Raw genomic sequence first — 70,027 nt, 5'->3', positions numbered from 1 at the left:
CAGATGCCAATCCTATCACCCCTAACACTTAGAAGCTGTTGGAAATCCAACCTAAACCCAGAGCAGGGCATCATCTACATTCCCCTCTTCACAAACAAACCCTCAGAAAACCAATTCCTCTTCTGGTGGCTACAGTGAGCTCCCATAGGGCTCCGCCAGACTTGCTCCCTGGACATGAGATGTGGGATGGTTTGGGGTCCCCACATCTGTCTCTGGAATCCCCATAAGTCAAGTAGTCTCCATGAACCTCCTCTCCACCCTCCCTTCCCCCTTCCTCTCCCCCTTGCAATGCTCAGCAAGGCAAGGAAGATAAATCTATGGCTATGTGTTTGGAAGATACATGGCCAAACTCATCCCATTGACTGAAGTGGCTTTACCCCAAGGATGCAGTTGATCTTTAAGAGCCATGGAAGTGTTAGGTCTGTTTAGTTGTACACATCTGGATAATCAGACACTCAGCAGAAAGGAGCTAAAACAGACTGTGGGTCATGACCCAAAAGTGGGTTGCAAGAATATACAAAAGGGTCGTGAACAAATTTTAAACATGGATCAACAACATTTAAAAATGAGAAAAATATGGGAAACTAATGTTTGCCCCTTGCAGGGTGGCAGAAATCCAGCCTGTGAGGAACTGCTTGGGGCTCACCATGCCCCACACAACCACCCCCTGCCCCACCACACACTGTGGGGCTGGAGCCTGGGGGCAAGGTCAGGAGTGAGGGGCACTGGGTTGGGACTGGCTGTTGATGTTTACAAATGGGTCCTGGTGCAAAAAAAAGGTTGAGAAACACTGAGCTAGGAGACTGAAGCACCTGTTAAAGTAAACTGGCATCAAGTCATTCTTGGCTGCATTCATCTCCCTAGCATTGCTCTTCACAAGACATTTCTGCCAAGCAGGAGGGGACCAGGAGTAGAGCTGCAGGACTCTGTCAGTGGTTACCAGGCAGACTGATAACACAGAGGTTGCAATTTCACATCATCCAGCAGCTGCTGATTACCTTTGCATAGAATTTTATAGACTTCCTGTAAACAGCCTGAGTTATAAGAAACCACTAAGGAAAGCATAGGACAAGCCCTGTTTTATGAAGGCCAATACACAGCTCTGCGGGCTTTATCAAGGCTGCTCCAGCTTAATATAGGAGGCAGCAGGGCAGGTCTGAGATAGGTCGCCAAAGCTATATGGGGGAATGGGACCTGCTTTGCCAGGTCTTGGAGGCTGTAGGTTAGGAATGAGGGGCACTGGGTGAGCTGTGGGGGAGCCCCAGGCTGGGCTGGCAGGGGGTTTGGGACAGGATTCATTGAAGTGCATCAGCAGAGCTGTGTGGGAAACCCCAGGACTGGTGTAGGAGGGATGTGGCAAGGGTGGCTCAGGGCCTCAGCAGAAAGACAGCTGTGGATTTTGCTAGGCTCTCGAACAAGCCCAATGCCTGGACAAGGAAAGAGCTGAGTTACCTTCCATTTTCAGGCAGAATTGATTGTGGGCTTACCCCCACCCCTTCCCCACAGCCCTCTCACCCTCCCAGCCATCAAACCCTTTCTGCATCTCTGTGCAACAAGCATCCTGGCCCTCAACCATCCCCCCTTCAAATCACTTCCTCCTGAATTTAACCACATTCCAGCTTCTGACATCCTTTCACAGCCTCTGCTTCTTAGCCATCTGATAAGGCTAGTCACATGCTTTCTTCAGTGATATCTTATAACTCAGGCTGTTTACAGGAAACTTGTGTGCCTATACACAAATGCCAGGAGCCTGGGGAATAAACAGGAGGAATTTGCCCTCCCGCTAAACGCAAATAACTATGATATCTTAGGGATAACGGAGACCTGGTGGGACTCCACCCATGACTGGACCACAGGTATAGATGGCTATACCCTGTACAGGAGGGATTGAGTGGACAAAAGGGGCGGGAGTATAGCTCTCTATGTCAAGGAAAGCTACACATCCCTGCAAGCTGACATTGGCACTCAGGGTGGACAACTGGAGACCCTCTGGGTTAAAATCCGTGGGGAACACGGCACAGGGGATACTATGGTGGGAGTCTACTACAGACCCCCTACCCAGGGTCAACACCTTGACTGGGAGTTTGCCAGGGAATTGGCTGAGGCCACGTGCTCCCAGTGTATGGTTGTCATGGGAGACTTTAACTACCCAGACATCTCATGGGAGGAGCTCAGCCAAATCCAAGTGGTTGCAAAGCTTTCTCTCGTGCATGGATGACCTCTATCTGATGCAGGAGGTCTATGGGCCAACAAGAGGTAAAGCACTGCTCGCCCTGGTACTGGTAACCGGGGATGGCTTAATCAGCGACCTAATGATTGAAGGGAAGCTGGGTGACAGCGACCATGAGCTGATCACCTGCACCATCCTCCATAAAGCTGGCAAGTCAGTCAGCAACACGAAGTCCTCAACTTCAGGAAAGCTGACTTTGACAAGCTCAGGAGGCTTATCAGTGAGGCCCTAAAGGGCCACAACCCAAAGGGGAAGGAAATTCAGGACAAGTGGTTGCTCCTCAAGGGAGCAATCCTGGATGCGCAAGCAAAGTCTATCCTGTCTCAGAGGAAAGGCAGCAAAAGGGCACAGCAGCCCCCTTGGCTCTCCAGGAGACTAGTGGACCTCCTGTGTCTAAAAAGAAAGACCTACAAAGGATGGAGAACTGGATCCACCACCAAGGAGGAATACTCTGGTCCGGACCTGCAGGGAGCAAACCAGGAAAGCCAAGGCTGCGATGGAACTTCAGCTAGCTACAAATATCAAGGACAATAAAAAGTCCTTTTTTAGATATGTGAGGAGCTGGAGGAAAAGCAAGGGCAACATTGGACCCCTGCTAAACTAGATGGGACAACTGATGCCCAGGAAAAAGCCAACTTGCTAAATGGGTACTTTGCGTCAGTTTTTCACCAGTCCCATGGGATGCCCCTGCCCACTGTGGGTCAGGGAGGCCAGGGTGAGGGAGATTTCTTGCCCTCCATTGAAGCTGACCTCGTGAAGGAACACCTTGACAGGCTGGATACCTTCAAGTCAGTCAGCCCTGACAGTTTACACCCCAGGGTACTCAAGGAGCTGGCTAGCATCATAGCTCAGCCCCTGGCACATATCTTTGAGAACTCCTGGCACTCTGGTGAAGTGCCCGAAGATTGGAAGAAGGCCAATGTGGTGTCTATCTTCAAGAAGGGGAGGAAAGTGGATCTGGCAAACTACAGGCCCATCAGCCTGACCTCTATCCTGGGGAAGGTCTTGGAAAAGATTATCAAAGAAGCCATCCTTAACAGACTAGCTGATGGCAATATCCTGAGGGATACCTAGCATGGGTTTCTTGCGGGTAGGTCTTGCTTGACCAAATTCATATCCTTTTATGACCAGGTGACCTATCACCTGGACAAGGGGGAAGAGACTGATGTTATATACCTTGACTTAAAAAAAGTTTTGATCTGGTACCCCATGATCACCTCTTGGCAAAACTGGCCAACTGCGTCCTCGGCTTCACCACAATCCATTGGGTGGGCAATTGGCTCTGTGGTCAGACCCAGAGGGTGGTGGTTGATGGAAGTCAATCGTTGTGGTGCCCTGTGACAAGTGGGGTCCCTCAAGGCTCTGTCCTTGGGCCTATATTATTCAACATCTTCGTTAATGGTATGGACATTGGTGTTAAAAGTGGACTGGCCAAGGTTGCTGATCACACCAAACTCTGAGGTAAAGTATCCACACCTGAGGACAGTAGGGCAATCCAGGCTGACCTTGACAGGCTCAGAAAATGGGCGAATGAGAACCTGATGGTGTTCAACACTGAAAAATGCAAGGTTCTTCACCTTGGGAGGAAAAACCTACAGCATGCTTATAGGCTCGGCAGTGCTATGCTGGTTAGCACTATGGATGAGAGGGACTTGGGGGTCATGACTGACCACAAGATGAACATGAGCCTTCAATTTGATGCTGCAGCTAGTAAAGCGAGCAAAACGCTGGCTTGCATCCATAGATGTTTTTCAAGGAAATCCCAAGATGTCATTCTCCTGTTGTACTCGGCCTTGGTGAGGCTGCAGCTGGAGTACTGTGTCCAGTTTTGGGCTCCACAATTCAAAAACCATGTGGAGAAGCTTGAGAGAGTCCAGAGGAGAACCACGTGTATGATCAGAGGTCAGGAAAACAGACCTTATGATGAGAGGCTGGGAGCCATGGGACACATCAGCCTGGAAAAGCACAGGCTCAGGGGTGATCTGGTGGCCACCTATAAGCTTATCAGGGGTGTTTACCAGGATCTGGGGGAATGACTGTTCACCAGAGTGCCCCAAGGGATGACAAGATTGAATGGTCATAAACTGCTCCTCAACCGATTCAGGCTGGACATAAGCAAGAACTTCTTTACTGCTTGAGCCCCCAAGGTTTGGAATAGACTGCTGCCAGAGGTGGTTCAAGCACCCACTTTGAACACCTTCAAGACACACTTGGATGTTTATCTTGCTGGGATCCTATGATCCCTGCTGACTTCCTGCCCCTGGGGTAGGGGGCTGGACTCAATGATCCTCTGGGGTCACTTCCAGCCCGAATATCTATGAAATCTATGAAATCTATAAAACTTGAATGCAAAGCAGCAAGTGAAGTTGGGGGGGGGGGGGGGGGCTGGGGATGTGCCTTTGGCTAACTGAAAGGAAGAGGGTGTTCCTGTCTGGCCTGCTGGTATGTAACAGTATCCCTGTTCCCTGGGCCTGCTGTAGATGGTGCATAGGAAACATGCAGGTTGCGACTTGGCTAGGACCAAGTTGAAAATTGTGCTAGTTGATGGGTCCAGTCAGAGAAGCAACAAGTAGTTTCTGTACCCTGGGCATCAGTAACAGGTTGGACCATGGTGGCAGAGGCTGCTATTCTTGTGCCCTCTTAGAACTAATGGTGCCTTGTAGCTTCCCCTAGAGACGTAACTAGCAATTTGGTGCCCTGGGCAAAACTTCCCCGGCGGGGAGGCGGGGGGAGTATTGAGCACTGGAGAGCATGGGAAGAGAAAGGAGGAGGGAGAAGGAGGCTCTTACCTGCCCTGTGGACTCAAAGATCTCCACTGCTCCTGCCATGTCTTCCATCCAGCTCCTACAGTCAGGCATCGCAGGGCTGTTCTTGCTGCACCAAAGACTCCAGCGTGTGGGGGCTGGGGACCCTCTTGCCTCCACCTGGTTCTGCTGCTGCTGCCCTAGGCATGTGACTGGGTCCACTGGAAAACTGGGCTCTGATACGTGCGCCTGGAGCCAGGGGACTAAGCAAAGTCAGGTTTGCTTTGGGGAAAATTGTCCCCTTTCCCCATCCCACTCCACAGAGAACCAAACACAAATTATTTGGATTTAAATTTTTCCTTGATGAAAAACACAGCTTTGGTGATGCTGAAATATTTTGTGCGTTCAGGCTGAATCATAACAGTTACACCAGTGATGGCCAACCTTATGGGTTGCTGTATCACAAGTGAAGCTTGGACCCTTGCTAAGCCCACTCCGACCTCCACCCCCAGAGTCATACCTGATAGTCTGCACCCTGGGGCATCAGGATTGAGGCAGAGGGGCTGGAGCCCCTGACCTGCCCAGAGCAAAGGCAGGACTTTAGTGTCAGAGCGGTGTCATCAGCCAACTTAGTCTTTCCCTTACCACATAACCACTACATTTTTTATGGTAGGCAAGGAGCCAAAGCCCTGAATTTGGCACCAGCTGGAGAGGTAGCTGAGCTCTTGGTGGTGACACTTGAAACCTCCTCCTGCACCTGTACCCATTATCCACTTCAAGTATCCAGAGGTCCCTGTGTCTCCATTCCCTGCATCCCTTTACTGAGCACCTGGGGCTCGCATGCCACATACAATAGCTGCCTGTGCCATTTGTGGCATGTGTGTCATGGACTGGCCAACCCCAAGTTACACAAAACAGGCTTTTTCAAGAGATCTTTTCTGATTTTTCTTTTTTAATGGAAAATGACTTTTCATTTAGAAATTTCCAACCATTTTTTAAAAATAAAGTTAAAAAGGTGAAAAAAAACCCCTGCAATGAAATTTTTTTTTTTTTAACCTGAAATGAACGGAGGGGGAGTGTAAGCCTTGCTGAAATATGGATTAATACAGGCATTGGTCAGTGCATATACAAATAACACAGAGGCCCTGGTAACAGCATAAGCTGAGACTAAGTTTTTTGCACTTAATGGTGCATTAAGTTTAGTATCTGTAATAACAGATAACAATTTGATGTACCATAATCAGCACTGTGCACTAGCACAGATGAACGCTTTTTTTGTGACACAATGTGCAGTAGACAGTCTATTGTGCATTATGCATTAGCATGGGTTTTCCTTGTTGGGTGAAAGCCTTTTTAAGATTGGTGAGGTGGCAATCCTGGGTGTTAGGTGAAAGCAAGTCCGGGTGTTGGGTGAAAGTCCTTGTTGGGTGAAAGAATTTTTAAGATTGGTGGGGTGGCAACACCTGGGATTGCCACCTCACCAATCTTAAAAAAGGCTTTCACTCAACAAGGACACTCCTCCAGAGAGATAGATCTCACATTTGAAAGACCCACCTGGCTATCACGGGAAGAATTGCTGCAGTACAAGAACTGTCCCCCCACCACGAATTGCACACCGCTGGTTATGACATATCACCCCTCTCTCAAACCCATATGGAAAATCCTCAAACAATTGCAACCCATACTAGAAAGAGACCCTATTCTTAAAGAGATCTTCCCAGAGCCACCCATCCTAGCCTTCAAACAAGCACCAAACCTCGCTAACCTCATCACCAGAAGCAAACTCCTTCAGGCCCAGAACACACCAAATGGATCCAGGCCATGGCATAACAAGAAATGCAAAACCTGTCAACACATCCCCACCACCCCCACAATTACTACACCCCACAACAGAGTCATCAGCATCCCTGCATCTTACAGCTGCACCTCCAGAAATGTAATATATCTTATCCAGAGCACCAAATGCCCTGATGGAAAATATGTAGGAGAGACCAAACAACAACTGTGCACCAGAATGAACGCACACTGGAAATCTAACAAAGACAGGAATATGCAATTACCTGTGGGGGGCACATTTCTCACGAGAAAACCACTCTCTCTCCAGTCTCTCAGTCCTGATCCTCAAAGGGAACTTCCAAAACACTTCTCAGAGACGAGCCTATGAACCTTATTTCATCAACCTTCTGGATACAAAAAATCATGGACTAAATATAGACATTGGATTTATGACACAGTATAACCTGCCTGACATCTGACTCCCCAGGTACCTCGCCACTATTTAACTGCTACATTCATCCCCCTTTTCTCTCCTCCCCCAACCTGTCTCACCCGCTGACTCCTTAGTTTATATTTTCAATGACTGCCTGTCTTGCATGCATACCAGCACAGCCTCTGTCTTCTTTACTATTTATTTCATCCAGAAAAAGCACACACCAACTGCAGAGACATTCTCAGCCTGACGAAGGGTTTTTAAACCTGGAAGCTTGTTAAAAAAATTTTTCGAACTATTTAAGTTGGTGTAATAAAAGATATCAGATTCACCCAAAGAACCTTGTCTGCCTATTGTAATAATTGGCACTTAAGGGGTTAAAATATAGAACTATGCTGGTAGGGGTATGTGGGCAGCTGGTAAATCTGGAACGGGGTACACAATGAGAAAAAGTTTGGGAACCTCTGTGCTAGGGCAAATATCCCTGTTCTAGCTGGCCTCCGCTTCAGCTGGCAATATCTGCCAGTATGCGGCAGGCATACAGGACACTCACAAGCAGACATACACTAACAAACACACCAAGGGGTGCACATACATACAACTGTATGCCCAAACACACGCATAGGTATACATAGATAAATGCATGCACACCCACATCTGTACTCATGTACACCTGTACAGAAAAGAGTACTTACATGTACACATACACAAATGTGCACACATATGCACAGGTACACACCTGTGCACACAAGTATTCATGAATACAAGGGAACTCACACATACAGCCATCCAAACACATGTACAAGTTTACTCAGCTACTTAAACACATGTACACACAGGTACACATGTGTACATGCAGATAATCATGCACACATGCACAGAGATGCACAGGTACACAAAGGTACTCATAAGCACACATAAAGGTACACACACATATCATAAACTCACAAAGAAGCATAGATATATATATTAACTGACTCAAATTTCTCCCCCTTTCCTGACACTTTTTTTTGTCTTGCTGTCATTAGAAAAACAAAAAAGGTTGTGGTCTTACCTGGTTAGGTAATAAGCAGCAATATCCATGTGTAGATCAGACAGTGTATTGTTTTTGTAGGAACAGGAAGGTCCAGCCTCCCTTGTCTAGAAACTGACTTGTTGACTCCTGGGAAAACTATAACGCTCTTTTGTCTTTACTGTGTTTCTCATCCCTGTTACCTTGAGTAATCTAACACAAATTAAGAATATACCTTTTTTCCCCAAGTGAAGGTTGGGGAAAACACACATACACACACACACACACACACACACACACACACACACACACACACACACACACACACACACACACACACAGAGCAATTCACTTCAGATCAAGCCAGAAATATTGCAGATACATGCAAATAAACACATATAAAGGTAGTGCTGCTAGAGCAGGGGTTCTCTAATGTATTAGACTTAAAGCACCCCTCGACCACAGAAGTATAAATTAGCAATGCTTTCATTGCAAAGACCTCAGAAAGGCCACAGCAGGTCAGAATGTTTTTGACGCTATGGAATACCTAAATCTCTGGGTTTAAATTGTGAAGCATGTGTAGGTGTTTGTACACATAGGGAACTCGCAGCACCCTGGGGTGCTGCAACTGCCTACCTGAGAATCCCTGTGCTAGAGTGCAAAAGAGGGAGGCCCTCAGGAAGCTGTCAGAGATGATACAGATGCTTTGTGTGCATACATGTGCATGTACACACACACACACACACACACACACACACACAGAGCCAGCACTGAAGAAGTGATCTCTCATTCCACCTCTCTGATCATAAACAACTAGCTTTCACTTTAAAGTGAAACTACAATGAAAGGGACATACCAGTCAGGAAATTTAGGGGAAAAAAATCACAACTCCAAGGTTACCTGACTGTCCAAACAGTAACATTGTAAACATAGCAGCCCTAATCATCTTTCTGCATCTCCAAGATACTTTATACTGGGGGGCATAACAGCAGCTTGCAAATGATCTTGAAAATCCCCAGCTGCCAGATCTATTTGACAAGGGGAAATACTGGCTTCCTATAAATGGGCTGTTTGATAAAAGAAAGTCTATCAGCTACAGAGGTTGGAGGAATCCTCCTTATTTCCATGAAATGCTTGTTTGTTCTCTTCCCCCATCCCAAACCTGACCAGTTAATACACAGCTCTGGAAGAAGCCCTACCAAGGACATCTGGGTTGGGGCTGCAGGGCATGTTTGAAATGGGTGGTGATCAAAGCTGTGCCGGAGTAGGTGGCTGGAGGAGCTGAGAGAGGCTTTGTAGCAGGATAGAAGGGTATCAGCAGAGCTGGGTTAGGAATCTAGGTCTAGAATAGCATGGGAGGAGGAGCGGCTCTACAGCAGGATCAAGGTCCCTTGGGCAGCTTGAGGGAAATGTGAACACGAAGTTTTTAATGGAAACAACATGTTGAAGATGCTATGGTTTCAGATAGGGTCACTCAGACATGGGCTGTGGAGAGAGAAATAGGCATGGCCTCCTAGAATGCCTCTCCTTTCTAAAGTGACCGGCAAGCCCAAAACTTCTGAGATGGTCCCAGATTTCGTAGCTGGGGCCTGGTGTCACCGAGGCATCATTTCCGGAAATAGGAGTTTTGTCCAAAATTTTGGAAACTGGTCCCAAATTGGCCAATGCCCCGCTGCAGCACCAGGCAGCATCTTGCTGAGAGGCAGAGCCAACTATCCTCATTAGACTGTGTGTGGTATCATGTGAACACGCAGGACTGCAAGGGGCTACTCGGGCCCTCTAATGCACTCCCTTGCATTCACAGACACTTGTTGTCAAGAGTCTTAAACATGATCCATGCAGCTCCTCACATGCCACAGCTTCCTGACAAATTTGACAACAAATCCCCAAATAGCTTATAACAGGGTGTTCAATCACTGGCACATAGGCCAGATCTTTCCTAGGGCCAAGGCAAGGGCTGGGTCTGGGGCCAGGGCCAGGGCCAGGGCAAGAGGCCTGACCTGGCATGCATGGGACTGGGACAGTGGGCCCCATCTGGCATACACAGGGACAGGGGGGTCTGATCCAGTAAGTGCCAGGGCAGGGCCCAATCCAGAGCAGGGCCAGGGCTGGGATCTGCACCCCATCTGGCTCACAGGGCTGTGGCTACAGGCACAATATGGACCAGGGGACCAGGGCTTGAGCTGGCATGCAATGGAGTGGGCCCATGGACCATATCCAACCCATGGGCTGACTGCACCACTCATCTGGTCTGTAGGGCTCAATGGCTGGGTACCACTGAGCTCTGATCTACCACAGGTAGAAAGCAGGGGAGACAAGAGCATTGTCAATACTGTCATTTATACGTGGATTATTTAAATAAATATTCTGAACAGTGTTACTTTTTTTTTGTTCAACTGAAACTTTTGGGAATTGGACTGAACCTGATTTTCTATGGATTTGGAAGGTGTCAAATAGCTGGGATTTGCATTTTTATGAAAAGTACAGTTCTGGAAGAGAAGACTTATTTTCCCCCCTTACCATCTGGGAATGCTCCTTGCCATGTTCTGGGTTTTTTGTTTTTTTTATTTTGCAAACTAGCCCAGTTCCAGTATCTGCAAAAGTTTTCTCTGGAACAGGCTACAGCAGGATCCTGGTCTCCTTGGCTAGCTATAGTGCCCCTTAGTGGCACCACTTGTCTTGCTCGCTTCCCTCTGGCCTCTCAGGGTATCATCTTATTATTTGTCCTGCTGTGCCTCGATGGTAAAACTGGGGGGAACTGCCCCCAGAGGCCAAAGCCAGCTTCCTGAACACAGTCTCTCAGCATTAATAGCTTACTGCAGAGTATCTTGCCTCAGGTAGCTGTTTCCAGCGCTTCTCTTTATCTGCTCCTGTGCTACTTATTTCTCTGCAGCTGGACCCTGCTTAAATGTCTGCACCACACCACAGCCCTCCATTGCTACCTTTCTAGTCTTTAAATAGCGGGGGTTAGAGAACCCTGCTACATAGGCTTTGTAGCCTGCTCTAACCACACATCTTCAGCTTAGCATAACTCCCTTGAAAGAGGCCAGGACTGACAACAGGTCTACAAAGACACATTATTACTGCAGCATAATTCTAGCTGACTACATACAACTCAATTATTATCAAAAGGCAAACCACTGGTTATCACTTTTAGCAGCCATTACACAGGTTTTCAAAAAGACGCTATTTTTTCTTGACCTGATTTAATAATAGTAGCTTGATAAGCAGATTCTTATTCTACTTTCCAGGCTAATGGTTATGATTTAAATGCAAGCTTACTGATTGCTGATTGTATACCAGCTTTAATACACATCATTCATGACTCAGGCTTTTTCTAGGTCTATAGTCTGCACCTGTCAATGTGGTCTGTCAGTCACTGACCATGTCCATAGCCTGCAGTGTTAAGGATTTTTTAAAGGAGGACAAGGTATTGACTTCATGAGTCATGGAATTGGAAGTGACCTCAGGGATTACCTAGTCCAATATCCTTTATAGACGCAGGATGCACTATTCCGATACTAACCCAGACACATACATATCCAGACTCTTCTTGAAAACCTCAAGTGAAGAAGATTTCACAACATCCCTAGGCAGCTGGTTCAAGTACCCTACTGCTTTTCCCACTTGTTAATGGTTAATCATGTGCATTCATTGCTTTGCAAGATTGGGAGGGTACTCAGCAAAAGCTGCTGTCTGTTCCAGCTGAGGTTTCTGAATGATTTTGGAGGTGCAAGTGCTATCAGATTGACCAGATATCCAGGGCCAAAGATCTAGTGAACAAAGATGACACTCCTGCTTCCAAGAATTACTGCCTTCACCCAAAATATAGGTGGGGTAACAACATTTTCCTCTGCAATTGCCATAGCATTTGGAGATCAACCCAATCAGCTGGCAGTCTTGCTGGAGGTGTCCAGTGTATTTTTAACAGGGGTGTGTATGCTGTAGGCCATAAGGCATGCCAAGAGCAGTAAGTCTGAAGTTCTGGGTGGCAGCAGAGTACATTATAAGATTTGGGATCTGGGCAAAAGCATCTTGGGATGGACAGAACTAATATGAGCTGCCACAGTAGATAAGAAAATCATACAGGATGGTACAACCAAATAAGCATGCAGCAGCTATTCAGTGAACATAAATTTAGTATAGCCTTTACTCATGCTATCAGCCAGTGATCAGACTGGCTGACAGCAGGGATAGTGCAGAGTTAAACACAAATCCCAAGTGCATTTCTGTCCTACTCTTTTTTATATATACATTAGAAGTGCTTGCTGAGCTGCAGGGTCATTTACAGGGAGTTCAGCTGGAGCACATGAGTTGGCTCTTGAGAAGAAGAGAATGGAGTGCAGTTGCTGTGAAGGAGAAAGAAGGCTTTCTCCACAAGGGGCCTTCTGATGGTCTGGAGAAGTTGGATTGAGAGTCAGGGAATTCCCACCTGCCACCTTCAGAGGGGAGATGCCTTTGAGGAGACCAGGGATTGAAATCATGCATGGTTATTCAAGTTATCCTACATAAGAGGATTGTTCAGAGATGGGAGAGGACAGGCAGAAATGCTCAACTTTTCAGCATAGACACTGGATTGGCCTGAGTGATACCTTTGAGGGGAACTGTGGTGTTGCCATAGGTCCTTAGCTCAGCTCTGGCCCATGCCAGTTTGGGATCTGGCAGGATAAGGTTTCTCCAGGTTCCACTGACCACGCTCAGTACAGAATCCCACTGACTCTGGCAGGCTGGAAGGAACTGAAGATGACACTAAATTTCTAGAAGACCTAATTACAAATGGCCATCACTAAGGGTGACCCAGGGCTAGGACTGAGAGGACAGTTAAAAAAGGGTACAGGCAGCTATCGCAGTTTCTCCCCTTTCTTTTCTGATTCTGCATTGCTGTTGACAGAACTAAGCACCAAGAGCTTGTACAAAGGTCAGTTCTCAGCCCTGCTGACGTGGCACCAACTTAAACAAGTGCCAAGAAATCTGGCTACTGCATGGGGAATTTCAGTCAGACATGTGATTTCCACCTTGACAGTTAGGAAAGGCATCACCAGCTTGGAGAGAAGTCACATGTGGTTTCCTTTTACTGGTCATAGGCTTCAATACATGGTGCCTCCCTTCTCAGCGCATTGGGAGCAATCTGGGGCAGAGGAGGTATATTCACAGGGTGCTCTGATCTGGCAGTCCCTGGCTGGGATAACAGTCCCTGGGGGGCTGAACCTTGCCACCACAATTCAGAGCTGCCTGAGGCTGCTACAAGTAATGCTAGTGGTTAAATCAGCCCTCTGCATTTCTGAGGGTCACCAGTATTCTGCCCTACTTCTTTCCTAGTTCTACCCAGCATGGCTCTGGCTCAGTTGAGCCTGATGCTTAGAAGGGGGATAACCATGTTTCTAAGCCAAATTCAGACCTCAAGGCTCATACAAGATCCCATTTAGCTACCGGTCTGCATTGTAGCTGCTACCATTGCTGTAAGAAGGGGCTCTTATTCTGGAACTTGCAATGAAAACAGGCTTTGCCTTAGTACAGGGCTGTCCAAAATTTGGGTGGTGGGGAGCCACAGACACTCCAAGCCGCATACAACATGGACCATGTTGGAGGGGACACCTTTCCAAGGTCCCCCAGCCACACATAGGCAGCTGGTCCCCTCCACAAGCTCCTCATGCTGTGTTGGCAGCCCAGCTCCTGTGCCCCCACTGTGCATAGTCTGACTACAGACCCTCCTCAGACCCCCTCTCACTGCCCTGCCCTTAGGAGTCGGGGGCAAGAAGCAGAAGCTGGAAGGAGAGGGGGAGCCTGCAAACTGCAACTGGCATAGCAGGCCAAGTGATGGGAGGAGTAGCAGCTGGGCAAGGGCCTACAACCTGCATGTTAGCCCCTCCTGGAAGACTCATGGCCCCAGGCTGCCAGGAGGACCCTTTGCCTTTGCCCCTGAGAGGATGAAATTAAAATTTCCAGGTCTTGACAGCCTGAAGCTGGGACACTGGATCCTAGAGTGAGATGGCAAAATGGAAATCACAAGACAGGGGTGAAAACATCAGTTACATGCTTCAGATCCTTTTGGTCAGAAGGGGCTCAAATAGGACAGCATAGGGACTTTCTCAGTGTAGGCTCCTTTTTTTTTCTCCACCTGACCCTGTCCCTTTAATAAAAAATCCATTCTAAGCTTGTAAGCACTAAACCTCAACTACAAGAAAAACAGCTCTGGCTGGATGTATTATTTTAGCTCAGCTCACCCCAGGGGCATGGCTGGTTGGTAGGAGCAAAGTTGTTGGCTATTTACCCAAGGCTGGTGTGACATTATTAATTAGATGTGCCAGGTTTCTGTAGTGAAAGCCTAGACCAGTACCTACCATAAGGAAGGAAGGATTATTTACCCACTTCTCCTCCAACACCCTCAAAGCAGACTTGAACATCAAGCTTTAATTCTTGTATCAATGTAGGCAAAGAGCAGGGGTTAAAGAATATGGTGATCAAAAAAAGAGAAAATAAAGAAGGGCTGCCCCTTTATTTCAGTGACTATGGATAGATTAAGAAGCCTTGTGTAAGGGGAGTGTAGCCTGTTACTCAGTGTCCATCACACGTCCCTCTCCGTTCTTGATCCTCTGCGGATATGTCTCTAACACAACATCCAGATAAAGAAATAGAGGCTGAACGCCCACAAGCAATGGAGGCCTAGTGCATGCTTCTGGTGGCAAAGGCCTGCGAGTGTAAACCAGGCCATAAGGTCAGCATGGCAGCATCAAACTTCCACGTGTGTTACCACCAGGTGTGGTCCTCAGGACCTAGCCCAGGGGCGGGCAAAATGCAGCCTGTGGGCTGGACGCGGCTTGCCAGGTCATTCTATCCGGCCCGAGGGGCCCCTAAAAAATGTAGAAAATTATATTTATCTGTCCCTGACTGCCTGTCATGTGGCCCTCAATGGCTTGCCAAAACTCAGTATGCAGCCCTCCACCCGAAATAATTGCCTTTCCTTGACCTAGCCACTGAAGTGTTTACATTGTGGTGTCTCACCATAGCTGGCTGAACAGAGCCCCCTCATGGACACAAGGCATATGGCAGCAGAGGGGTGTTTCTGATGTTCCAAAGGCAGCTGATTAATCTGCTTTGAATTTACCCGTACCTTATGGGAAGATTCACATTCCCTTGTGTCTGAACTAATCCTCCTAGCCTGGGGATTTTCCTTCTGATAAGCTCAGGTCTAGTCTACCCTGTACAGTTTTGGTAGTGTATCTGTGTTAAAGCCTGGGAAAAGACTGAAGACCCCCTCACCAATGTAGCAACCCCAGTGGATGCCCCTGGTATAGACACTGCTATTGAGACAGTCTCAGCTAATATAATTTAAGGATGCGATGCAGACATGTCAATAGAAAAAGTCTTTCTGCTACCACACATAATGTTTCCACTGGGGGCTTTGCTGGCAGCATCCCTGTAATAGAAGCAAGTTTTCAGGCTATCCATTCTCTTTTCCCTGCAAAGCTGTGCCCTTCCCTAAATGGTGCCCTTTGGGTGCATATACAGGAGACATTTACTGTGGAATAGATTAATTAACTTCACAGTAAATGTCATATGTCTACATGTGCACACCTATTAGACTGCAATAAACAAATTAACCCCCCACAATAGGATAGTATTTGTACTTGCAGTCCCGCACTGTAGCATTGTGCCCAGCCAGCCCCTCCACAGCATGTTGAATGAGGGGGGGGAGCAGCCCTGGGTGGCAGGCTTACCCCTGGGGCTCCCTGACAGCTGTGGATGCTCCAACCCAGCTCAATGTGCTGTAGTCCTGGGCACACGTTCAAACAACATGCCTGGGAGCAATAAAATCCAGAGCAATAAGGTCTGGAGTTTATTGCTTCACATTGCAGGTGTAGATGTGCCCTTTGTGATTCAGATTAGGCCCCGCAGCACCAGGTACTGTGTGAGCTATAGCTGCTTCCCTGAAGAACCTGTAGGGCAAATGGGCAGCAATGGCAATCATGCTGGACAACCAGGAAACAAATCACAGAGGTGAAGACGCACCCACACAACACAGTGGCTGGAGGGTGGAGCCATGGTCTCTTGAATCCCAGCCCTGTACCTTAACCACAAATAACCCTTCCTTTCTGTTTGTATGTGTGACAGGATGTGTCTTTCCACTCCAATGGAGACCCCACAGATTCTCTCTGTTTTCATCATTTATTGATTTGATCATGTATGTGTGGGGGGAAAAGGACTCCCAGCCCCTGGCAGGAGGGAGAGCTTGCCTGACCACGTCCCTATGGCTATTACAGGTTGCTAGTCCCAGGGGATCCAAGATGGAGCTCCAGAAACTTCAGAATTTCCTGCCAGGAATACTCTTGGGCTTGGCTTGGGCCTCTGGCTCACCCCTGCTCCAATGAACAGGCTTGGGACTCCAATGGATCTCTGAGCTGCTGCATAGGGGAGACCCTGGTGGCTCAATTAGATGCCCAGTCCCTGGATAGGAGAACAGGGTATAGTTCTTCGTCCCATGCTTCTTCATCCTTTCAATTGCCAGCTGAGAAAAGAGCTTGCTATTAAATTTGAGGTTAGCTTCTTCCACCCCGAAGAGCACCTCCCCCTTGGCTTTCTCCATGGGGAATGCAGAAGTTGCCTAAGCTGGGTCACGAGGGTCCCTGAAGATGTGAAAGCTGTCCAGGGCCCCCATGTCCATGATGGTGAGCCTTCAGGAAAGTAGGAGATGGAGGGGATGTAGACTGTACAACAGGGGCGGGCAATTATTTTGGGCGGAGGGCCGCTTACCCAATTTTGGCAAGCTGTCGAGGGCCACATGGGTAGCCCCGCCCCTTGACAGGTGTTCCACCCCCTGGCCACCTTTTTGGGACCAATGTCTCAGAGCCAGCACTGGTGGGGCTCAGAGTGGGGTGCAGGCTGGCAGGGTCTGTGGAGCCGGGTTGGGCTGCACCAGCAGGGAGAGGAGGGGAGCTGGCTTGGCTCCATAGAGCCCCTGCTGGCTGGGACCCTGTACCCCTGCTGCCCTGCTCTGGGCCCTGCTGGTGCTGGCCCTGGGACACTGGGGTGGGCCCCGTGCACCCGCTCACTCCCAGTGCCCCTCAGCCCTGCAGTACAGGCAGGGGGCAGCACACAGCCCCAACCCACTGCTCCGTGGCAGGGAACAAGCTGGTGCTGAGTGTGGGGAAAAGTGGCCCCTCCCTTGCCCCATGGCCAGCGCTGCCTGCTGCAGTCATTCGCAGCCCGTGCGGGACTGTCCCGAGCAGGCACAGGTGGGGGCCGTGGTGGAGAGGCAGCAGATGTTTGCAGCTGGCCCAGGTTCTGGGTAGCTGCTGACAGTTACAGAGCCTGGGCTGGGGGGCAGAGGCTTTGGGTGGGGGGCAAGGAGCAGCAGGGCTGGGGGGCAAGGGTCATGAGCAGTGCTCGGGGGCAGTGGCTTTGGGTGAGGGGCAAGGGGCACAAGCAGGGCATTCTGCCATGTACCCCCTGCCCTCATTTTGTTTTAAGCAGGCACAGGCAGCTCCATGTGGGCTGTGAGAAGCTGCAGCACGGGGCGCTGGCCACAGGGCAGGTGAGGGGCCATTTTTCCCCCCACGCTCACCACCAATTTGTAACCCACCCGCGCAGCAGCCTGGGTCCCACACTGGCTTCAGGCTCGCCCGTCAGGGTTGCACATAGTGGCAGCAGCTGCGCCCCGCTGCTTGCTGCACCAGGCAGTGTTTGCCACTGCCGCCTCTAGGGTGCCCAACATGCAAGCTCCAGGTGGACAGCAGCAGCTAACACTGCCTGGCGCTGCAAGTGGGGGGGCCGCAGTTGCTGCCGCCGTGTGCAGTCCTGATGGGCGATCCCGGAGCCGGTGTGGGGCCCAGGCTGGCAGTGCAAGTGGGTTACAAGCTGGTGCTGAGTGCGGGTGGGGGAGCCCCTGCTGTTGCGGGAGCCCTGAGTCCTACTGCTCCTAGTTCCTGTCACTTTTGACAGGAACCAAAGACACAGAAATATTAATTTTCAAAAAATTTTAGGGGTCCTGTGGGCCGGATAGAATGACCTAGTGGGCTGCATCCAGCCCACAGGCCTTATTTTGCCCACCCTTGATGTACAACAAACACTCTAGACACTCCCTGCCCCAAGCAGCTCACCTATTTAAATGACAGATGGGCTGGAATGGGTGAATTACACACAAGAGAATGAGATAATATCACGATAATTCAGCAGGGACATGGAAGTCTTGGCTTTGCACTAACTAAAGTCACGTTATGGGTACTTGGGGGCATCATATTGGTATTGTTACTAAGAACCCAGTACTGTTGGCTTTCTTGGACACAGAATTCAGGGACAGTTAGTTTCCTTTTTGTACACCAAATCGAAGTGTGATTACATTTTTCAGTGATCCACCATTCCTTCTTAGCAAGTAAAGCATTACTACCACTCAAGTTGGATAAAGAGGCAAGAGACATGTTTATTATAACCCAACCTTTTATTGATGTTATTGATTATATCCCATACCATAAGAAAAAGCCCTAGTCTCTATGCCTATCTAGCCATGTGCAACAACCCAATACAGATTCTCCCCTATACCATCTGGGGGAGACACAGGAGTGGGGAAGGTAGAAGGAAGGCAGGTAGAAGGTCATCTTGAATTTGCTAAGGTCTTCTCCAGTTTTCCCCTGTTGATATCCAATATTTATACATGGATTATTTAAATAAATATTCTGAATGGTGTTACTTTTTTTTCTGTTTGTTTCATTGAGATTTTGGGAACTGGACTGAACATATTTTTCTATGGATTGTGAAGGTGCCAATTTAGATGGGATTTGCATTTTTATGAAAAGTACAGTTCTGGGAGAGACTTATTTTTTTCCTCTTACCATCCGGGAATGCTCCTTGTAGTCTCTAAATAGCAGGGGTTAGAGGAGCCTGCTACACAGGCTTTGTGGCCTGCTGTAGCCACACTTCTGCAACCTAGCACAACTTCCTTGGAAGTAGCCAGGACTGACAACAGGTTATTACTGCAATCGAATTCTAGCTGACTACATATAACTCAATTTGTTATCCAATGGCAAAACACTGGTTGTTACTTTTAGTGGCTGTTACACGTTTTCCAAAAGCTGCTATTCATTCTTGGCCTGATTTAATATTAGGGGCTTGATGAATAGATTCTTACTCTACTTTACAGGCTAATGCTTATGATTTAAATGCAAGCTTACTGATTGCTGATTGTATACTAGCTTTAGTACACATAATTCATGACTCAGGCTTTTGCTAGGTTTGTAGTCTGCACCTGTCAATGTGGTCTGTCAGTCACTGATCATGTCCATAGCCTGCAGTGTTGAGGAAGGTTTTTTTTAAAGGAAGACAAGGTATTGACTTTATGCATTTTGCTGGTATTTTCCCCCCATATCTAGGGTTGGAGCAGCAGGGAAGGCAGCACAGAGATGCTTTTGGGAGAATCATACAGGAGGATAATTCAAAAAGGTGACTTGTCCTCAGCAGGCAAACATGGAGAATCACATTTTCTCCACAGTAGCTCTTATGCTTAGGTAGGACTTGGTGACCACAAAGCCATGGCCCTATTTTCTTTCATCTGCACTTCCAAAGAATTGATGTCACCTCTGCTGTGATGATCCATGAAAGACTCCTTTCTGGCACATCCTTTGTGGCAAGCGTGGCTACTTGCTTATGCCAATACAGCTGGTTTGCTGAAATCTTCCTTTTTCAATTCCTGCATCTGTCTATTCCCCTACTGCATATTATCTAAACACTGGGGCCCAGCCATGATTCATGAGTAGCCAGCAGCCCACAAGACCTTCCAACAGCGCTTGTAGCAATGGGAGATTGTGCGTACCACAGCCCCATGTTTCTTCAGGGGGACAAGGGCAACAAAGTGTGATATTGCTAACAGGGAAACTGGTTGTAGCCATGATGGTCTAAGGGCATCAGTAGACAAAACTCTTAGGGCAGAGGTGATATCTTATATTAGACCAACTAAATAGTTAAAAAAAAAGTTTTCTTTGCCACCTTTCCAGCATACACACCCTTCTTCAGGCAAAGGAGAAATCAGAGATCTTAGGAGTTCTCCCAGGTACAGAAAAAAGTTCATCTTGCAAATGAGAAACCAGAGATGGTGAGGTTTCTTCTAGGTGGAAAAGCCAGTTGTAAAAAGCTGCTCTGTGAGAATGCAAATTAGGAGCAGGCAATGGCTGAAGCAGTCAAGTTACCTGAAGGTATCAGATGGCAGGATGTGCCATCCTGCAAAGTGTAGGATTTGGCTTCTTTTCTGGTACGAGTTGTGAAGTTTCCATTTCAAAACAGCAAAATATGCTCTCTTCCATGTTTCAGCAAAATTGGTTGTAGTCATGCAGAGGTGATATCTTTTATTAGACCAACTAAATAGTTTCTCTCTCTCTTTCTCTCTCTCTCTCTCTCTCTATATATATTGCTAACAGTGCATTGTTTATTCAGTATTGTTGCTCATGCATCAGCAAAAGTTGGGGGCGACTGGTCTGAACCTTCGACAGCTAAGTTTCTTGGGCAGAGACAGTCTCTGTGTTATTGTGTGTGTACAACACCCAGCATACAGGGGGTCCTAATCCTTGCTTTGGGTCCCTAGGAGTTACTAGGCATTAATTCAAATACCTTATGGTGGCTGGGGAAGAAATGTAGAATTTCAGCAGTAGACTAATTGGTTGCAGCAGACAAAATGGATTTATAGACTCTTAAAGAATCATAAGAGTTGGAAGTGACCCCAGGGATTACCTAGTCCAGTACCCTTTACAGATGCAGGATGTGCTGTTCCTATACTAACCCAGACACATGCATATCCAGGCTCCTCTTCCAGTGAAGGAGATTCCACAACTTCCCTGGGCAGCTGGTTCAAGTGTCCTACAGCTTTTCCCAAATCATAGCAATCATTGGCAATAGCATCCACCTCCTGTTTGCTTCTGGCCAAATTTGGGATGGGAAGGATTTCCTATTCGTGACATGGTGTGAAGTATATTTGGCTTACTGGAACGGTATAAAGAGGAGGAAAAGGCATGGGGAAATCAACTGGACAGGCAGACCCCTAGTGGCCAAATGGCACACTGCCACTAGGTGGCTCTCACAAGTGGGTGCCTGATAACAGTGTCAGCTGGTGCCATTAGGTGGGGCAGGAAGCCAGTCTGGCTGGGAAAAGGACACTGCCAACCAAAACACATTCAATCTCATCTGGAAATTGTTTACAAGACTGAGAGTCACAGTGCACCCATGTTAGGTTGACTATGGAAAACCCCTGCACAGGACAGGATTAAACTAGCCACTTAAGTAAGTGCTTAACTTCAAGGCTGTGAACAGGGATGACTCGCTTGTTAATGGTTAATCAGTACATTTATCACTTTGCAGGATTGGGAGGGTAGAGAGCAAAACCTGCTGTCTGCTCCAGCTGAGGTTTCTGAATGATTTTGGAGGTGCAAGGACCATCAGATTGACCAGATCTTCAGGGCCAAAAATCTTGTGAACAAAGATGAAACTCCTCCCTCCAAGAATTACTACCTTCACCCAAAATGTAGGTGGGATAACAAAATCTCCCTCTACAACTGGAGGGATCATTTGGAGATCAACCCAATCAGCTAGCAGTCTTGCTGGAGGTGTCCAGCATATTTTTAACAGAGATTTGTTTGCTGTAGGCCATAACGCGTGTCAGGAGCAGTAAGTCTGAAGTTCTGGATGGCAGCTGAGTGCATCACAACATTTCAGGTCTGGGCCAGAGCATCATGGGATAGACAGAATAAGCATAAACCGCCACAGTAGATAAGAGAAACGTACAGGATTGTACAGCCCAAAGCCAGTATGTACCTGGGAATTTATGTAGGAACGCTGTAATTAAATAAGTTCTTTGCTCAGGAACTTGTAAGTGTATGGCACCAAATCTTGTTGAACATGTGTAGGCAATGATGTGGGCTTGATGCCAGCACTTCTAATGTATATAAAAAAGGAGTAGGACCGAAATACACTTTACATTTGTGTTTAACTCTGCACTATTGGCCAGTCCGATTATTAGCTGATAGCATGAGTCAAGAGTTTATGCTCACTGAATAGCTGCTGCATGCTCATTTGAACCACAATGCAGAAGGACGATCCAGGTCCGTGGCAGTGACAGCCCATGACAACGAGCTGGAAGGATTCCAGAATGCTGCGAGAAGGGGGGCCATAGCAACAAGATGGATGCAAGGAGGGGGCATAGCAACCACGTAGTGAGTTTCAAAATGATGCAGCAGCAGTAACCATGGTTACCAGGTAGGCGGTTTTCCGAACATTACAGGAGCCATGCCTAAGGGGCCCAGGATGCCAGTGACAAGGCAACTAGGTGGGAGGTGGGGGGCAGCCGAGACACTGTAAGCTCTCAGGTGCTTTAGAGGAAAAGGCAGAACAAATTAGGAAGGGGATGAGGAACGGGAGTTGAGCCAGGGAAGGAGCTGAGCGGCAGGGTCATCTACAGGGCTCTTGAGATGAGGAGAATGGAGTGAGGTTGCTGTGAAGGAAAACACTCACAGCTTCCTGCACAAGGGGCCCCTTGATGGTCTGGAGATGTTGGATTGAGAGTCAGGGAATTTCCACCTGACACCTTCAGAGGGGAGATGCCTTTGAGGACACTGGGGACTGAAATTATCTACGGTTATTCAAGTTCTGCATAAGAAGATTGTTCTGAGATGAGAGAGGATGGGGGGAAATGCTCAACTTTTCAGCATAGACCTTGGATTGACCTGAGTATACCTTGGAGGGGAACACTGGTATGGCCACAGGTCCATAGCTCAGCTCAGGCTCACACCAGTTTGGGATCTGGCAGGATCAGGAGGTTTCTCTGGGTTCCACTGACCACGCTCAGAGCAGAAACCCACTAAATCCAGCAGGCTGGAAGAGGCTGAAGAAGATGCGAAATATCCAGGTGTGGACATAGTAGAGACAGAAGAGGGCTTCTGCTAGCTCAGCTAATCTTCAAGGAGCTGCCAAATCAGTAGAAAAAGTATTTCTGCTACCACACATGATGTTTTCAATGGGGGCTCTGCTGACAGAAACCATGGAAAGAGAGAAAGCTGTCAGGCCATCCATTTCCTTCTCCCTACAAAGCTGTAACTGTCCCAAAATGACACCTTTTGTGACTCAAACTAGGCCCCACAGCAGCAGGTATTGTATGAGCTGTTTCACTGAAGAGCCTGTAATGGGCAGCAATGGCGATCATGCTGGAGAGCCAGGGACCAAATCACAGAGAGGTGAAGACACACCCACACAACACAGTAGCAAGCCTGGAGGGTACAGCCATGGCCTCCTGAATCTCAGCCCTGTACCTTAACCACAAATAACCCTTCCTTCCTGTTCATATGTGTGCCACTCTTGCCTTCCCACTCTCCAATGTAGACCCTTCAGATTCTCTCTCTCTTTTCATTATTTATTGGTTAATCAGGTGTGAGTGTGGGGGAGAAGACCCCAGCCCTTGGCAGCAGGAAGAGCTTGCCTGAGCACATTCCTGTAGCTATTACAGGTTACCAGTTCCAGAGGATCCAAGATGAAGCTTCAGGAACTTTATAATCTCCTCCCAAGAATGCTCTTGGGCCTTGGCATGGGCCTCCGGCTCACCCCCCCAGTGCACAGGCTTGGGATTCCCACGAATCACTGAGATGCTGCATAGGGGAGACCCTGGTGGCTCAATTAGGTGCCCAGCCCCTGGATAGGAGAGCAGGGTGTAGTTCTTCTTCCCATGCTTCTTCATCCTTTCAATCGCCAACTCAGCAAATAGCTTGCTGTTAAAGTTGCGGTCAGCTTCCCCCACCACAAAGAGCACCTCCCCCTTGGCTTTCTCCACAGGAATTGCAGAGGCTGCATGAGCTGGGTCACGAGGGTCCCCGAAGACATGGTAGTTGTCCAGGGCTCCCATTTCCGTGATGAGGAGCCTCTCAGGAATGTAGGGGACCGCGGGGATGTAAATGTCCCTGTAGCGCAAGGGGGGGCCATACATACATGATGCACCATTGATCCAAACAGCAGCCACAACCTGCTCTAGGAAGGTTGCCATGGACAGCACAACCATGCCGCCTTGGGACACCCCGATCACTCCAATGCCTGGGCCTTTTACCTGAAAGAAACCCATGAGGTGCCATATTAGAACTATGCTTTGCTGCTGGGCTGGGAATCTGTGATTCAGACCCAGCAGTTAATGGGAAAAGAAAGGGCCTGCAGGGGATGCTGTGACACCAGGGATGGAGCAGAACCCACACTGCCCAGCCCTGCCTACCACAGCAGAGGGAACTGGCACATCAGGGGATGGGGAGGAGCCTGCATTGCCCAGTCCCACCCAGCAGGGGGTACTGTGACACCAGGTTAGGGGGAGTCTGCAGTGCCCAGCCTTTCCCTTCCCACCAGAGAGAGCAATCAAACATAGAAGTGGGAGTCTGGAGGAGTTCCTTAAGGTAGCTCAGTGGTGGGGCTCAGGGGGTGCTAGTCCGTGACATGGGACATACCTTGGGGTGCTTCAAGAGTAGGTTGGTGGCTTCCTCAAAATACTCCAGATCCACCTCCTTCAGCACCAGGGGCAGGTCATCATAGGCAAAGAAAGCCACGGCCAGGACTGCAAAGCCCCGACTGGCTAAGAGACTGGCTCGGAACTCAATGAGCCCCCCTGCACCACCAAACATGTCAATGACCCCTGGAAACGGGCCTGGCCCTGAAAAGAACAAGGGACAGAGGCATTGGGGACAAAGGTCAGACAGCCCAGATAAGGATGGTTATTATGGGTCTTAAGGCTGCAAACCAACCCTCCACTGAAGGAGAGGTCTTACTGGGGACCCAGCAGGAGGGGACAATTGACAGCTCTCATGGTTTGATAAGCCATCTCAGGACATACAGCATTTTCCTCAAAGCCCCAGCTCCTGAGAATTTCAGCATTTAGAATTTAAGTAAGTTTTTAGTCCCAGGGCTTGAAGAAAATAAAACAAGCTTGAAAATGCAACTTCTTCAAGCTGTGAAGCCAGAAAGCAGAATCCAGAGAACCAACTTTCCTCCTTCCCTCCCTTCCTCTCACAGTATTTAAGCTAGTTGCAAATTTTGAATGTAAGCCACCAATGCAATTTTGTAGCTGACAAAGCAAATCAAATTCTGGCATGCATCCACCGAGGCATCTCAAGCAAAACCAGGGATGTCATCCTCCTGCTTTACTCAGCTTTAGTGAGGCTGCAGCTGGAGTACTGCATCCAGTTTTGGGCCCCCCACTTCAGGATGTATGTGGATAAGCTTGAGAGAGTCCAAAGGAGATCCACCCATATGATCAAAGGCCAAGATAGCAAGCCTTACAAGGAGAGGCTGAGGGACATGGGACTCTTCAGTCTGGAGAAGAGAAGGTTCAGTGGGGACTTGGTGGCTGCCTATAAGTCTATGAGGGGTGTGCACCAGGATCTGGGAGAACAGTTGTTCACCAGGCCCCGCCGAAGGATAACAAGGTCTAATGGACACAAATTTCTGGAAGGCCGATTTAGACTGGACATAAGGAAAAACTTCTTTACAGTCCAGGGTCTGGAAGAGATTCCCCCCAGAGATGGTGCTTGCACTCTGGTGGTGCTTGCTACTCTGGACTTGTTTAAAAAATGTTTGGATGCTTATCTTGCTGGGATCATTTGACCCCAGCAGACTTCCTGCCTATGGTAGCGGGGATGGACTCGATGATGCTGTTTTATGAGAGGAGAGCTGGTGGCCATCTGTAAGCTCACCAGGGGGACCAGTGAAAAATAGATGAGGCTCTGTTGCCCTGGGCACCAGCTGGGATAATAAGGAATAATGGCTGCAAATTGATTGAGAGTAGATGTAGACCTGATATCAGGAGGCATTACTTTACAGTTAGGGCTGCCAGGCTCTGGAATGGGCTCCCAAGGGAGGTGCTGCTCTCCCCTACCTTGGGGCTCTTCAAGAGGAGGTTGGACAGATATCTGGCTGGGGTATTATGATCTCAGTACTCATTCCTGCCCAGGGCAGGGGTTTGGAGTTGATCATCTGTTCAGGTCCCTTCTGACCCTAGAAACTATAAGGTCTCTTCCAGACCCTAATATCTATGAAATCTATGAATCTCCTAAAGCTGACCAGGCTCTTATTTCAGGGACTAATTGGGAAGGTTATTTATTGGCCCTGAACTTCTGGGAATATTCTCTATATGGGGTTGCAATAAGCCTTGACCTGCTTTAAAGCAAAGTTCCTGGTTGAAAGAGATTATGTCCCCTGCAGAGGCACAGACCAAGGTGTCTGTATGCTCAAAGCAATGATGAACATCCTCCACCTAGAACTGAAGAATTTGCAGTTTCTGCCAGATGATGAACCAACCGTTCGGGCTTCCCTAAGTTTTGACACAACTCCCCAGCCTTACTACACCTAAGGATTGTATAGACCCAGCCTGGTTTGATTAGCCTTCAGACTGTGAAACACCAAGCAGCTGGGATCAGGGAGGAAGCTTCAGCAGGCATCAAAGACATAGTCAGGGACTGGGGACCAGTCTTCCTTACGTGGAATACAAAGGCTGACATGTTGGCAGATTGCTAACCCTCTGTCACTGTAGGAGTCAGGGACAGTGGCTTTACCCTTTACCCAATGTGGGTCAGCCCTGCGGTAGGGGTGGGGAGTTTGATCCTTTGGGATGGTAAGTGGAGGTGAAGAGAAAGAGGCACAAAGGGCCTGTATAGGGGAAGGAGGAGAGTGGAGAAGCCCAAGAACTGGGAGGGAAGAAGTTCCCCAAAAGATTCCTGGGAAAGGGGGAGGAAAGGACACAACGGTGCAGTTTTCTCACCTGGCGGCAGGAAAAGGGTCCCTCGGACTCTGCCCTCCTTGATTGGGATGCGCTGTGTGCCAGGGGTCACATACCACCTCTCCACAGTGCAACTGGCCACAGGCTCTGCCTGGACTTGAGGCATCAGGAGAAAGGAGTCGAAGAGATCAATTCGGACCTGGAAGGGGCTGCCCATCACATCCTTTTTAATTAGCCGCTGGAACAGCTTCTCTGGCTTGAGGAACCAGAAGAGGCCCATGGGCCACACGCCTGCATAGTCGCCGCCCAGGGCAGCAGCCTTCTCCAAATCCACCTGCCCAGCTTCATCTGCCCGGTACAAGGCTCTGGCCTGGAACGTTATACCCCTCTCATCTGTCAGGGATGACTGCAGAGTCACCAGCAGCCCTGGGGCCAGGCCGGAGACATGGATCTTCACTGGCTGGTCAGCCAGAGAAGTTTTGGGGGTGATCGTGAGCTGGATCATGATGGACGGAAACTGGACTCAAGACCTGAGAAAGGGGGATTCAGGGGGCAGGGGAGGAGGGCAGACAGAGCAAATGGATATGGACGTGTTAGCAGTGGGAGAAGCTAGGACAGCTTTGAAGTGGTAGGGGATATTGCAGCAGTCTCATCTGTCTTTTTTTTTTTTTTTTTTTTTTAATAATTTTGTGTTTTAGGCCAAATCAGCCAAATCAGTCTTGAATTCTATCAGCTGAGCAGAACTCAATTGTTCAAGTGTGCGTGGTGCTACCACTGGCCAGTATCCTTCCTCCCAGACTCTTCAGCCTGGGGCTTCAGATACTTCCATATCTATGGCAGGCATCCTAGATGCAAACCCCATGCCCAGGGGCCTTGGGGTTCAAATGCCCCCTAGTCTTGCTTGCCCTCTGGCCAAAAGGCCATAGGGAGAAGCTAGAGGAAGAGACTGAGAGCAATCCCTCATCACCATAAATTATGTAGCCAAGATCCACCCACTAGGAAGCTATAGTATATTCTTGCAGGGGTGCCTCCCCACAGTACAGTGGACACATCTCCACCCTAAACTACACCAAGTCATCCAAGACCTGGATGAAGGGGACTGCCAGGTACAGTAAAACCAGGTGGACCAGCATTATCGTGGTGGTTTTCTTTGCTCCTAACAGCTACCCTGTGGCAGGGTGTGTGGCTGTAGAAGGAATTTCTGTCCTTGTGAAGGGCCCTTTGAGTGCATTGCAGGGGCACTTGGACGAGCTCTTAGGCGCAGGGAAGACAGGGCAAGCCATCCTGTCTGGAACACCAGCATCTCTTCCCCTTCCTCTTCCCCCTCCCTTCTCCACTTCACCTTTTGTCTTTCTAATTTCTACCTATTTACATTCTTACTAACATCCTGCCACACTTTTAGCTTCTCTAATTTCTTGGAGTCTCAGAACAGCAGAAACTCTCTATGCCTGAATAAGGGTGACTGTGCCCAAAAGCTTGCCAAGAACTGTTTTCCGACTACTCAGTTGGTCTAATAAACGATATCACATCTGCTCAAGGAACCCTGCCTGCCTATGTCCTTAGACCGATGTGGCTACAACCAAAAACCCAGCATCTCTCAATAGTACCCTTAGCAACCTTGCCTCTCCTCTGCCACCCAAAGCATGTATGCCTCTTCCCTGGCACTCAGGCTCCTTTCCCCACTGCCCTCAGCACCAAGGATCCTCTACAGCTCCCTTAAACACCCTTGCTTCTCAAGATCACCAGCGTTTTTTCTTTCGAGACCTTCAGAGTTATTCTCCAGCAGGGCCCTCCTCCTCAAGCAGAGCCCTCCTCCGCCCGTCCCTCCTCCTTGATCAGTGCCAGTGCATAGGAGCTGGGGTACCTCCTGGGTCCTGCCCTCAGACCGTGCGGGCAGGGAAGGTGGCTGCAGGTCTGCTGCTGTTCATTTACAAACCCTGCTGCTCCCCACAGACCCCATCAGCAGCAAAACAGGCAGGCAGAGGCGGGGAATGGGGATGGACCTTTGTCACCTGACCATGTCGGGGTCATGTTGCAAACACACTCCTCCCTCTCAGGCAACTGTTCCAGCACCAGCGGGTGCCGATCTATGTTTAAAGAGGGAATAAAAACACCCAGCAGAGCAGATCTCCAGCCTTGTGCAGCAGCCCAAAACAGATCCGGGCAAGACCTCATCCTGTCAGCTTCCTCCAGAGCTGCTGGAGCTGGCTGCAGAAATCACAAGAATGCCACAGCCAGAACAAGTGTCTGCCTGTTTCCCTTCCCTGCTTGCCAAATTCTGGCTCCACATAGCCAGACCCACCTCCCTGTCTCAGGGAAAAGAAAAAGCCTTAGGACAACGGGGCCTGAGCCAGCAGCTAAACCTGAATTACCAGCCCCAGTCCTTCAGCTCCTTCCTTTCCCACAGCTGCTTAGTGCCTAAGTGTTCACAAGTATAGGTTGTAGCCGTGTTGGTCTAAGGACATAAGCAGGCCAGGTTCTTTGGGTAAATCCAATGTCTTTTACTAGACCAAGTAAAATAGTTGAAAAAAAAATTATATTCCAACTATACATCCAACTATTTTAGTTGGTCTAGTAAAAGACATCAGATTTACCCAAAGAATGTGGCTGCCTAAGCGTTCATGAGAGATGGAGCAGATGTCCTGATCCTTTCGTTTGGTGTATAGGGAATTATTTGGGCCCTTTGAAATTATTTAGCTGCCAGGGTTTTGAGTGCTCTGTAATGAAGACATCAGCAGCGGCCTACTCAGCCCTGCCTTGCCCCTTCCACGGTTCTGCTCAGCAGTGCATCTTACAGCTCCCATGGTCCTGTGACCTTGAGACCAGCTTGAGAAATGCCTCCTCAGGCAGGGGTGCGTTCAGTCTGCTGACCCACAGCTCACTGCAACCAGGGGGCAGATCCCTGGCAAAAAGATGCAGGGGTCACTGCTGAACCCGTATGTATCTTGCATTATTGCAAGACCCCCCCACCCATCACCAGAGGATCTAATCCCCTTAGGATCGTTAATGTGTTTATCCTCTCAAAGTACCTGTGAGGGAGGAGGGCTGTTAGTCCCATTGCAGAGATAGGGAAACTGAAGCACAAAGTCAAGGTCACTCTAAAGGATTTAGGTGCATGACACAGGATTGAGGTACCTATATCCTACCTCAGTCTGGGAGAAGCCTTAACTGCCCAGCCTAGCCCCTAAAGCCCTTAGGTGCCTGAGAGAGATTTCCTCAAGTGCTGGTGCCTCCAATGCTGGCCGGTGAGGTCTACTCAGGCAGCCAGGTGCCTTCAAGTTCATCATTAAAGCACTGTGACTTGCCCAAAGTTATACAGCAAATCAGAGAGTGGTGGGAATTGAACCAAATTCGCCCATGTCCCAAAGTTATACTAGAACAATTTCCTTTGAAAATCCTTCTTCAGGCTGAGGTCAGCCAGTTTACACGGCAGCCTCCTTCCTCTTCCACTCCCACCACAACCCCCACTATCCCAGCTTGCAACACCAGAGCTGTACCCATTTTAGGCTTTGTAATTGTACACACCTGACCCATGACTGCTTGTGTCACCCATGCCTGGGCCCATGGGCATGAGACACCCTTTTCCCTCACCTGTCTCCAGGCTGTTGCTATGTAGTGAAATACCCCAGATAAGGAAGATGCTCCCACAGGTGTGGAGCTTGTGCTACACCCACCTTTACCAGCTTGTATATAGTACAAGATGCCCCAAGGCCTGAACACAGAAGCTTGGGCCAGTGGAAAGGAAAGGCTGATCTGCAAATCCCCTCTGCCTGCTCTTTTTCTAGCCTCATTCTAGGCCTAGACCCCAGGAGCTCCAGTACCAAGGAAGAAGGACTCCAAACCTCCTTGTCATAGGTAAACCTGATTCCCTCTGCCCAAGAAGATCAAGCCTCTCCTTTCTTACCGTAAAGGAAGGGATGTAGTTGGGCTGTTTGCTTGAAATCTCCAGGTTCTGTTGTAAAAACAAGGCAGCAGCAGCCCCCTTCTCCCCTCCCTCTCACTGGAGCATGTGAAAGGTGTGTGAAAGGAGAGCCCCAAGTGTTTCTTTATATCTTGCTCTGCACCACAGCCCCACACAATCTGCATGCACTTGCAAACTGAGATAATCATTAATCGCAAGTGATAATCAGAGGTGGAGCTTTATATGAACCAGAGGCCACTTCAGCTTGACTGAGGTGTCAGTGAACCTCAAACCATCCCCCAGTCTCCTTCCTAGCTCTGCTAAGGGCTCCACTCCAAACCTAGCTTTACAATAGTCTCTCAGTCCTGACCTACAGCCCTCTCCAATCTTAATTTTGAGCTCCCACCACAGCTTTCTTGGTGCCTCTCACTCCTGACACAAGCCTCCCTGCTATCTCAGCCACGGGCTCCCTACAACTCTTCTAATGCATGTAATTCCTGACTAACATTCCCTCCCCCCAGGCTCCCCCTTCCTCTAGCTTCCTTTCTGCCCCTGACCCAGGGGGCAGAGTGATACAATGTGGCACAACCTGCAGTACCAGGGGAGCCTGCAGCCTGTGGCGTGCAAGTGTCAGAGCACAGCACAGTAGCTAAGGGTGAGTCAAGGCACATGGTGCAGCAGAGGGGGGCATGTGGCTCCCAGGGCCCTGGCCTCTGCTGGCGTGCCCTGCCCCCACCCCCCGTAATTTATAATTCAGACAGCCCTGTCTTAACTTAGCCATCCCAAGCGTTTACCCCTGCAAATGCAGGCTCAGCCATGGGCCACCTGCTCAAGCATGTTGCTTGACCCAAAGGCCTCACAGCTTGTGTTTCAGAGCCTAGGACTTGGTCTGCCTCTTCCAACACACTGGGTGTAACAGAGCAATTATCCAGTACTGCAAGCAACAGTTCACTGGGTAAAGTTCAAGGCTGTGCAACACACCCTCAACCATGGTCCTGGCCCCTCCCTGTTGACTGTATGTCTCCATTCACCCAGCGATTAATACTTATGCCCATTACCAAGGGAAATAAAACACCTGGGAAAGGTAAGCACCCTGATGTCACGCTGGACTCCCTGCCCTGCTAACCTGCATAAAGTGGTAAGCATGGATAGGAGTTGTTACTGAAGGTAAGCTGAGGCAAAGAGAGACAGACAGCTCTTGATGGGGGTGGGGTCAGCAAACATTTAATAGACAGACCACTGGACTGGGTAACTAGGATATATACTCATTTCCCCCCTTTGTCTATGAGGACTGTCAGAGCTTCACAGCCAAAGGGCAATTTTGTGCATACAGCACATACCGCAACCAGGCTTCAATCCAGGGTCAGGCCCTGAAGTATTCCACCTCCCTTTTGGGCTGTGTTGGAAAGTCAATTGGTGGGGCTGTGCCGAGAATGATTTCCAAGATAGCCATGGTGTTAACTTACACAGGGGCAAAATTCATGGCTCTGGAATAACAGCTGTGCTGGGGTGTCTCAAACTGGGCTGTGCCTGGTAGGGAACCCAGGTCCCCAGAATTTGTCCACAAAGAACACAAGCATGTATTAACCAAAAAGGTTCGTACCCCATTATTCTGCAAGCTATGAATGAACCCACAGGTTGAAGCAGCCTCAGAAACAGCTACAACTTGCTCAATCCATGCAATCCCTTGTGCACACTCTTATTCACCTGTCCCAAAATTTCCCTTCCCCTACAATCCCGTTCCATCCAGGTACTTCTTTATAGCTCACCAAGCCTCCCTCCTACCCCTGTTCATCCTTTACACTGAGGTTCCCCAATCCCACCCCATAGGTTTTCTTAGTTTATCCCCTTCCCTCCCATCATTCTCAACTTCTCCTCAGTGACTTTGTCTTAAAGAAAGGGCCCTTTAAACACTCCATCTTACCATGATACACACCTACATCTGGCACCTCAGAATTTTCTGAATGAATAGGAGAGCAGAAGCTATTTTTTCAGTAGCTTCCATTCTGGTTCATCTCAGGGACCCACAAAGCTGTTTCACACATACAATCCCACCCAATCACCACCCCCCAGCTCTTTCTTTAAACCCTTCACAAGGTGGTGAGTCATTTCAGGCTAATTTCCAGTGAGGAAGAACCGCCAAAGGAAAAAGCCCACCATCTCATTTAGTGGCTGGGCTTCTTGTCCACTGCAGCACAGAAGCTGACGTCTTGCAATGGCAAGGATCTCATCTCAAATACACAAGTGCCGGGAGGTGACAAATGCAAGAACTGAGGTGAGAAGGGACATCAGCCCTATTGCCTGAAAGCAAAGTGAAAGTCCACTAAAAAAAAAATGAAGAGAATCACAGAGGCCCAAAGCACTGGCAGGCCATGACAATGAAGCCTAGAAGGCAATTTTAAATCTTCTGTGAATAGCACAAAGCATTCACTAAGGCAAACTCAAAGAGAGGGGCACACATCCCTGGTCCTATACTATTGGTCTCTAATTTGAAAACAAAGGAGAACACTCAAAGCTCAAGAGGATTCATAAAGCTAAGGCTCCCCACCAGCCACTGTGTCAGTAGTTTATATGACGGCTCAGTTCTCCAAGCCCTGAGGCAGAGGCTTGTTCCCAGTGCCCTACATGAGGGTGTCCTGCCCAATTTATGGAAGAAAATCCCAGCTCCCCAGTATAATGCATCAGCCAACATCTCAGACCCATAGGGGCCAACATTCAGCATGAGGTATAAGCTGGTGGTGAGCAGGACAGCAGAGCTGCAAAACATCACTGAGACAGACAGGCTCCAAAAAAAAAAATGCCTGCCCCGCTGTCTCCCTCTGTGCCGCTTCATTCCTTGGCTGCTTTGCGCTGCACCTGGTGCTTCTGCAGCAGGGCCAGTGTGTCCCGCTTCTCAATACGACGCAACTGCTTCTTTTTTGCACGTTTCAGCTTCAGGGGATTCCGGATCTGGAGTGGAGAGAGAGCAAGAACAAGTCCATAAGCCATGACTACAGAGGAATGTCAATGATGTGGGACAAACCACCTGCATGGGAGCACTGGCACACTGCATCTCCCATGATGTACCAGGGCTTCCTTTTGTAAAGAGGGGGAAGCACTACATTATAGGCACAGTGCCTCCTGGGTGATGTAGCCTAGCAGAGGGGCTCAGCCCAGGGAACAGAACTGAGACAAGAGGCAATTGGACCGCATCTCTCGAGACCCTGTGGTGGCACGCCCAAAATAAAAATTAGTTAGAGATTTCCTGCCAAAAAAACAGGCGCTTCCCCTAGAACGTTTTTATAAAAAGTTGAGCTTTCATTCAGCTAAACAAGAACTGTTTCCAAGCAATCTTTTCAAGTAGCTGTAGTAAGTACAGCAGTCAGCGCATCCCACATCCCAGGGCCAAGTTGGTTGCCACAGTCTGTTCAGAGCTCTATATTAGTGAGGCTCCTGCCACCCCCAGTGGATACTATTCCCCATGTTTAGCTCCCAAAGGGAAGAAATGTTTGTCAGTGCCCAGTTGGATTTCTCTCTTGGTGCCTCTACATTCTATTATTCCTGCCCGTGATGTGCGGCAACAGTTGGAGTCTCATCACGGAGGCCAAGGGAACCAGGTGGAGCCCACCAATTTAGGAATATCTGACTTGTGTGCCTTAAACACAAGTCAGGCTTTCCCGGGGCAGCAGATGACACTCAAAGAACACACAAGAGAAAAAGAAAAGGGGGTGGGGGGAAGAGGCGCTACCTAGGGACAAAGTCTACCTCCTCATGCATCAGCGTTTGGCATCCCTTGAAGGAGGCATTAGATATCAGGACTCACCACTTGCACAATTTCTGCTTTGCGCTCATTTTCCAGGCGTCGCTTCAAGTTCTCTTCCCGGCGCTGTTTCTTTGCCTGCACAAATAGGAAAGACAGATTATGATGTTTAGACCCTGGTGTGGAAGAGTCCAAGGAGGACATAGTACATGGGTGAGACCTGAAATGAAATGGATGACCTGGAGGGCTTAATGAGGCCATGAGGTGCAGGGAAGGCAGGGAATACAGTAGTAGAAACCCTCATCTCAGAAGTTTTGAGAGCACCTTCTTCACTATAATAACTGGGCACCTTTCCCAATTAAGGACAGAAAATGTTCTCCTGGACTCCTCAGCACGGAAGAGAAAAAAAAAAAGCTTCATTAAGCAAAAGTTTGAGGCAGTCTTTTGGTTCATCACTAAGCACATCAGGGCTCTGATCTGTAACTGGCTGCTAATAATATTTGTTGAGTGCATCTGTATGCGGAGTGCCATCCTGAGGGAAAGCTGGCAGTGAGCTTTACAGTCTTGGGCCATTTGCTGTGGAAATTCGGACTGCTTTATTCAGGGAATTCTCCCACTAGGCGATTGTTTTGCTGTTTCTGTGGACTGGAGCTGTGGTGGGAGGTCATGGCCACTGGGTGGGGTGGAAACAGTGGATCTCAGCTATTCAGAGGAAGTCCCATGGAAAGCTCTAAATGGCAGGGCAGGCACCTTGATTTGGACTCTGGATCCAGTGTGGAGACTATCTATGCATAAATTGTATATAAAGGACCTGTGTTGCCAAGCATATGGGCTACATTTTGTATCATGTGGGGCTTTTGCAGGTGCCACAGTTTAATTCCTCAAAAGTGTGCCTAGCAGATGCTACCAGGTGACTCAGCTGCAGTCATCCAAGTTCTTTGTTTTCCCAACGCTTGAAACTACTCAGTTAATTTTAGGCTCTGCAAGGTTCTGGTGGTCAAAAAGATGAAGCAAGCTGTGAGCACCAAGAGACTTTGCTTCTTCCTTAGCTCAGTTCTGAGGAAACAGATGAACCCTGGGACCAAACTGATGTTGGGCTGAAGATTCTATGAAGAAAGGATCTGGCCTGCACACTTGTGACCCTCATTGTTCAAGGACATGCATGTAAACAAGTTATTCGGATTTTGTGCCACAAATTTCTCCTACACTGGAAAGGTAAATTGCTAGGATCCAAATAACTGATACCACTTCTTGTAGGGAATGGAACAGCAATTTCACAAGAGAGCAATATGATAAAATCACATGTTGTGAAGGATAAGAAACAGTGGCTAGCGCTAAATGAGGAAGGAAAAATCCACGTAATGGCCTAGAATCATAGAAATGTGTGCCTGGAAGTACCCTTAGGAAATCAGTACACCCAACCTCTGCTGAAGGGAGGATTATCCCTGTCTAAACCAACTCATCCAAGTATGTCTAACCTGTTCTTAAACATTTTCAGTGATGAAGACTCCACAGCCTCTCCAGGTAATTGATTTCAGTGTTTAATCATCCTTATATTTAGAAAGCCATCCCTAATATCTAACTTAAGTTTCCTTGCTATAGTTAAGACAGTTACTGCTTCTGCTGTCTCCTGCAGCCACAGAGAAGTCTATCACCAGCCTATTTATATTATAATATAAAAGGCATTCATGCGTTTGAAGACTTATCCAAAACCTCCTCCAGTCTTCTCTTCTCTGGACTAAATCATCCTAGTTCTTCCAACCTTTCTAGAATTCATCCAAGTGTTTGTTTTGTTTTGTTTTTAAGAAGGATGCTTACAGTCAGATCAGAGACTGAATGGGAAAAGAACTGAGCTGTTCAAGGATGGAGAAAACAGTACTGTGTTTCTTCGATCCCATGAAAAGTGAGCACTGGTATTCTGTATGTACAGACTGCCATGCCAGACCAGACTTATGGTCCATCCAGTCCAGGTTCCCATCTCTGCCTACACTGGCTCCCAATGTTTAAGGAAAGAGCGTGCCAGAATTTATACCATGGGAAATTATGAAACAGCCTTTCCAAATGCAAGGTACCACAGGGACCAAACGTGTCCTGAAACAAGACTTTTCATTTCTTAAAACAGAGCGTAAAAAGTGGCATCTCCTGAGAAAAGAAAAAAAGAAGAAAAAAACTGGAGTACAGGGAGGCGATGGAGAAAAGGGAGCCAGGTACTGACATGGAACTGCACAAGAACATGGAGTTGGCAGCAGATAGTCGAGAACACAGGAGAGGATGGAGGAGGGAAAGAAAGTTTCAAGATCAGAAATGATGCCTCAGTTAGAGCTATAATGGAGGCGAGTTTGAGATGGAGCTGGGGTGGGAGGCTTCTCTGGCCTCAGAGAAGAACATTTGCCTAGGAGGCTTTCTGTCTGAATGAATGGAGACAGGACAGCCAATGTACTTGGTTACCACAGGTGGAGATGTTAGCAATTTCTGTCCCTGGTCACAGATAAGGAGAGCAACACAAGGAGATCATGAGATCTTTGGGTCCATTAACCCTTATAGGCCTCTGCACAGAACTACTTTAATACCATCACGATGGCACTGGGGGGCCTACAGACAACTGCAACAAGTATGCAGTACTGTCCCCCGTTCTGTTACCTCACGCTCCCTCTGCTTTTCCTCCTGCAATTGCCTGGCAAAATCCTTGACAAGCTGCTTCTCCTGTCGCTCCTTCATCTTCCGCTCCCAAGAAGTACGGAGGGGCTTGTCCTGAGTCATCTGGGAAAACCTGAACGCAGAGGAAGAGAAAGCATTCCTACCCGTTTGCACAGGGCAGGCCTCAAGGCAGAAGGGGGGGCAGGTTCCTGCTTAGGACAAGTCAAGCTGCTGGGTCAGGCCGTCTTTAACGCACCAAAGGAAGTCTCACCGGGACAGATACTGATCCCCTCAAACCGCTGATGAACCTGCCCAGCCTAACACAGCCCCCCATGCTCACCCCAGCCCTTCCTCCTTCTCCAGGCAAGCCGGCTTCCCTCTTTGACAACACTATCCCTCCCCGGGCTCCCTCCCAGCCCCACTGCAGCCCTCTTCCTCCCCCTCCCCCACAGCTCCCCCCTCGCACCTTTTCTTGCCGGGATCCTTCCACACCCGCCCGGATTTGGGCTTCCCCTTGGGGATCACCATCGCCTCCTTGCCCTTCCTGGCCAGCTGCTTCCTCTGCGGGCCAGGGCCAGGGCCCTCTCCCTCTCCCGGGACAGCCACTGCCCCACTCATCTGCTCCGCCGAGGGCTCCTTCGGGGCCCGCCCCGGCTCGGGTTCCCCTCCCCGCAGCCTCCGGCTCCTGCGGAGCAACGTCGGGGCCGCTGCAGGCCGGGGATGATCCATGCTGCCAGCCCCATGTGGAGCTGCGGGCCGCAGGCGCCAGACATTAACGTCATGGGCGCGACCGCGGCCTCTCCGCTCTTCTACGCATGCTCAAGGCACCATGTTTGTAAGGGGCACTAGCATGGTGGCCGCCATGTTTATGAGGGCAACCGGCAAAGGATCCGTCCCCGTCCGCCATGTTTTGGGAGTGGCACCAGAAAGGGTCCCTCTGCTTACGTCTGCCATGTTTGAGAGGGGCACGCAGCCCTTCTCTCCTCAGCTCTGCCATGTTTGTGAGGGGCAGAGGTCCGCCCATGCCCTCGTGCCTCCCTGCCTCCCATTACAGGCTGGTGCGACCTTCCCCAGTGCTGTGGGCAGGCCCTGGTCACCTGGCAGGGCAGGTGTCAGCGGGGAGGGCAGCGGGGAACACCATCATTGCCCAATGTGATGCCTAAGAGAGGCCTGAGGTGAAAGAGGCAAAGGCTTGAGCTCTGGGCAGGGCCCTGAGGCCCACCTCTTGCTGGCTTTGGGCCAACGAGACAAGGCAGACAGTGCCCAGGACCGACACTAGCCCCCTCCCTCCTGCCTGGATTGATCTTGCAGGCCAGAGCCCCCCTCACTTCCTCCCATTTTCAAACTTATTTTTAAGAACCAGTCAGCAGATGTAGCAGGGTGATGGACGCAAGTGGGGGCTCCGGGTGGGGGGAGAGTTTGGTCCATGCGATGCTCTTTCAGGACGTGATCCACGAAACGACAAAACTGAGTAACCACCCTAACACCACAGAGCTCTGGGAGGGATTTTGGAGGAAGGCAAATGCAATTCTAAAATATGACAAGCCTGAAGGTCCTGGGACTGTTAATCTTTGAAAGCTGGAACCTGATAAAGATTAGACTTGCCTTCTGAAATATGTTATATTGAGAACATCAGTAGTTGTTGATAAAAGAGAATCAGCCAAATGATACGTTTTGGTCCCATGATCTATGATCCGAGAGATGTAGTACAGTACTGGGCAGAATGAGGAAGGTTTTTAAGGTGACAGATAAGCCAAACTAAATGCTGGTGAAAGCTTGTGGGGTGAATGGAATTGCCTGCAGGCTGAATATGGCCTATGTGTCAAGGTCATCATGTGAACGATCCAGTTGGGAACAATCCCTGCTTCCTGCCTTCAGCGATTCCTTATACCAGTGGTGCTCACACTTTTTGACCAGTGGGCTGGATGGGCAGTGCCTGATCTCTCTGTGGGCTGGATCCAGTGGGGCCCCATCAAGCTGCGCAGAGTGGGGAGGGTGGCAGCCTGGTCCTGATCCAGCTGCATGGTGGAAGGGGGCCTGGGCCAGTCCTAACCTGGCCCCACTGTCAGGAAGGACCATGGCCTGGCCCCGAATCAGCCCCGCAGGTGGAAGGGACATGGCCCAGCCCTGCGGGTAGGGCAGGAAGAGAATGTGCTCCTGCCAGGAACCAGCTATGCATAGGGAGGGTGCATGACCTGGCTCCTCTGACTTGTGGGGTTTGCGATTTTGGCAGCAGGGAGGGGTAGCAGTTCTGCCACCGCTCCTCCACTGCCAAATTTTCTGACCTGTGGGGAGCCCCATGGGCTAGATTCTATGGCTCTGCAGGCCACATTTGGCCCACGGGCTGGAGGTTGAGCACCCCTGCCTTATACAGTCTACACTGCATATGGCAGGCTTGTTTAGCAGGCAGGAAACTGCCTGATTCAGGATTTAGCTACCTATGGCTTATGAGCTGGATGTTATGCTGTTAATAAGCAAGCGGTCAGGACTGAGCCTGTAGCTGGTACCATGCAGTATGGGCTGCTGGCAGCCCACCGAGCTTGGCAGGAGCTGGGGGACGTGGGAATGGTAGATGGTCAGGACCAGTTCTGTGGTGCCTGGGCTTCACAGAAGTGGCTGGGGGCTTGGGCAGGTGGTCAGGAATTGGAGAAGTGGGATGGTGGGAGACAGGCTGTGTTTGTCTGGGCATTGGAGAGCCTGGTGGAGCACTTAGAAGGTGATAGGTGCTCAGCAGTAGTAACATTCTATCAAACATTTTTTCTAAAGTTTGTCTGGACATCAGGTTAACCCTGTTTGTTTCAGTGCGGGGGTTGTTTTCTGGGCTGCCTCAAGACTGAGCTAAGCAATTAGCTAAAGACAAGATGAGCACACCTCATTAAGTAACATGATAATGAGCCTTAGCAAGGAGCAAACAGCTAAGCCATGCAAGAACTAGCCATCATGCTAAAATCAATTTCAGCAGTGCCTTTAATACTGAAATCAGTGAGAAATGAATGACACAATATACATGCTTGTCCATGTTACACGGGAACAATTACAGAAGCTTGAAGAGTATTGTAAACTGTCTGGCATGTTTATTATATTAACACTGGGGGATTTGCTATCTGTCTACCCACATTTCTATGTTTATGACATTCTGCTCCAATGGACATGTTGAGTTTTAAACTGAGGCACCTTCCCTTACTCATTACCATCTTTTTGCCACTGATCATCAAAACCTTGCAGGTACAAGTATAGGCAGGAGTGAGAGAAGCTGGACTGAAGACAGGGATGGAACAACTTCTAGATCACAATCCAACAGGTCCCTCTGCTTTTGCTGTTCATCTTGTTTGCCTGTGCTACTTAAAGACTGGAGAGTTTGGGAGACTGTGGAAGAGGCTGTGGGCAGGCCTGAAAAGGAGTCTTGTGGTGAAAACATTGATTTTTGTACCCTGGGGAAGTAGGTTCAAATCCTGGCTCTGTTACAGACTGTGTGTGTGACATTAGTCAAATCAGGGCCTTTGGAGTTAGCTCTGTTCTGTTCTTTGACATGAAGGGATCACAGGTGGATTGAGTGTTGGAGTTTAGCTTCATCTTACCCCTGCAGTGACTAACTGAGGAATTTGAGAGGTCAGGGAAGATTTCCAGGGTGAGAGTTTGCTCCCATCTTTCTCAAAGTGGGATGGTTTGGAATAGAAGAAGCCAAGGTTAAGTCCTATTTCCCAGCTCCAAGTGGGACATTTCAAGTGTTAAAGTTCACTCCAGTGTCCCATTAGGGAGGCCCAGCTACGCAAGGCCTTAAATGCCTGTATACCATTGCTCGGAGTATGGGGAACAAACAGGAGGAACTCGCCCTCAGAATAGCCAGTTCAAACCCAGACATAGTAGGGATCACAGAAACATGGTGGGATTCATCCCACGACTGTGCAGTTAGCATTAGGGGCTATAGGCTCTACAGGCGGGATAGAGAAGGAAAAAGGCAGGGGGTGTGGCGCTCTATGTCAAAGAGCAATACACATCCTCTGCCAGCAAAATGGGGTCAGAGGAGGGGCAAGCTGAAGTGCTCTGGGTCAAGATACAAGGGGGTCGTGGGGAGAGGGATTTAACGGTAGGGGTCTACTACAGACCCCGCAACCAAGGGGAGGAGCTGGACCAGGAATTTTTGGGCCAGCTTGCAGAGGCACTTAAGGCAAGGGATGTAGTTGTCAAGGGTGATCTAAATTACCCGGACATCTGCTGGGAGGAGCAGTCAGCCAGGTCGGACCGTTCCAGGAGGTTCCTGGCCGAGATACAGGACCTCCACTTAACCCAGGAGGTGCACAGTCCCACCAGAGGAAATGTCCTGTTGGACCTGGTCCTGGCCACAGGCGATGATCTGGTAAGGGGGCTCCAGGTCCTTGACCACCTGGGTGATAGCAATCATCGCTTGCTGGAATTCATCATCCAGTGCAGGGTGACAAGGGCCTGCAGCAAGGCGGTAGCCCTAGACTTCAAGAGGGCCAACTTCAACGAATTGAGGAGATTGGTGGGAGAGGCACTGGGGTTCTTGAGGGCAGGGGACCTCAGTGCCCAAGATGAGAGGTCGTTCCTTAAGGAGACGATACTCAGGGCCCAAGGGGTGACGATCCCAACAAGAAGCAAGGGGGGCAAGAGTGCCCAAAAGCCTCCCTGGCTAACCAAGGATGTCCAGGAATGCCTGGTTGCCAAAAAGGTGGCATACACACGGTGGAAGGTGGGGGCTATCTCCAAAGAGGAGTATACCTCCACTGCTCGGGCCTGTAGGGGGGCTGTTAGGAAAGCTAAGGCGGACATAGAGCTAGGACTAGTGTCCAAGATCAAAGATAATAAAAAGTCCTTTTTCAAATATATAGGGAGGATGAAGAAGGCACTGGGAAATGTGGGGCCCCTGCAAGATGCGCTGGGCAATCTGGTGGTTGCGCCAGAGAAGGCAGACCTCTTTAACAAATTCTTCACCTCCGTTTTCTTGTGCAGGGATCGGGACTCCCCCACCGTGATTCAAGGCAGACTTGAGGGGAATGCCTCAAGACCTAAGGTTGAGGAGGACCAGGTTAGAGTGCTTCTGGAGGGACTGGATGTGTTCAAATCAGCAGGTACAGATGCTCTCCACCCCAGGGTGTTGAGGGAGCTAGCAGGGGTTATTGCTGGGCCCTTGGCACAGCTTTATGAGCGTGCGTGTTGCTCAGGCCAGGTGCCAGATGATTGGAAGATAGCCAGTGTGGTCCCCATCTTTAAAAAAGGGAGGAGGGAGGACCCGGGCAACTATAGGCCCATCAGTCTTACCTCAATCCTGGGGAAACTCTTTGAGAAGATCATCAAGGAGCACATCTGTGATGGGCTGGCATCGGGGAGGATGCTCAAGGGCAACCAGCATGGTTTCATTAGGGGCAGGTCATGTCAGACCAACCTGATTGCCTTGTACGATCAGGTCACAAAAGCATTGGATGCAGTGTCACCGTGGATTTAGTCTTTCTGGACTTCAGCAAAGCCTTTGACACTGTCGACCACCCCATCCTTATTAAAAAACTAGGTGACTGTGGCATCGATGCCTACATGGTCAGATGGATTGCAAATTGGCTGAAGGGTCATGCTCAGAGGGTGGTGGTGGACGGGTCATATTCGACATGGGGGGAAGTGGGCAGTGGAGTCCCCCAGGGCTTGGTCCTAGGGCTCGCGCTGTTCAATTTCTTTATCAGCGATTTGGACAATGGGGTGAAAAGCAACCTGTTTAAATTTGCTGATGATACCAAAATTTGGGGTGAGGTGGGCACGCTAGCAGGGAGGGAAAGACTACAGCAAGACCTGGATAGGTTGCAAAGGTGGGCTAACAAAAACAGGATGCATTTCAATACTGACAAGTGCAGGGTGCTGCACTTGGGCAGTAGTAACCAGCAGCACACTCATAAGATGGGAAACTTCCTTCTTGAGAGCACGGAGGCAGAAAGGGATCTTGGAGTCATCACTGATTCCAAGATGAACATGGGCTGACAATGCGAGGTCACGGTCGGCAGGGCTAACTGAACCCTATCGTGCATCCACAGCTGCATCTCAAGTAGGGCCAAGGAGGTGATCCTCCCCCTCTACGCGACACTGGTCAGGCCGCAGCTGGAGTACTGTGTCCAGTTCTGGGCACCCCACTTCAAGAGGGACGTGGACAACATTGAGAGGGTCCATAGCAGGGCCACACGCATGATCCGGGGACAGCAGGGCAGACCCTACAATGAGAGGCTACGGGACCTGAACCTGTTCAGCCTTCACAAGAGAAGGCTGAGGGGGGACCTGGTGACTGTCTACAAACTCACTAGGGGGGACCAGAAGGGTTTTGGGGAGACCTTGTTTCCCCTAGCGCCCCCTGGGATAACAAGGAATAACGGCCACAAGTTGTTGGAGAGTAGGTTTAGATTAGATATCCATAGGAACTACTTCATAGTTAGGGTGGCTAGGATCTGGAACCAACTTCCAAGGGAAGTGGTGCTGGCTCCTACCCTGGGGGTCTTTAAGAAGTGGCTTGATGCCTACCTGGCTGGGGTCATTTGAGCCCAGTTTTCTTCCTGCCCAGGCAGGGGGTTGGACCTGAAGATGTACAAGGTCCCTTCCGACCCTACTTCTATGATTCTATGATTAGGAAGATCTGGAGAGAAGGTAGGGATTTGAAGTTTGCCCTACATACATGATTACAGATAGCAGAGATCAGGGAGCAGTTTAAGGGCAGACTTTCTTTCCCCTCCAGTAACTGAGAGAGAGTTTGGGGCCCCATTAAGTGTGTGTTTGGGTATCCAGTTTGTTAGGGAAGGCTTCCAGGAGGCAACAGTATTGGAGACTGCCCTATCCAAAGTCTTGCCTGGGAAAATGAAGAGGGTGCTGAGATACAAGTTTCTGTGGCTCCATCGTGTGGTCAGTGTGGGGAGAGTGGAGACAGCCTCTGTCCCCATCACAGCACCTGGAAAGTAATCAAAGAGCAAAATTTACCCTTTGATATCCACACCACGCAGAAAGCTCCCACTTGATTTTTTCACTATTCCACCTTTCTCCAGCTCTGTCTAAATATTTCCTCACACCTCTGGAAAGGTGTGTAAGAGGTGGGATGGAGGGGAGTTCCCTGCAGGTCAGGGTTTGTATCCATTGGTATGGCAGCACAGAAATAAATTCCTGGGCTGACTGTACCCAGGCAATGAAATTTCCTCTTGTCCTAAGGAAAGAGAGATCTGACCCCACTCCCACTGAAATCCATGGTAAACTCTCACGAATTTCAGAGAGGGCTTGTCTACAGTTTGGTAGGTAACCACATTGTTAGTGTGTTCGTGGCAAAGGATTTTCTCTGCAGGGTTTGTAAAAAGATTCAAGCCTGCAGTCAAATTGAGTCTTTCCACTCACTTTGGTGGTATTAGGATTAAGTTGTAGATGAGGAACACTCTGTATATGGTCCTGGGAAGACGGGACACAGGACTGGAAGGAAATAAGCCTAGTCCTCAGCTATCATGTGCAACTACATCATTCAACCCCATTGCTCTGGGGCCAGGGGGGGCTGCAGCTGTGTGTCTGAGGGAAGGGGCTCCATCCTTACCATCCGTGTGTAGTTTTCCCCTCTAATGGCCTTGCATCCATACACCAGGGCAGCGATGGCTGTGCTCATCTCCAGGAGACACAGAAGGATAAATACGGTGTTAACCCCATGGTTCGGGCCCTGAGAGAAGAAAACCCAAAGGATGTCATGGTCCATCCCATTACATGGTGCTTCCACCCACTAGATGTACTCCTGTCTCACAGCAGGGAGGCATCATTCCTGCTGCAGGAGCTCCTGTCTCTGCTACTTCCTCCATCAGGGACCTGGGCTAAGCAACAGGAACCCAGACACAGTGGACAGACTCAACGGGCTCACCTTCATCACCTTTACGCTGTCCCTGGGATGGCTGGTATGATGCACTCTCCACCACACTTGTTCCTGCCTGTGCCAAATCCTGGACATGAGGCAATGTTGTTGCCTTAGAGCAGCCCTGAGCACACAGCAGTAGCAGGATGCCTGAGACAGCCCACCTGAGCATGGCACTGGGTATGCTCTCAGGCCTGCTATAAAGCAGTTGCATTGCTTCGTGTCCAAGACTTGGTGCATGTGGATTGGAAACGAGTGGATTGGGCTCACCATGGAGGTGATGGAGACAAGCTCACTGTATGTGTGGACTCTACTTGGCACAGGCCAGGGCTTATACTGAACCTGTGGCACAGCTGCTTCCCTAATGGGAAAGCTGCTCAAAGTCTTGTTCTTGTTTTCCTCCTTTACCTCTGACTCTTCTCCTTTATCCAGTTCTTACACCTTCATGCTAACCACAGACACATTTCAAGTCTTAGCAGGGTCTTGCGTGAGCTCAGATACATGGGTCTGCCATCAGGCAGATCCCTTTCTTGGCACTGAGGTGATGCTGCCTTCCAACCAGTTAAAGAAACTGCCATTTCCTAAACCTCCTTCTTTAAGTCCTTTCTCCCTCCCTCTGAGACTGTGGTCTGGCTTATCCTAAAATATTTGGTAGCAGAGCTACATTGGCTAACAACACGCATCCCCTTGCTAACATAGCAATGATGGACAAACCCCTAGAGCAGACACAGAAGGGAGATCTTGTTGTCTTACCCTGTGTTATGGACAGAGGTGGTGTAGCTACACCTGGAGAAAACCCTGTCTGCTGCCATATGCCATGTTTCCACAAGGGGCCTCTAATGCCATTGTCCTGTTGGGGCAGCTCTAACAGAAACAACCCATCAGGGCTACAAGCCGAGTGTCCACTTCAGTTATGAGGTGTGACTGGAATCAGTGCCAGATTTAGGCTTAAGCTACTTCAGCTACAGTTTAGGGCCTCACAATATGGGAAGCCCTTAAATAGGAAAAAAACAAACACTGGACATTTTCATTCTAATATAACAAAAATATACATAGATATGGCTCCACAGTTATTATTCAGATTGAGTTCATAAATTTGTGCAGAAATAACAATAATTCATCTTGAAATGTCATGAAAATCCATTTTTGTGGATTTTGTGGGTTATTTTTATCATATGGGCCCTCTTGGGCTGGACATAGCTTAGCATGACATAATCCAGCATGGAGCAGGATGTGGAAACACACATAGATCTACCTTTAACCTTTCAGCTAATATAAACGTGACGGCGAGAGGTTCAGGTGTCCAAGTACGCAGAATCCTGGGTGGTCGCCAACCCCATACTCTGAAGCCTGCACATTTACTGCTATTGTTACCTGACTAGTTGGACTAAAGAAAGCTTGGATTCTTCTACCCATGCTACTATCACACCTCTTAACAGCAGTGTATACATACCCTAATACTAAGCAAATATTCCATTTCTTCAACACCTTCCACAAGTGTTGTCAACTGAGCTTTCAAAAACGATGAGTCAGGCCTCAAAAGAATCATGTGACCGGCATGAAAAACATGGAGGTTTAAAGATAGTAAATCTGGGGGTTCTTTGATTCATTTGCTGCTTTCCAAGTCTTTAAGTTACATGTGAGACCTGCTGTCAATTTTTTCTTTGCATCCACGTGAGTTGCCGTCTCATTTTCTTTTCTTTTTTTTTAAATGAAAGCTGAGCATATCCCCTTGTAGGCCATAAAAGCTGTAGTCAGACACCTGGTCATATTTTCCACCTCTCCACACACCGCCACAACAAAGACTAACAAAAGCTGAGCTCATCATTAAGTTGCAGAAACTTACTAAGGTCCTATTGAATTAGCAACGCTATTTGCTCTAGCTAACTAGGCCTGATTAAATCTTTGTAATGACTAAGGTTAAACTAAATTTTTTAATTTCTGTTTTTGGGGAGGAAGCAACATAACAAACATTACCTTGTATGGGCATGAGTGAGGCGTAATTGGAAGTGCAAAAGTAGAGTTCTAAGCCAATAGATATAGGGAAATTATCATAAAACATGATTATGCATTAGTTTAGATAAGGAAGCTAATAAAAGGTAAGGCTATAAAGAAAGTGGTTTGAAAAGTCTTTGAGACTGCTGAGGTAATATGCTAGCCCATGGACTATAAGGACTGTCTAATCAACACTCTGGAATAAAACATCCATTTACCAAGGTAACCAACGTATTGCTTATGTCACGACCCACGTTATGTTTTGGGGGTTTGTCATGAATATTTTCTTGTTATTTACTGTAATGATATGGCATGTGTGGTCTTATTGGAAATCAATGTTATCCTGCATCCACTGATGGTACTGTTATCATTGTATAGATTATGTTATGCTCCCTGTACATATTTTTATGGTTTTGGATATTGTTCACTCAAGGAAAGGGAGTGGGTGGGGTGGCTAGATTTCTTTATGACAAGAAGAATTGCCACCCCCAGATATAAGCAGAAGGGGTTGGGCCCCAAGGCATTGTCTGCCTGTAATGGGGAAATCAACACTATAGCAGAGGTATCCAGCCAAAGGACTGCCAGGTATCTCAGGCAGTCCTGAACTTCCAAAGAGTTCTGGTGATTGAGACAGTTTCTAATGGCCTTGTTACATCTGTTGCTGTAAGCTGCACAAGTGTTAATCGGTTTAGCATTGATTGGCTTAGTGGAGCAGTCACACCTTAAAGCAAAAACACCATTTCTGACTGTCCTTCACTGGCACAGTTGTGACTTGCCACTCGAGGCTTGGTGAGCAAGGGCAGGACTAGGAGCTGTGCGTGGCCCCAGGCATAGGCAGTACCCCATAATATTCCTTGTGTTTTTCTGTGGTTAAAAACTCTTTGAGCCCCCTTCAATCTGGTGGGTAAAAGGGCTGGGGTGCCTGTGGCTGGGAGGTGTTGTTGCTGGCCTTGTGGGGGTGACCAGACAGGAGGCTCAGTGGCCACTGGGCACTCCAGGGCTATGGCGGGAGGCACTACAGCCACCGGGTGCTCCAGGGCTGCAGTGCTCCCTCCTTCCACCTGGAGCAGCAAGCTGGTCCAGGCAGCGGTGGGAGGCACCATGGCTGCTGGGTGCTCCAGGGCTATAGCACTCTCTCTGCCCAGCAAAGGCAGTGAGCTGGTCTGAGGGGCAGCACCCTGGGCATGTCAGGCAGAATAAGCACCGCAGCCCTGAAGTACCCAGTGGCCATGGTGCCTCCTGCTGCTGCCTGGACTGCTCCTGCTGGGCAGATTAAGCAGCACAGCCCTGGTACATCCTGAGATACTGGAGGACTTCAACTTGGGTGGAATAGCTTTGGGAAATGGCCACACCTTAATGGAGCAGGAGCATGGTTACGCGCATTAGAGATAAACCTGCCCTAAAGTGGCAACTTTCTGCCAAATAATGAGTGCTTTAAACCACATAAAGGTATTAATGAGCAGCCAGTCCAGGGGTTAAAAGCTCTAGAAGCTGCCTAATGTTACCATGTAACAAGGCCCTAAATCTATAGTCTGTTTTACTTGTGTAAACTTTTATCCTATGTAATATTCTTTTTGCTGTTTGGCTCCCCACTGATTGCCTATGGAGAGAGTGATTTCTAGGTGAGTGATTTTCCAGGCTAGCCTTCTCCATGGAGAGGGGGAACCTAAAAAATTTGTCAGGCAGGATCTACCTGTGATGAACCCATGCTGGATTCCTTTCAGCATCATTTCCCCTGTTAGGCCTTCACAAATGCGCTCTTTCATGATTTTTTTCCAGTATTTTCCCAGGAATAGAGGTAAGACTGACTGGCCTAAAGTTACCCATCTCATCCCTTCTCCCCTTCTTAAAAATGGGCACCATGTTGGCCCTTTTCCAGTCCTCAGGGATTTGGCCAGAGCACCATGAGCGCTCAAACAGCCATGCCAGCGGCTCAGCTATGACACTGGCCAATTCCTTCAGCACCTGTGGATGGAGGTCATCCGTGCCGGCTGACTTGTACTCATCAGCCCCTCCAAGTGCTCCTTAACTAAGTCAGCACTAACCTTATGCGGTCTGATGCCTTTTGGACATCTGTCTATGCTCAAGGTGGGGGAAGTGTCTTGGTCAGTATTAAGCAATATTGAAGCGAAGAACTCATTGAAGAGCTCCGCCTTTTTCTCTGTGTCAACCACCAACTGACCTGATTTGTCCTGCAGGGGCCCTATGCTACTCTGTGCTTTTCTTTTGCTCGCTATGTATCTGTAGAAGGACTTTTTCTTGTCCTTAATTGGTGAAGCCAGCCTAAGCTCTAGTCCTGCCTTGGCCTGCCTAACTGACTCCCTGCAATAGCACGCCAGGGTGGTGTATGGCTCCTTGGTGGCTGCCCCCTGCTTCCACTGCCTATAAATCTCTTTCTATGCTCCCAGTCTTTCCTGGAGTTCCCTGTTCAGCCAAGGGGGCTTTTTATCCCCTTAGCCTCTTTCCTGCATAAGGGGATAGACTTCTTTTGTGCCCCAAGGATAAGGATCACTCCCTTGAGAAACCTCCAGCCCTCCTGGACCCCCATTTGCTCGATGCTCTTGAGTTCAGCCACCTCACTAACTAGCCTTCTAAGTTTACTAAAGCTGGCCCTTCTGAAGTCTAACACTTCAGTCTCACTGGATATTTTTCCCACCTTTCACCGAATAGTGAATTCTACCAAGTGATGGTCACTATCTCCCAGGTTACTGTGTACTCACAAGTTTCCCCACGAGATCATCCCTTGTTGCTAAGACCAGGTCTAGCAAGGCGCTACCCCTGTTGAGACTGGACACCACTTGGCTTAGGTGGAGGTCCTACACACAGTGTAAGAACCTCCATGAGCAGCTTGTTTTGGCTGTCTGTTCCTCCCAGCAGATGTCCGGATAATTTAGATCCCCCATGACCACTGCCTCCCTCGCCTGCATGGCATCTGAGAGCTGCCTGGAGAATATATCATCTAGCTCATCATCCTGGTGAGGAGGTCTGTAGTAGACCTCCACTACCAAGTCCTTTTCCCCTGGTCCCCCCTGGATCCTGATCCACAATGTCTCAGTATTCCCCTCCTCTACCCCTGCCTTGATGATGGAAGATGTGTACTGCTCCTTAACATAGAGAGCTACACCCCCACCTTTTTTTCCCACTCTGTCATGTCTATACAACCTGTACCCCTCAATGCCTACTGCCCAGTCATGCGTAGAATCCCACCATGTTTCAGTTAAGCTGACTAGGTCATACTGTGTGCTAGCAAGTAAGAGTGTGAGGTCCTCCACAGATTGTTCATGCATTGTGTTTCTCTCTTAATAAATGCACTTTTATAGAGTAGAACTCCTGTCTCTTCTTGTATGTCTCAACCCTGACCATGCCTTAAGCATAACTGTTCAGGCAACAACCTCATCCCCTGCAGGAGACAAACAGAAGCCACATGACCCAGAAGGGGCTGAGCATGCAGTCTGGTCCTTGAGGCTGCTGAGAGAAATCTGAGCAGGATGGCTGCAACTCCTGAATGACAGGAGATTATAGCCTGTAGTAACATCTGGAGGTTTGGGAGGGACTAAGCGGACCTAAAAGACCCAGGAGCAGGGCCAGCATAGGCATTGACTTTGGTTTTTGCCAGTGAGTGCTTGCAGACATGAAAAAAACCTAAAACAACACTTTAAATTCCCCACATTCCCTCAGCAAGCCCCACACATTCCCAAAAGAGGCAGCATGTTACTTCAACCTGGCTCTGGCACCAGCATCTGCAAAGATGAGGCACTTTAGTGGGGCTTTTTGGTGCCGATTGAATCAACTTCAGTTAAAAGCACCAAAAAGCCACAGTGAAGCACCCAATCTTTACAGATGCTGCAGAACTGGGTTGAAGTAATACACTGCTGCTTCCAGTAAATCACATTTTTTAATGTCTGCAAGCAGCCTGTGGCTGTGGCTCATGGGTGCTGAGAACCCACTAGTTTTTTTCGGTGGGTGCTTGAGCCCCGAAGCACCCACAAAGTCAGTGCCTATGAGGGCTAGGGCTCAGGAGCAGGGATAGAGCCTGTGTGAAGGGAGAGAAAGGACCAGGGTTGGTCTAGGTGCTTAGAAGTGAAACAGAGATGGGACCAGAGAAGGTCCAGTACCTGGTGGGGACCAGAAGGGTTTGGTGACCAGGGGGGACTGGGTACTTGGGAGTAGTGCAGAGATAGAAGCTAAGGTGGGCTCAAGGACAGAGCCAGAACAGGCTCAGGCCCAGGAGTAGGGAGGAGTGAATGAGATCATAGCTGAGGCGTGGGTACTGGGGAGGACACCCAGGTAGTTAGCCCTTGAGGCAAGATGCATTCAAATCCTAGCTCATAAGCAGATGAGAGCTTGCTCAAGAATCCCTGGGGCTCCTTTGTCTTAAAGGTATAGGTATATCAAGGTATGGCAGGAGAACAGAAGGGGAGGATCAGGATAAAGCAATGGCTGGATAGCCACCAGGGGTGTCACTGCCACTCCTGGGACAGGCCTTTGGTACAGGCTTAACCCTCCCTGCCCACTTTAGTGTGTTTCTATCACTATCTTCTTATCTCTCTTGATCCCCTGTGTCCTTCCCACATCAGACAGAAAAAATGGATTCATGGTTTCTTGAAGAAAAGGTTTCTTTCCTCCCACCTCAGTGCAGATGGGCCCTGAGTGTGACACTGCCTACTCCCCTCAAGCACTGAGCAAGATGGGTCACTGTAAGGAGGTGGCAGGTTGCTACTGGAAGGAGAAGATACCGTGAGGGTAGGAGACTGGCACCACCGTTTGTTCCCAGAAACATTCCCTCTCACGGGGCACCACGGGACGTTTTGGCTTATCTCGACACCATAGATGATTGCTGCCACCAGGCTGGCCACAATGACGAGGGTACTGATAATGCAGCAGGCTTGCACCTGTATCAATTACATCATGACAGTGAATCAGAAGACAGCAAGGCATTGAGATAAAAGTGTGAAGAACCATGGTGCTAGGTGCTGCATAAATACATAACAGGAGACAGTTCATGCTCTAAAATCCATCCAAACCGAAGGGACAGGAGAGAAGCAAAGTTAAACCCATTACCCTTCATTTCACAGAGAGAAAACTGAGGTGCAGAAAGGTTAGGGGACTTGCCTAAGGTGATGTGTCAGGTCAGCAGCAGAGTTGAAAATTGAATTCAGGTTGTCTGAGTTCCAGCCACAAAGCTGCCCTTTTTGACGGGTTCACCAGCACCTCAGATGCTACGATTCTGTGCACTGTGCTTCACACCTCAGGACTCTGCTGTCAGCAGGGACAGGCAACTATTTTGTGTCCAGGTCCTTTCCCAGAATTGGCACATGCATGATAAGCAATGTTTTTTAATACCACTCTTTACCTAATGAACATCTCTTCCATGTCATGGGCAAATAGCTGTGGGTACCTATATACCAGTGTGGAAGCAGCTTTGACGTGCTGGAATTTCAGAGCATCAGAGTAGACTCAATTAATGGAGTCTGCTGGAGCATGGCAATTGTTGCGCTCCAGCAGCCTCCTGCGTTTTGTGTATCAGCATCCCTGCACTTAAAAATGGTGGTGGCGGCACTGAAACTAAAGCTCATTGAATGAGCTTTATTCCAAGCACCCTTGCTGCCAGTTTTAAGTGCGGGGGGGGGGGCTGATACAGGAGGTGCAGCAGCACTTTAATTAGAGCAGCTCTGGGAGCAGCAGTAAAAGTGCCTTATGGTGTTAAAACTTCCACTCCCCTAATATGAACATGAGGGGATGAGCACTCTCCATGGAGGAGGACCAACAGGGCTGGAATTCAGGTCCATCACTGGTCTGCCACTGTCCATTTTTAGGTTGCAGTGTATCTTTCTAAGCAAGTGAATGTTGGAGCTGCACTTTTGAAGATATAATGCCTGATTTCATGAGCTGTGGGGCCTATGAATGCACAGTGATATTGATGGCTTGTGTTGTCATTCCAGGTGAGATGGACTCAGTGTAGGACAAGAGAAAGATAGGTAAAAGTGGTTAACACCACCTCTACACATCTGGCTGCTGCCTTACCTACCTCCCTGTGTAAGTGAGCAACAGCCTTGAAGCAGCTGCAATGTACATGCAGGTGACCTACGGCCTCCTCACAGCCATAAACAACTGTGAACTGCAAGGATGCAGCCACACACCCTTAAGCCCCACTCCCGCAACCAGCGGAAAACATGGGGTGTATTTACCATCGAAGCGCTGTCTCTTTTTTCAGTTTCCACCAGCAGGGATCCTGAGACTGTGAGCTGTTCAGGAAATAGAAAATGGAAAAAAATCATCAGTGAGTCCCCTTCCCCATTCATGATCACATGCACAACAGAACTGGGTAGTAAATACATGCCAGATTCATGTGCCAGGAAATTAACCTTGTAAGATATACAGCAACATATTGTTCTCTTTCTGGATGAGCTGCAAGGAAACCCAAAGTCAGGTGGCAGGGGATTAACATTTGGAGCAAGGCCTCTCAGGCCCATGTCACATGTAATTTTTCTCACTCTCCATATTTTCCCATTCGCAGTTTCAGCTCCAGATTTAGGACTCTTTTTCTGCTGTTCTCTAGAACAGGTGCCTGAATGTCTGGTCTCACAGTGCCATCTGGTGGACATTGATGGTCATGGCTGCATAGGTGTGACATCTAAATGAGAGGTTTCCTTCCTTTCCTTTCACATCCCTATCCATTCCTAATTTAAAGCAGAAAAGAGACAGGATCCTCAAGTAAAGCTACTAAAATTGTGCCAGTCTGAACTGAAAAAGTACCATCCCAGTGTGGCACCAGTATTGGTGCACATAAAGTGTCAAACAAAGGTGGCTACACTGTGTCTAATTCAAGAGCCTACTGGAACTGAACTTAGTATTACAGGCTTAGTTTAACCAACTTTCGTGTAGCACTGTGCATCCATCAGTAGGTTCTGCCTCTCAGCAAAGCTTATTGGGTAGCATGTAAGGCTACTCTCAGTGTGTAGGCACACAGCGTAATTTATCCTGGATTTTACTCCATAATAATCTGACTTCAGAGTAAGGAGCAGACACACAACCAACTCCTCCAACCTGGCTACTCACAGAAGGAGTTGTTAGGGTGCTGGCCGCTAGATGGTGGAGGAGCTGGTTTGCACTAAGCAAATGCTACCCAGGAATAAAATTCACTAGGGAAGTAGACAAATGACAGGTACATAAGTTTAACTTACACTGAGGAACATGGGATACAGGACTATATCCCTCCCACCACTTTCTGAGGGGTAAATTGTCCTATTGGGAGTGACTTTAGTTATTTATTCAATTTATATCCCACCTTATCAAAAAGGCACTGAGTGGTTTACAGTGAACAAACTACCCACTAGAGCTGTGCGAAAAGGCAGCGTTCCATTTCGACCAGGGTTTTGACGTTTCAGCGGAACAGCATTTCGTTTCAAATTTTGTTTTGATTTGAAACAGCTGTTCCATTTTGTTCTGTCAAAACAGGGTCGAAACGAAGAAACTGTTTCAATGTTTCGCCCATAGGATATAATGGGGAAGGACAAAACAGCCTATAACTTTGTCATTTATGGCTTGATTTGGATGACACTTGCAGAAATGGTAGCCCCTTCTGAAGGCATGAATCCTGCCAAGTTTCAAGGAGATAGGTGCAGGAGGTTCAGGAAAACCGCATCCCAAAATGTTGAAAGCAAAACTTGTGTCACGTGTATGTGTTAAGCCACAGTGGGGTCAAAACTGCAGGCTTGCTAGCCCCTACTGAGGCCACAAAGCCTGCCAAGTTTCAAGGAGATAGGTGCAGGGGTTTGGGGGAAACTGTACCTCAAACTGCGGACAAACAAAACTCATGACATGGGTGACACTGTGTGTGTTAAGGTGCAGCAGGGTGAAAGTTGCAGGCCTGCTAGCCCCTGCTGAGGCCACAAAGCCTGCCAGCTGTCGAGGAGGTAGGTGCAGGGGTTCTGGGTTCTGGGGCCCTGCACCACTATCTGCTGACAGGCAAAACTTGTGTCATGGGTGCTTGTGCGACTGTGTCTGTTTTGGGGCATGGAGGGGGAAAACTACTGCAGGCCTGGCTGCTAGGCCCTGCTGCAGCTACAAAGCCTGCCAGCTGTTAAGGAGATAGGTGCAGGGGGGCTTGGGAGCCATGCACTCCTAGCTACTGACAGGCAAAACTCGTGACATGGGTGCTTGTGCTAGCTAGCTACTGTGTTACGCAATCAATCATGATTCACTCAGGGACCAGCTCAATACACAGTAGCTAGCTAGGATAATGAGTTAATGAGCAAGGATTAACACCTACAAAACCACAGACTAAGGAGAGGAAAGAATCAATACAGAGTCGGGAACCGCTTCTGCCCCAAGACAGAGACAGTCAGTTGCACAAGCGTCCATGTCACGAGTTTTGCCTGTCAGCAGCTAGAGGCGCAGGGCCCCAGAACCCCACTGCACCCATCTCCTTAACAGCTGGCAGGCTTTGTGGCCACAGCAGGGCCTAGAAGCCAGGCCTGCAGTAGTCTCCCCCACCCCGGTGCCCCAAGACAGACACAGTTGCACAAGCACCCATGTCACAAGTTTTGCCTGTCAGCAGCCAGAGGTGCAGGACCCCAGAACGCAGAAGCCCTGCACCAATTTCCTTGACAGCTGGCAGACTGTGGCCTCAGCAGGGGCTACCACTCCTGCAGCTTTCATCCTGCTGCGCCTTAACACACACAGTGTCACCCATGTCACGAGTTTTGCTTGTCCACAGCTTGAGGTAGAGTTTCTCCTGAACTTCCGCACCTATCTCTTTGAAACTTGGCAGGCTTTGTGGCCTCAGTAGGGACTAGGATGCCTGCAGTTTTGACCCCACTGTGGCTTAGCACATACACGTGACACAAGTTTTGCTTTCAAAATTTGGGGTGCAGTTTCCCTGAACCCTCTGCACCTATCTCCTTGAAACTTGGCAAGATTCATGCCCTCTGAAGTGGCTACTATTTTTTAAAGTTTCACCCAAATCAAGCCATAAATGACAAAGTTATAGGCTGTTTTGTCCTTCCCCATTATAGGTTATAGGCGAAATGTTGAAAGAGTGTTGAAACGGTGAAACATTTCAACTTGCCTCATTTTGTTTCAAGGCTGTTTTGACTATATCTGTTCCATTTCAATTTTGCTGTTTCGACCTCAAAACTGGTCGAAACAGCGTCAAAACAAAACTGGCGGCAAAATTTTGCACAGCTCTACTACCCACCTACAAGATCCTTCAAACAACACCCCAAAACCTGAGAACTCCAACTCTTCCCTTGTCCTCTAACCACCGTGTCCCTGAACAAGCCCCCACATAAGCAAACCTTCCTACTAATCCCAACCATAGCTCCGGTTCACCACTCACAGCCAGATACATGAGATCTTTTCTCTCTTCCTGCCCACCCACTCCCACCCCCCAGGTCAACCCCACCCATCCCACCATCCCCTTTAAGCCAGAGCCTCCTCTTCTATACTTAACTCCTCCCCCACCCCACAACAAACATAACACAAATACCAGAGATCCCTAAAAAAAGTAAAAGAAAAATAAAGACCCTTCATCTCCGCCTCAATCAATGCTGAAAGACCAAAGAGTAACCTTAAGTGTTGCCCCAGGGTGGCACCTGCCCAGGGAGGTCTGCCAGCTTTGTAGGGTCTTTAGGCTGGTCAGGTTCTCCTCCCTCCTTTATGGCTGAGATGGTGCCTGGACTGGGTCCCAGCCCACACAGGCTGGGTGTTGGTAGTTTTTCAGCCCAGGGAGGCCTTCTGGCTTTGCTGGACCTGCAGGGACTTACACTGGTTTAAAGCTCTATGTTGTTTGACCATGCCACTTTTATTATGGCATCAGGTCAATTTACTATTTGTGTAGTAAATGTGTGGTGTATCTGTACCCTCCTTCCACCATAGGAGATAGCATGCCTGTGTCACTGCCTGGTGCTATAGTGAATCATGATATGTTTCCCTAGGACAAAAAACATTTAAATTTGGACAAGATTTCTTTATCTTTTTAAACTATCTGGGAGGCTGAAACAGGTTTTGCAAAGAATGTCCAGCCCTGTCAAACCATGACATTTTGTAGGTTTATCTTAAAGCCACTTCTCACCAAACATTGGACCCAAACCAAAGAGCTACAGAGCAAAAAGCATGAGCCTCTACCTGCTAAGCTAAAAGAAGCAGAGCCAGATTAAGACTCTTATTAGACTTTTGCTTGTCTCTTCTGTGGAGAAGTCATAAGCTAGTTAAAAGATCCACTATCTCCTTGCATGAGTAGTATGGGTATGGAAAGGCATAGGAGTCCATTTTCAGAGCATTCGTGCATAGGTGGCGGGAGAAAATATTATCTGGGGGGCTGGAGGAGCATGTGTCGAGGGCAATGAGCATGGTGTTGTGGTGGCATGGCATGGCAGTGGCACTGGAGTAGTGGAGCTACACAGAGCTGAGTATGCCTGGGATGCTGGTCTGGCTGTATGCTGAGTGGTGCCGGGCACTGCAGGGCAGTGGTGCCATGGTGCTGCTGCTGTTGTCAGCTGCTGCAAAATTAGTTTGGGGGATCTAAGCCCTGTTAGCCCTGACCTTTCGCCACCTACACATCCATGGCAGGGTCAGGTCTCTTTGGTGGGGCAGTAAGTATAGGGTGATGTTTAGGAGTAAATAATCCTAGGCAAGTGGATCTTTTCTGCATACCTGTTTAGGATGTGAAGGGGAGGGCACACTCCAGGGCAGCCTCGGGGGAAGCACTGTAACTGATGTTGGTTTGTCTACCTGTTTTTGTTTTCAGGAGGTTTCCATGAGCATGACTTGCAGGCCTGTTTAAAAGACTTAAGTTTGGTGTAAGCCTTATGAAGTTGTGCTTCCCTAGAGTGATGTCATATCTACATGCCATGACCCTGTAGCACAGGGGTGCCAGAAAGAAACCATTACAAGGTGAGCAAATATGCTGGTTTCAGGACATTGGGACTGAGTCCAGACTGAGTCCAGACTGAGTCGACTTGCTGGGATTCCTTTTCATCCTCCATTTGGGCTTTACTCAGTGCATCCCACACATCCTGTTATTCTGAAAATCTCTCCAGTTCTGCACATGCCCTCCCATGCATGAAACCAGAATGTGCCCCTGAACTTCTTTGTGGAGACCTGCTCTCCCATCCAGCTCTGAGTCAGCTCTGTGCTGCCATTACTGCTTACCAGGAATCCAATCCAGAAGTAGACTCCACTGGTCACAGTGAGGGCAGGGTTGCTGGCTTCTGCAATCGTCAAGGCAATCCCAAAGCTTATCTGTGTGATGCCAGCTACTATCTGTATTGACTGGAGTGGAAGAGGAGAGGGGGCCCCAAGTCAGTCTTACACAAATAATTCAGTAGCATTAGCATTATCTACAGTGTCACCTCCTCTGGCCTCACCAGCTCCATCAACACAATTAATATCACCACAGTTATTACCCCGTCACCACCACTGCCTTTACCAACTCCATAACCACTGCCACTATGACTGTTGCTAAGTTCAGTACCAACAGCAGCCTACTGATAATGTCATTATTTCCACTATTACTGCTAAAATCACTACCTATAGCAACAACTTCCACCACCATGACAACTATCAACCCTGCTACTGCTAACCTCACCACCCCTATCACCACTGTTAATGTCCTCATCTCTATCACCATATTAAAACTACCATTTTTATCCCAACTCAATCACTGCCACTAAGATCATCACCCACTCACCACCTCATCATTACCATCTTCATGCTGCAAACACCATCACCACATCACTGCCATTAATGTCACCACTATCATGACATCACCACTGCTAATATCACCATAAGTTTACATAACCCTCGCTAAAGTCACCACCATCATGGTAGCACCACTAAGATCATTACCATCAGGACATCAACCCTTCCCACCCCTCCCCACTGCTGCAACCAACAGCACACTACTCGTTGCTGCCTCTTTATATCTATCCTGCCTTCTAACAACACCTCAGCCACCACCACCAAGGTGAGCATCTGCACTTTCATCAACATCTATACAACCAGCATGTGATCACACCTGGTGGGGACTCCTCTCCTCCATTTCCTTTTTTCCCCCTTGGATAGTGAATTGAAGCTCCCTGTCAATCCATTACCTAAAATCTTCTTCCCTGGAGGTTATGTTCTGTATTCATGACCCATGAAGTCAGTGGGACACATGTACCAACAGGCCTATAACAAACAGACTGTACCCGAACCCTAAAAGTACTGACAGAATGAAATGCATCCAGGGAAAGAAATAGGGTTGACGGACCCATATCCTCCCAGGGAGGTTTTCTCCCACCCTCCCTGCCTTTTTCTGTGCACAGGGGAGATATTGGACACCTCAGACTGAAAGAGGGATGTTATACTAGGGAACATGTTCCTAGTAACCCCTAGGCAAGATATGAAAAGTTCCAGCTACCCCTCTCTACATGTCCCCATGTGGGTTGCTACATGCTAGTAACCTCAGTCATAACCTCACCCCAAGTGCCTTAGGCTGTGCTTTCCTGAAGTCTTTGACCAGAATGGAGCCTGGATAGGATGTGGTGGGGCTGGGGCATGGCATCAGCTGCGCAGCCCGGGGGTCTGTGGCTTGGAGGACCTGTGTGATGACTTTCACTCCACCAGACTCTGACACTGTGGATGCCATGTCAATGTGAGCTGTGGAGAGAAATGGGAAGTTGGGGTTAGAAGCAGGGTCAGGGCCAGGTGTGAGAGTGCCAGGTGCCTGCAGCAGGAGGTACCAGGTGCCTGCAGCAGGCCCAGGGAAAAGACCTCTTTTGCAGGAAGAGAAAGGGGTGGATGACTGCTGCTTACCTTGGGAGCCTCCCTTGACAAACGGGAAGGGCCTCTGGGGTGATCTTGTCATAGGGATCTCAGGGGAGAGATCCTAGGAGTCTGCTCATTATCAGGGGTGACATGTAGGGGGTGCATGTGCACCCCCTGAGTGTAGCGGTGCAACCTCTACCATCTGCGGGTGATTGCTGCTCACCATCCCCCCTCCCTCTCCCCCACTGCCCACAACACCGGCGGTGTCTGCAGGCGGTCAGTGATCCCCACTGGCCACCACTGATGCTAACAGTGGCATCTGCAGGTGGTTGCTGACCCTTGGTCAGCGCTTGCCTCCACCCCTTCCACTGCCGACAGCGCCGGTGGCGTCTGTGGGAGCTCCCGCTTACCACCGCCGTGCTCCTGCCGCTGCTGTCACATTCCTGCTGCTGCTGTGCCCCCCCCAGCCGCCGGGGGCATGCGTCATTCATGCTCACTGTGGAAATTCTCAGAAAGAGATTCCAGGGGGAGATTACAAGGGGAGAACTTGCTATGGGGAAATCATGGGAAGGATCCTAGAGATGTTCCAGCTATGGGAGGTGAGGGTGTTACAGGAAACAAATCCCAAGGGATCTTGCTGCTGGTATCCCAGTGATTTGCTCCCTAGCATGATGGATCCCAGGTTCCATGCTCCACTGAAATGATTGGGGTGCACCAGGATCTGGGAGGACAGTTGTTCACCAGGGCTCCCCAAGGGATAACAAGGTCTAATGGCCACAAACTTCTGGAAGGCTGGTTTAGACTGGACACAAGGAAAAACTTCTTTACAGTCCGAGTGTCCAAGGTCTGGAACAGACTGCCCCCAGAGGAGGTGCAAGCACCTACTCTGGACTCATTCAAAAAACATTTGGATGCTTATCTTGCTGGGATCATTTGACCCCAGCAGACTTCCTATCTCTGGCAGGGGGGCTGGACTCGATGATCTTGCGAGGTCCCTTCCAGCCCCTAATGTCTATGAATCTATCAAAGAGAGCTATTCCTTCAGGGAGAGTGAGTGAGAGCCTTGCCCCTGTCTTTCCTCAGGCACCTGGCGGGAAGCTGCAGGCTCCAGGGAGCAGGAAGTGGACTGTGGAGCAGAAGCGACCAACTCTGGGATGATTGCTCCATGCTGCATACTAGTTACATCACAACATTCGCCGTGCTTGCTGGCAATGGGAGAAGAAAGGCTGTGTCACCTAGGGTTCAGGAGCTGGGGGCACACAAGGGGGTAGAGAGAGGAGGCTGAAGGTCATTGAGGACAGGAAGTCAGCTTCCACTCGCTCAGGGATGGTAGGAAAGGGAAAAATTGAGGTGGCAGAGAAACATGAAACAAAACAAGCCACAGAGAGAGATAAGTGTGGAAGGGGTTGTGGGGGGAGCGGGGCATGGCAGATAGAAAGACAGCAATAGCAAGAGCCAGGAAAACAGAGTAAAACAGGGCCAGGGAAGGAAGAATGTAACAAAACCAAAGAGAGGAAGAAGAAATGAAGGGAGTGTGAAGGAGGGGAAAATGCGAGGAGGTGGAAAGAGGGTTTGGAAATCAAAATAAAGGGGAGGGTAGAGTGAGAAGAGAGAAGTGTGTGGGAAGAAGTGACAGGATAATATATGAGACTGAGGGAGTGTGGAGAGATGAAGAGAGAAACGCAGAGGAGTAAGGATCAGATGGACAGAAAGAGAAATTCAGCTTGAACTCAGAGACAGGGGGGCAATCAGCAAAGGTGTGTTTTGTCTCCAGTTGTTCAGAGATCCAAGACCTTAGTGACAATCCAACAAACTGTCTCCCACCCTGTCAGCGCGGGCATTTCCCCCCTCCCTTCAGTCCTCAACTACCCACTTAGTTCTCTGGGTAGAAGAAAGCGAAGATCCCCTGCCTTTACTTACCCCTGCCTTCCTCAGGCTTGTGGCTGTGGTATACAGTGAGAATCTTTGAGCGCTCTACCTCTGTAAGTTTCTTGGGAGAAGATCTTGACCAGAGCTCAGCAACGGGTGGGAAAGGACTGAGCTTGTCAGGGGATCGGAGGCTGGTTTGGTAGCTGAGTCCGGGCAGGAAGTTTATTTAGGGAAATTTGCAAAAGTTCCTCATTTCCAAATAGTGTGCTCAGGTCTGCTTGCCAGATGCAAGAAGCAGGGCTGAGGATAGGACATTGAAAAGAAATCGGTTATGTCTGTGTGTGCATGCGCATGAGTATATGTGAGAGGGAAAACATGACCCAGAGACTCATCCTAATGGAAGGAGAGGGAAAATCACTTTGAGATGGAGTTGTGAGTGTCTCTCACACAATCTATGAGTGAATGGGGCTCCACACAACATCCCAGGGGACAGAAGGCTCCTTTTTATGTACAAAGTGGGTGACAGAGGTGAGCTTCCCTCATACAGTCCCACCTAGGAGGTAAAGGCTCATCCTTCAGCAGGTCTTCTCTGCTTGAGTTTTGGCCCATGCTGAGGGCAATTCTGGCTATGACCTAAGGCTTAGGGATCTGGTTTCCAGGCTGGGGAAGGACAGCATAGAAAGTTCAACACTTGTGAGGGCACCCAAACATCCTCTTGGCTGCTGTCCTTTCAAAGCAACTTCTGAACCTTTTCCAGAAATCCAAAACTTGACACTGACAGCCTGGTGATCCCCTCAGACCACTGTGATATATGGGTGGCTGTGAAAGTGAGAGCTCTGAAGCCATATCTGACAAAGACAGTGTGGGGCTCTTGCCATAGGTGTGATATCAGTTTGGGGAATACATCTGCATCCTGTTCTGAATGTGGCTCATGAGCACTCTTTGTAGCTGTCGCAGTCACTTTGAATGAGAGCTTTCATTTGGCAGTAGGAATGTGGAAGGAGGCTAGAGGAAGGAGCTGATATATATATCTGGAAAACTGGGCATTCAGGGGCCTATGTGCTGTGAGTGGCTCTCTTGTGCTAGACTCACTGAGGCCTTTCCTGTGAATGGACTATCTCCTTATAGAAACCTGTGTAGGGAAGAAAAGGGGTTGGGATTCTGCGTCACACAAGCAAAAACTGGCAGACATGAATGACTGGTGCCTCCCAAGACTGGGGGGGGTACCATTTGTAGGAGGCAGCGTCAGCGGCAAGCAGGGACTGTCCGCAGATGTTGGTGGCAGCATTGGTGGTGAGGGGAGAGGGGTGGCGAGTGGGGTTCACTTGCAGAAGCCAGTAACAGCATTGGCATCGGCAAATCTTAGGAGGGGGCATGTACACCCCCCCCCCCCCCGTGTCCCACCTCTGAGTTGCTTATGCTGGCAGACCTGCAGTTTTTCTCCTGATGACATTCTGTCAGAACCTACTTTTAAAAGTGATACACACCCTAAGCAAAATCAGCCATTTCATTGCTCCAAGAAAAGACACTTCTGGAAGAACAGGGGCAAAGAGGGCCTGGGACACATACATCACTGAACATAACCCCAAGCAGAGACGATCCCAGCAGGGTGCAGGGCCTGGGGCAGAATAGCCTGCATGAGGTCCCCCTCCCACACTTACACTGGGGAGCGAAAGCCTCAACACACTGGATGCAGCGGGATGGGTGGTGGCCAGAACTTCTGGCCAGAACAGGCAAAAAGTCATCCAACCTGCTGGGGAAGCCAGCGGGCTTAACTTCAAATGTAGCAGCCGCGGCCTCTCCACCTGGCTCTGTGGGGCCCCCCAAAGCATGGAGCCCGGGGCAATTGCCCCGATTCGCACCCCGCTAAGGACTATGACCCCAAGAACTCTCCACAGGAATGAGGACTCTGACAAACTGGTGTCCTCTGAGGAAACCTTTAACATAATAATTTGTGGAGTTATACTGAAATTAGGCTTAGAGGTTTGCATTGCTTTTGGTAGGCTGACTTAAAATTAGTTGAGATAGACTGGTGCTTTCTAAGGCTAAATAAAACCTTGGAGCTGTGCCTTCCAAACGCATTTGAACCAAGCAACAAAATACATAAAGGACAGATTTATTAAAAGACATGAGTGTTAATCTGGAAAGAGGAAGCTGAAGTGGGTTTTTTTTGTTTTTTTTTTTGCTCTTATCACTCTGTTGCAATGTTCTGTGACACGAAGAAGAAACATGGCTTCTCAAAGTCAGCTCATCCTTTTCTATTGAAGTTTCCTTCCCCACACATTCCTGTCCGTAGTTGCAAGGAGCCTTGGTGTTATGACTGAGCTCACAGCTCTTGGAAAGGGATTCTCTGAGCTATTTCTTTAAATCTGTAGAAAGAAGCCATTTGAGGAGGTTTGGGCTTGGAGATGTGGAATCACTTCAGTGAAGCAGCGGGGAGACAGAGAATAGTCTTACTATTCTCTAAGTAAGACTGATCCCCTTATACAATAAGGGGATCAGTCTTACTTCTTATAGAAGTAAGACTGATCCCCTTATTGTAATTAAGTTCTGTGTTAAGTGTTCGAAATAACTGTTTCTGGAATTCTTTATCCTTGTCACATGACATGGCACCATGTGCCAACTCATTTTGGATCAATAGGAGTAATGGGTCAAAAATCCTAATTTATTTTAAGATGCAGCTTGATCAGTTTATGGAAGGGACTATACAACACAGTTGCCTGAGATAGAGAAGGGTTGGGCTGAATGATGCAGCAGGTCCCTTTCAGTTTTATGGTCCTAACATTTAGAACAATGATGTGTAAGGATGTGGCTGCAATGACTTCCTCCTTGAAACATGATGCAGGTTTCAGATCTTCTATGTAAAGCTCCTTTCCCATTAAGTCTGTGCCCCACTCTCCACTTTTCTGTAATCCCATCCATGTGTCTCTGGATTTTCTCTTTGTGCCTCACTGCACCTCTCATATTTCTCAGGCTGCGCAGGGTGCCTGGTCCTTCTCACATCAATATCTCAAGGTCTGAGGCACATCACACTATGTGATCTCTATCTGGGAATACTGATACATGTAATACCATAGGAGTGGAAACTGTTGTCCAGGCCAGTGTGTTCAGTCTCCTGCATTTGCAGACAATCATTTAATGAAGGATTCCCCATAACTGCCCCTTATAACCCTGAGTTAGAAGGAACAATGCAAGGAACAGTACCTGAAGCACCAACAATACCCTATAAATAGGTAAAAGCAGGGGAGATGAGGGCACTGACAATGCATGGCTACTGCAGTTGCAGAGAAGTATATCAAAAGATCCTAGGAAAAGCCCCATGTCCCATGATGTAGAGGACGCTGTCTCTCCATTCCAGTTCATGCCAATTTGACATTGGGGAAAAATTCCTTCCTACCTGGCTTTGGCACTGGTGTAAGCCTGAGCGGAAGAGCAAAACCCTTTAGCCAGTCCATTGTGGCTTCCAGTGAAAGGAATGGATACTCTGCTGATGTTAAAATGGTTCCATTAGTGTTGTTGTTGCTGTGTTTAAAGTGGAGTTTTGGTCAGGGAAGAGACTATGTAGGAATGGTCCTTCCTCACTCAGCAACTGTGCTGTAAGTCAAGACTGCCTGCCTTTCTAGCCTACCTCTTATAGAAAGAGGTAGTTAGCCATGTTAGTCTGAAGTCAGGCAAAAGACAGGGTAGAGGGTTTACATACTAAATAAATGAGAGATGCATAAGCTTTGGCAAGCAGCGGCTTACTTCATTTACTGAAGTAAGCCACTGCTTTCCAAAGTTTAGATATCTCAACTCTTGTATAACCCATTACTAAAATGCAGCTACCTCAGGGCTGGATTCTGGTAACTACTTTTACAGTGCTGCATGGAACATTTAGGAAAGAAAGTGAGGAATATTATTTTTAATGAAATCTACAGAGGGCAGTGTGAAATAATGTGTCTGGACATTAGCTGGACAAGAACAGGTCCTGCTTGTTTGCATTCATCTGCCTAGGCCGTGTATAAGAAGCCTTCTTGAATTGGTCAGGGCTAGACAGGAGCGAATTTATAGTTGAATGCAACAAGACAAAAAAAGTGCCTTCTTCCTCTTGCAAGAAGTGCAGCTGGTGCTTAATGTTGACACATAGACAAAGCTATCAATAGCATAAAAGTAATCACGCTGAACAAAACTACAGCTCAGTCATCTGCTTCCTGTTGGCATTGCAACACAAGCCAGAGACAGATTTGTGAAGCTTTAAAAGATTGAATTTAGTGACGGATATCTTTATTCATGGACCTTATTACTTTGTGAAGATATTGAGGAATGTATAATTGCTCTCCTCGTCCTGTAGCATTTCTTATTTGGGCTCCCTTTAATTAACCCCGACAGTTTACAAAAGAATGGGTATTCTAGCATCATGTGGGTCCCTTATAAGGGTGTAAACTTGGAAATAAGGAAGTTGGTCTCTGTGTGGGCTGGGGGCGAGCCGGGCCCATCTTTGCGCACGCAGGCTGTGGCCAGCAGCCTGGGCACATGGGGTCGGAGAAGACCGGGGGCGAGCTAGAATTAGTTACGGACACGTAGTGGTTGATTTAAAGATTGTTTACTTACACCGAAGATGGTCGCGGTGCAGGCAGGAAAACTTGCTTGAGTTACAGTTGCAGATAGAAAAGAAGAGAGGTGGACTAGAGTTCCTTCCCGTGAACACTCTTCTAGCCCATCCGGTTGGAGGCTCTAAACCGCGAGCCCGTCGGGCCAACCGAAGAAAGTACGCGAAACAAAGAGCTCTGAATAGACTTACACAAAGTTTGCTAGGCTCCGTGGATCCTTTTTGCGCGCAGGGAAGAGGGATACATCGAGGATTGCGCTCGGTGACGGGGAGAAGCTAGAGGCTGATCAGACCCCTGTTGCCTGCTTGAAATACGTTGGGTCCGTAAGGATCCGCAGCACTTAGAGATCTTCACACAGTGTAAAGTCTCCTCCTCCTGGTGTTCATGGAGTCCTCCAACTTGGGCGGAAACCACTCAAGCTTTTTATACGGCTAGCTAGCCAATCGCTAGCCACCACGTATGCATAATTTAACGTGAACCAATAATGTGGCTCGAATTTGAATACAAATGGCGGGAATTCTTTGCAAAGTGCATTTCTGTGCTGCAAAGAAGAAATGCACACTGCAAAGAAAGCTACTAGTGGCGGGAATTCTTTTGCACCCGGGGTTCTCCTCTGCAGCGGAAAACTCCACTGTGCAAAGAAGCTGCAATTTGGCGGGAACAATTTAGTAGTGCCAAAGCACACAAAACAAAAATCACACCCTTGGGTTGTGACAGTCTCAACTTTTCATCAGGGACCAGTGGTTTGGAGTACCTGACTTGAGATGCTTTAAAAGGGCCTCTATTACTAGAAATGCTAAGGCTCTGCCATCTGAAAACAAGGCCATTTAAAGCAGATCCAGGCCGGGTCTCCAAAAATCAAGGCCCTCAAAAATTACTGCATCTGAAAATATTGGCCATGAGAACCTGAGTTAGAACTCAGTGGTATCTACAAGAGTCTTTCCCCTGATTTTAACAAGCCTCAGATCAGTCTCTGAGAGTATTGTGCCTGAATGAAATGTCATAGTATCTTGTTCAATCTGGGCTGGATCAGGCTGAGCTCTATCCTCTGGCAAGTGTGATGCTGGGGCTCTTAACACTGCCCCAAAGCAGCACAAAGCCACGAGGGAGGTCTGGCTCTCAGTAGCTTGTCTCCATTGCATTACCTTGGTTGGTGGTGACTCTGGCAGGCCAGTAGGGGGTGCTCCTGCATTGAGCTACCCACCTCACTGTGCCCAACCACCTTCCAGGCTCCAAATGTCTCCCTGGGGGCACTTCAGATCTGGCCGACCCCCTTCCTGGAGCACACCCACAAGCCTGGTGGGTAATGCTGCCACCACCCAGAGTTTAGACTGATCCTAGACCTGCACCCTCTGGGAAACACAGTCCTAGTAGTCCTTGAGGGTACTTGACCCACTGCAAGAACTTGGGGGTGCATCTTTCAGTCTGAAGCACAAATAGTGGTCTCCCTTAGTCAGCCAAACCAATGGGACCCCAAGCATAGTCTAGACCCTCTCCCAGTAAGTCTCCCACACTAGGTACAAAGGAGAACTTTATTGTTTACAAGGAGTAGGTTTGGAATAAGGTACAGGGTAGAGCAATATCAGAGAAATACCTTATAGCAAACAGTCGCATGGTAGCCTTTGATTATGCATCTGAGTTACTGCAAGCTATATAGCTAGTTAGATCTCAAGTAGCTTACTCACAAGTATCATCCAGAGTCAGGTGGAGATTCCCTCTGGAGGCAGGCACTTCATGGATCATGAGTTTCAAGAAAGAGAGAGAGTTTCAGATGGTCCAGCTTCTCTGAGAGTTCTCATCATGGCTGCTGCCACACCTTCTGGGCAGTCCTTAACTTATATAGAACTTATGACTTCATTTACCTGATCCAACAAAGGCCAGCAACTGTTAGCTGCCAGCTAACCAATTTGAAATGCATCACGGGTTGCTGGGTAGACTGGCAGGGTCTCTAGCCCCGTCCCAGTCATGTTGGCATTGCTTAGAACAATAGGAAGCTTAAGCCCCCCACCCAGGTGTGTGAGGCCAGTCACATAGGCAGAGGGAGCAGCAGTGTTCCCTCCAAGCTGCACGCATGCGCAGCCGTGCACAAATAAAAATCTTGCCGTGCACAAACTTTTTAAGGCTGTGCACCTGCCCAGAGAGGAACTGCCCATGAAGTGCGGTGGAGGCACTGGGGCCGGTGTGGGACACTTGCTGAAGGTAAGCTCCTCACTCCTCATGCAGGGCAGGCAGTGGCTCCTCCCTGAGGTGAGGAGAGGTGAGGCAAGACAGGGACGGGGACAGGAACAGAGACGGGGGTGGGGGCTGGGAGCTGACGTGGGCTCCGCTGGCTCCAGGGAACTGCTCTGCTCCCCCGCATCGCCTCAGGGAGCAAGGAGGCACATGGCATCAGGGCTGGGGAGTGGAGCAGTTCCCTGGAGCTGGTGGAGCCCACGTAGCAGTTCTCCGGAGCTGGCAGAGACTGCGCCATCCCCTAGCCCCCAGTCCTGCTTTTCCTTACCTCAGGGAGGAGCCTCTGCCTGCCCCGTGTGAGACTCTGCCGGCTCCAGAGAACTGCTCCACTCCCCAGCCCTGATGCCATGTGTCTCCTCACTCCCTGAGGGGAGCGGAGCAGTTCCCTGGAGCCAGCGAAGCCTGCGCCAGCCCCCATCCCCAGCCCCCAACCCTGTCCCTGTCCCCATCCCCCCCTGCCTTGCCTCGCTGCGGGGAGGAGCCACTGCCTGCCCTGCATGAGGAGTGAGGAGTTTACTTTCAGTAAGTGTCCCATGCCGGCCCCGGTGCCTCCCTTTCAGTTCTATCAATTGATTGTGTCCGGCCCATGGCTGGGCCACAGCACTCCACTGCGCTGCTCTGGGCAGCAGTTAGCATGGAGAAGAGTGGTGGCCAAACCCTGGCCGCTGCCACCTGGACACTTACTTTGGGATACTAACCGGCGGACCGTGCCGCACTGAAAGGTGGAGGTGGAACCAGAGCAGCACTGTCACAGACTGAAGTGACGCGCTCACAGACCGAAGCAATGCACTCATGGACTGAAGCGCCACACTCATGGACCACTACTCCTTAGAGAGAACACTGGGGAGCAGGTTCCCCCTCTCTCTGGAATGTATCCAGCTCAGGTTACAACTCAGGGTCACCTGAAGCCGATGGGGTCAGAGGTGTCTGCCCTCTGCAGTGACCATGGTAACCAAATTGTCAGATAGCAGAGTTTGGCGAAAGACAGAGATGATATTCTGCCACAGTGACTGTGAGCACTTGAGCACTGCAGTGGTGGGGTTCTCCCTGAAATGGGAGCTGGATTCAATTTCCATACTCTTTATTCTCAGGCTGAGGGATGACTTGTGGCCCTGTTCCCATCCTTGGCTTAGTTTCACGCAGAACAGCATGTTGTGAATTCCCAATGCCACTCCTTTGTAGGGTTATGGTGAAAACAACACATTCAATCCCACAGGCGAAGGAGGGCACGAGTCACTGAGTAGTAGACACTCACAGGAGTTGGTTTTGCTCCTAGGCAAACTCTAGCAGGCTGTTGCTTCACTGGTCAATATTAGAAGAATGTAGGAAAAGTCTGGTTTCCATTATTTGTTCTCAGCATGCATAGGAAGTTACTTTTTAGGCCTCTGGGTTCAGTCCTCTTGGGAGAGGGGCATCCTGTGGAATTCCTTTCTTGGCTGTTTCATACAAACAGAAGAGAGAAGAGGAACAGGAAACTAGGAAAGTGCCTTAATGCTGCAGTGGCTTCATCAGGAAAAGGTTCCCATTCAGCCATGGTG

At 49.0% G+C, this 70,027-nt stretch overlaps 3 protein-coding genes across 7 annotated transcripts; all 3 read right to left on the bottom strand.

Annotated features, from left to right (window-relative positions):
- Positions 1 to 23,563: 23,563 nt before the first annotated feature.
- LOC102564970 (acyl-coenzyme A amino acid N-acyltransferase 2) lies at positions 23,564 to 30,978 on the bottom strand. Of its 3 annotated transcripts, none has more exons than XM_014593457.3 (4): positions 30,815 to 30,978; positions 26,953 to 27,440; positions 24,647 to 24,849; positions 23,564 to 24,261 (listed from the first exon to the last, which is right to left on the bottom strand). In XM_014593457.3, the coding sequence occupies exons 2-4, from the start codon at positions 27,413 to 27,415 to the stop codon at positions 23,665 to 23,667; spliced, it is 1,263 nt and encodes a 420-aa protein (XP_014448943.1). In that variant the 5' UTR covers positions 27,416 to 27,440; positions 30,815 to 30,978; the 3' UTR covers positions 23,564 to 23,664. The 3 variants fall into 3 exon arrangements, with proteins under 3 accessions (XP_014448943.1, XP_014448944.1, XP_019340835.1); XM_014593458.3 differs by lacking the exon at positions 30,815 to 30,978 and adding an exon at positions 28,775 to 28,907; XM_019485290.2 differs by lacking the exon at positions 30,815 to 30,978 and adding an exon at positions 28,675 to 28,754.
- A 1,035-nt stretch (positions 30,979 to 32,013) lies between these two features.
- CCDC86 (coiled-coil domain containing 86) lies at positions 32,014 to 37,999 on the bottom strand. Its single transcript, XM_006264595.4, has 4 exons — positions 37,654 to 37,999; positions 37,191 to 37,320; positions 34,614 to 34,688; positions 32,014 to 33,760 (listed from the first exon to the last, which is right to left on the bottom strand). Exons 1-4 carry the CDS (start codon positions 37,914 to 37,916, stop codon positions 33,641 to 33,643), a joined length of 588 nt encoding a protein of 195 aa, XP_006264657.2. The 5' UTR covers positions 37,917 to 37,999; the 3' UTR covers positions 32,014 to 33,640.
- A 2,137-nt stretch (positions 38,000 to 40,136) lies between these two features.
- MS4A8 (membrane spanning 4-domains A8) lies at positions 40,137 to 61,948 on the bottom strand. Of its 3 annotated transcripts, XM_014593460.3 has the most exons (7): positions 61,720 to 61,942; positions 59,513 to 59,691; positions 58,204 to 58,323; positions 53,238 to 53,294; positions 51,786 to 51,941; positions 44,749 to 44,868; positions 40,137 to 44,124 (listed from the first exon to the last, which is right to left on the bottom strand). In XM_014593460.3, the coding sequence occupies exons 2-7, from the start codon at positions 59,678 to 59,680 to the stop codon at positions 44,116 to 44,118; spliced, it is 630 nt and encodes a 209-aa protein (XP_014448946.1). In that variant the 5' UTR covers positions 59,681 to 59,691; positions 61,720 to 61,942; the 3' UTR covers positions 40,137 to 44,115. The 3 variants fall into 3 exon arrangements, with proteins under 3 accessions (XP_014448946.1, XP_019340836.1, XP_019340837.1); XM_019485291.2 differs by lacking the exon at positions 58,204 to 58,323 and having other exon boundaries at positions 61,720 to 61,948; XM_019485292.2 differs by lacking the exon at positions 51,786 to 51,941 and having other exon boundaries at positions 61,720 to 61,944.
- Positions 61,949 to 70,027: the final 8,079 nt, after the last annotated feature.

This window comes from Alligator mississippiensis, chromosome 2 (assembly GCF_030867095.1).
Source record: "Alligator mississippiensis isolate rAllMis1 chromosome 2, rAllMis1, whole genome shotgun sequence".
In the NCBI taxonomy this organism is placed as follows: Eukaryota; Metazoa; Chordata; order Crocodylia; family Alligatoridae; genus Alligator; species Alligator mississippiensis.
Note: the sequence above shows the minus strand (reverse complement) of the source record. Positions and strands in the feature narration are given on the sequence as shown.

Coding starts and splice junctions, on each gene's coding strand:
- MS4A8 (XM_014593460.3), bottom strand. CDS start 59,680: ATGGCATCCACAGTGTCAGAGTCTGGTGGAGTGAAAGTCATCACACAG. Junction 58,324..59,512: donor CACAGCCTAAGGCACTTGGG/GTGAGGTTATGA, acceptor CTTCCACTCCAG/TCAATACAGATAGTAGCTGG. Junction 51,942..53,237: donor AAAGAGACAGCGCTTCGATG/GTAAATACACCC, acceptor TAATTGATACAG/GTGCAAGCCTGCTGCATTAT.
- CCDC86 (XM_006264595.4), bottom strand. CDS start 37,916: ATGGATCATCCCCGGCCTGCAGCGGCCCCGACGTTGCTCCGCAGGAGC. Junction 37,321..37,653: donor AAGGATCCCGGCAAGAAAAG/GTGCGAGGGGGG, acceptor CTCTGCGTTCAG/GTTTTCCCAGATGACTCAGG. Junction 34,689..37,190: donor AAAAGCAGAGGGAGCGTGAG/GTAACAGAACGG, acceptor CTATTTGTGCAG/GCAAAGAAACAGCGCCGGGA.
- LOC102564970 (XM_014593457.3), bottom strand. CDS start 27,415: ATGATCCAGCTCACGATCACCCCCAAAACTTCTCTGGCTGACCAGCCA. Junction 24,850..26,952: donor GACCCTTTTCCTGCCGCCAG/GTGAGAAAACTG, acceptor TGTTCTTTTCAG/GGCCAGGCCCGTTTCCAGGG. Junction 24,262..24,646: donor TACTCTTGAAGCACCCCAAG/GTATGTCCCATG, acceptor GGTTTCTTTCAG/GTAAAAGGCCCAGGCATTGG.